This window comes from Microtus oregoni, unplaced genomic scaffold, assembly GCF_018167655.1.
Source record: "Microtus oregoni isolate MIOR12 unplaced genomic scaffold, Mior012 000042F_ref0000377, whole genome shotgun sequence".
Taxonomy (NCBI): domain Eukaryota; kingdom Metazoa; phylum Chordata; class Mammalia; order Rodentia; family Cricetidae; genus Microtus; species Microtus oregoni.
In genome coordinates, this window is record NW_024543209.1 from 21496843 (window position 1) to 21567940 (window position 71098).

A 71098-nucleotide genomic window follows, 5' to 3' on the forward strand; every position below is an offset into this window, starting at 1 on the left:
TGGGGCAGACTCCCTTGCCGTATCTTATTTCTCTACATTAGCAAGCTGTTTGGTTTATTTTGCCATTCTGCTGGGAAACATCACCCTGATGTGGCAACACGAGGCCCCAGCCCAAGGGAGAACTTCTCTCACGTGGTCTATTCTTACCTCTTTGGTCTTTGCCATTCTAGAGCAGGAGATCTGGTGATGGGAAGAAAGGGTGAGAAGGCAGCAGGATGGGAAGATGCTAGCTGCAGCCCTGGAGCAGTAGCACTGGTTACAGTAGAGATGGCAAAGGCAGTGGTGGTCGGTACGGGTGGCAGAGACGATGAGAGCTCTGATGTACTGAAGACAAGGAATGATGAGCTGACCATTGGAAGAGTTCCAGAGAGCTACCAAAGGGTCTCAGTGACCACAGGGCCATTAGCTGCAAAACCATCTCTGTCGATGGTTCAGTTTCTGAACACAGCACCCATCACTGTAGGACCGACGGTCCCAAGAACTGCAAGACCAGGAGGTGCTACTGGCTCTGTTGTGTCCACTGCTGCTGGAAGTTGAGGAGCATAGTAGCTGGCGAGTACTAAAACCACTATATTAATCCCAGAGCAGTAAGCCTCTAGCCTGAAAATATGTTCAGCCATAAGTACCCGACTTTGATGAAGGCAGTAGGCCAATAGCTGTGCTCTGTATAAAACTAGTTCTATTAAACATGGGTATGGTAGAAAATGGCCACATAGGAGACAAGATGTAACCCCATCCTTTGAAAATTGTAATACCTTGTAGACAATAGAAGGTGACAATATCATTAGTGAGCTAGTCAGAGGGTTGACAAGATGGCGTGGCAGCGAAAGATATGCCACTGTGCTTGACGACTTGAATTCCATTCTTGGGATCAACACGGTGGAAGGAAAGAACCCACTCTTGAAAGTTCTCCTTTGACCTCAACCAGTGCACATTGACCCTCACAGACTTCAACACACAAAAATAAACACATAAATGTAAATTGAAACACGACACAGGCAGAGTATGGGGATCCTTCGAGAATCAAGGAAGGCATAAGTGACTTCAGATGAACTCAAAGAATGAGGAAGATTCAATGAACTTGATCTGCTGATCAATTAAATAATAAAACAAAGTTAAACATTAAATGACCGAACCAATAAAAACATCCAGTTGGTGAGATAAGGGCTAAAGGTTCTGGGTAATCATTTACTCCCAAGGGTTAGACAGCAGCCCAAAGCCCAGAAACAAAATGACCGGAACCAGAACCATGCGCACTGCCTTCCTCAGGTTTGCTTTCAAGTTCTTGCTCTGTTGTTGCTGATTTGGGAATATGGGCCTTCTTCTGTTGGTAGGAGGCGAGCAAGACTGTCTCTCTTGGGAGATGGTTCTGAAAAGTGAGGCAGGATGCTGCCTTTCCCTGAAACAATTGAGGACCCTGGGAACTCCAGAAGAAGAGGGATGGAGGAAGGAGAGAAGGAAGGGAGGACAGGAGGGAGGGAGGGAGGGAGGGAGGGCGACAGACAGACAAAAAGAAGAAGGTGGGGGAGGAAAGGGAGAGAAAGGGGGAGGAGAAGAGAGAATATCGGCTGAAGCCACTAGAAATAAATAAAATAAGCAGCCATCATAAACTCAGGGTTTACATGTCTGAGGGTTATTGATGCTGGAAAATGGAGCAGAGCACTCATGCATTTAACTTACAATTTGTGAAGTGCATTAATTTGAGGAAATAGCATTAACCAGCAGATTGAGACAATAACGGCTTATGTCTTAAACAATGTTTTTTACCAGGCTTCAAAGATCAACTTAACCAAAACAGAGTGATCACAGGGAATTACACTGGGAAGTGGGGGACAAAACAAATAACACCCCTTATGGCTTTGGACAGTGGTTCAGAGTAAAGAGCCTAGACCGGAAGAAGTTTTGGGGGTTGTGGATGAGAATGATGCCATGTTTCTCACAAGGAGACAACATTTAGAGTGGAGACCAGCGCTATTAACCTTGCCATTCTCACTGCAAGCCAGCACTCGGGCGGGGTGGGAAGCAGGTTAACGCCAATAGCTCAGAAAGAAACAATATTGCTAAGAAAAATTGCTAAGATCCGCTGACCCACCTGCTTTCCTGGCTCTTTGTAATTTCCCTGCCCTAAAAGGAAATAGTTAAAACTGATAAATTTCAAATTTATAGCTCTGCCTTAGCCCACAAGACTGAGATCTGCTGGGTGGTCTTCCTTTCTGTGTACAGTGCGAAGGAAACCTTCGCCCCACCCCCGTCTCCACAGCTCCATGGGGCATGACTCACTCTTACCTCAAGCCACGTAGAGCCTCCAATGGTTACTGCTCTGCCTGTCGCATCTCCACACCCATCTCTTTACCAAGTCTTACTGGCTCATCTCCAAATCACCTGATTGTGGGCTTTTTCAGGGCAGGCAGCTCAGCCCAGCCAGCATTCACTCTGCACCCAGGGTGCGAACAATTGCTGCCCAAGGCTGTTGTTCCTAGGTTTTCCACATACATCACAGGCTGGCTGAAGTAATCCCAGTCCCTGGCCAGGCCTGTGGGAGCCTGCATCCTGTGACCACTGCCTGTTGTTTTGACTGTTGTTGCCCCCTTGAATCTCCTTTCTCACTCTGTGAGAGCTACGTCAGACTGCCTCTGTCTTCCAAAGCAAGCCGAAGCTACTTGTTTCTTTTGCTGCCATCCTCGTGACTTCCCTTTCTGCTCAGAGATAGCCACTGGGTACCAGCAGACTAGGCGGTTGGACTAGGCAAAGCAGACCCCCTAGCTGTCACTGTTAGGCCCTCAGTCACTATCACTCAACTCTCCCGCCCCCTTCCCAGCTATGCCTTTCTTGCTTTTTTTTCCCTGATCATATTGCACACTCTCACTCACCAGGGCATGTGTCCTGCATGTTGTCCATAGTCCTGTCTCTTCCCCCCCCCCCCAATCCTTGTCCCACGCTCACCCTCTAACTGGCGAATTCACTTATCTCACAAACTCAAGAAAGCCCAATTCCAGGCATCCACACTCTGGTGAAGTATGTATAGAAAGCAGCGAGTGAGAGCCAAGACCTCCAGTCATGCTGGAGAAAGCCATGGAAGCAACATATTCCATATAGTCCACAAATGTTTACTGAATTCGTGAATGAGCCAGCGATCATGAGCTCTGAGACCTTGCTTCCCTGGGAGGGTCTGTAAAGCCATAAGATAATGGGGCCCTGGATTCCATCTTCAGTTCAGTGAGTGGCAAAAGTTTCTGGTCAACCTGTCTCCCTAAGGCGTGGTCAAGAGCCAGCACCTCAGTTTAGTTTTTCCAGCAGAATTCTCTGGCTCGACCCACTTGACTCCGCCATTCAGTGTTGGTTTGGACTGAGTTGTTTCTGAATCCAGATGCAGCCTGGCAGGTCTCTCTGCAGAGGGTGGGAGTCAGGATCCCGTCTGTGACCGCTAACTTTGAGCTGTAGTAGTGACATGCCTGGACATTAGGTGACCTTTGTAGCGACTCCGAAACACAGGATCATCCTGAAGCCAGCACACGCGACACATCTTTAATATGAACAGATTTCATATTCCCTAGATGGCAGGTGTAGAATGGCTTCACCTCAAGAGAAACTTCATCCACCCTTACTTTCCTTTAAATCAGTTTGGCCCTTCAGCTTCTGTGTTCATTGTCAGGTGGTGAGAAGCCATCTTAGACTCCATGTAACCCCAGTCTCATAGGTCATAGGCTTGACACAACAGACGGCACGAAGTTCCAGACTTTATATAATGAAACGTCTCAATTCCAGTCTGGACCCTGGAGGGAAGGGGCTGTTTGGATAGCCTCCCGTTCCCTTCCTTAGTCAGCCACTCCCCTCTCCTCTCATCCTAGCTGAAGCTTCTAACCCTTCCACGGCTGGACTAGGGCAACGGAGGCCAATATGAGGAGGGGTGCCTAGCCCATGCTGCATATTTAGAACTCCTCACTGGGGACTTCGGGGTCCTTCTCCTGTCAGGGGTGACTCATGTCTTTTGGTCCTTTCCTCAACTGTTGAGCATCTGTTAGTCCACTTCTGTGGTCACAGAACAGCTTCTAGGCAGGGCTTGTGGGCAGGTTTTAGAAAGCTGGGACCTTGACTCCTCTCAAGTCATCTACATCTGATTGACCTGGAATGTGGGGCTCTGTGCCCCAGCATTTTTTGCACCTGCTACCGTGAAGATACCACAAGCATTTAGTGTGGGGTGGGCTTTCTCCTCTACTCAACGGATACCCACAGTCACAGCTTATGTGCTCTGAACTGAAAGACATGAACTCACCAGTTCCCTTCTCTCTGCCTTTCTGCCTCCACTCTTTCCCACAACGAGCTCCCTTGGGCATATGTGTAACCCTATAAATGCCTCTCTTTCTCTTCCATAACATCCAGGTGGCTAAGCTGTTCTGTTTGTTCATCACAGTTGGTTTGTGCCCCTGAACTTGGTTCAGTAGCATCTTCCTCTGAGACCTCTGAGATGGTCTCTTCCAAGTTCAGGTAGGGCTCATCATCTAGGATCATTATACACACACACAGACATGAAGACGCATGCACATACATATACACATGAGAGTACTGTCAGCAAGAACAATCTGCACACCCTGCAGGTTGCAATTACAGTTTTTTTTGTGGTAAATATTTGTTGTTGTTGCTTTAAAATTTTATTCATTTACATTTATGCTTTATTTGTGTGTGTGTTTGTGTGTGTGCGAGCACGTGCATGTGCTCATACACTATATAACCTGTGTATAGTACATGAGGAAGCCGTAAAAGAGCTGTGCTCACCCGAAACCTGCTGGATTAACAGGTGGTTGTGAGCCTCCTTGAATTCAGGGAATACTTCTGAAAGAGTGGCAAGTGCATTTAACCACTGAGCTACCACTCCAGACCCTTTCCAATTTGTTTTTAATCACATCAATATTTCACAAACACTGATTAGATACCAGAGATGAAATGAAATTCCTGTGTGACCATTTTGACCTGTCTTGCTTCCCCCTACAAAGATGACAAAACCTATTAGACGAATGGGTCTTAATTTTTCTTTCATAACTTTTTTTAGATCTCATATTTACACATAAAGTATGTGAGGTGTGTCTTCGTGTGAGTTTGTATATTTAAATTTAGTTTTCTACAACCTACTTTTCACCCAACAACTTCATTTGTTCTCTCGTTTTTTTTAAATTAGTTTTTTTTGAGAACACTGCACAATGTGTATTTAGCACATACAGTCCTCGGATCCACTCCCCACTTCTCTCCACCCAGGTTTACATCCTCTTTCTCCCTTCCCAGCACTTATCAATTGGCCATAGCTCCTCAGCTAGGGGACGGACTTTGTGCACAGCTCCCCTCTCCGAGCTGGGGTTTAGTCTGGCAGAGCTTGCCCAGGTCCTGTGCATGCTGTCACCACCATTGTGAGTTCGTATGTGCCCCTTCCTGCTGTGTCTGGAAAACACTGCATTATTTTCTTGTTGTCGTCTACCCCTCTGGCTCTTGAAACCTTTCCACTTCCGTTTCCATGTTAATCCCTGAGTTTGTGAGGAGGGGGAATGATGTGTGTATGTATGCGGGTGTGCGTGCATGCATATGTGTGTATGTATGCGGGTGTGCGTGCATGCATATGTGTGTGTGTGTGTGTTCCATTCAGGGCCAAACATTCTGCAGTCTCTTATTTTCCACATCTTGACAAATTTTGTATCTCTGTCTTGCTGTAAAAAGAAGTTTCTTGATTAGGGTTATAAAATGTATTAAATTATTGCATTAATACATTATATATTAATATATAGTATATGTAATTATATATTAAATATATTAATTTATATCTGTTAATATATTAAACCATTAGGAGTTGTTTTAATAATGTGACCATGCAACAGAATGATAACACTAGGATAAGTAGGCTATATGACCCACCTAGCCACAAGTTCTTGGCCAGTTAATGGTACCAGGCCTGAATTTCTTCTTGTGGAGTGTGCCTAAATACAAGTAGAAAGTGGTTGGTTATACTCATGATCTTTATGCCGCTTTCCTGTGGTGATTCACATAAGGAGACCCCATAGTTCCAACCATTTCAATTCTTGATCCCCAGTTGGTGGCACTGTTGGGTAGTGAGTGCTATGCCCCAAGTGGCTTGGTTTTGCAACTGACTCGGGACAGTGAGGGAACAGAAAAATGATAGACACATGTACAGAAAATCTAGGATCAAGTAAAGTGTGTGTACTCTGAAGGAGATGCACCTACTTCTCCTACAACTCAGAACCTTAGCATCTTCTCATGTACAGCACATGGAGAAGTTAGCTAGTCTTGGTAGGAGGTCTTTGTAAGCGAGCAGCCTGAGGCTCTAGACATCCAGGAGGAGGGAGCTGCAGTCGCTAGCTAGTTTTTGTATCCATGTGATCAGTCATCTATAAACACTGGTACTAGGACCAGAAGAAGAAGGCTTTGCCAGTTTCAAGCCTCTCCCACATGCAGAAAGGATTTGCCATCTCCCATGGGTTTGAGGGCTTGGTCCTTGTATGGCTGTGCCCATGTCAATAATAAAGATCCATCCTGGACTTCATCATTCAGGGCTTCCTCTGCTCCCTGGAGGGTAGATTTGGAGGGCATAACCTTGCTGGAGGAAGGATGTTACTGGGGGCAAGACTTCAGGTTTTCAGACCATGTTCTATTCCCAGCGTGTAGTCTCTGCCTGGTGCCTGCAGTTGAAGATGAGATCCCTCAGCCACCTGCTTCTGCTGCCTTGCCCTCACTCCACTATCGTGGGTTCTGTCCTCTAAAATTGTACGTTCACACACTTTCCTCTATCAGTTCCTGTGGTCATGGTGTTTCATCACAACAATAGAAAATTAATTGACATAGCATGTCTTTCCTGGCCAGTGGTTTCCTGCTGAGTAAGGCTGACAATCAGCTTTCTCCTCTGGCAGTATGCATAGACCCTTCCAGCGCTCAGAAACCCAAATCAGGCTCTTTGCAAGACGGAACCACTAAACGGTCTCTCTAACCCCTCTTTAATCACTTTAGGCATCCTATGTAACGTTATGAGTCTAATATATTTGGGGAAGTTTCCATCTATCTTCCGTGGCTTACATCTGAGGACTTGGCTTAGATGGGCTGCATCTCTGGATGTTTATCATTTGAACCTCAAGCTCATAGTAAGTGGAACTTCACCTGTAGTGATTGGTTGTGATCTGTGTATATCAAAAGAACAAGCTACAAGCTTAGTTCTCAGAGAATATAGTGTGAATTCAAAACCCCACTTCGCCAGGAATTTTTAGAGTCCCTGTTTTAAAACCAGCAGCTGGGGAAAGTGTAGAGATTCTGGGTATGTGTTAGGATCTTCCTCATAATCTCATTCCTGACATGGACCTGGCTTCATCCTTCATAGTGACTGGGCCACAATCCTGCACCCCTGATGGACGCTGCCTCTATGCCCCACCCCTACGTCACAGAAGAAATAGTGCATGACTCTAAGCTTTCATTGTATCCATGGAGGTAGCTCTTTCTAGCTTTGGAACCCTGTGCCTCAAAGAACAACTGTTTGCCATATTTTACCTAACCTAAGCATTTTTAAGGGACAGTTTCCACCACCCCAGAAAATTTAATCTATTGAAATCTTCCAGATAAAGTTTCAAATAAGTGTTTAAGTTTTCATGTACAAATTAAGTTTTCATGCTACAAATACCAGCTTAAGAATAGGGAGCAAACAGATGTAGAAAGAATCTTATATTGATCTAGACAGTCCAGGCTAGTTTACTATTTGAAAGATACAGCTAGTAAGACTTAGGGTAACTATATCTTTTCCAAGGTCTCACATTTTGTTAGTGACAGCCAAGGATGGTGACCACATCATATAAGATATAGGATGCTTTCCTGTCTGTGTTTGCTCTTACATTCTTTTATTTCAGTAAGTAGACGCTGAACCTTAGGAAGAGAGAGAAAAAATGCCTACTGGAGCAGACATCAAGGAGAGAATGGGAGACAGTTCCCATGACAGCAATTCAAACATGACCCAAGAACAATCCTTCAAGAAAGGTAAAAATCACACACAAAGAACTCTGGTTATGGGCTGTGGTGGCGCACACCTTTAATCCCAACACTCAGGAGGCAAAGGCAGGTGAATCTCTGTGAGTTTGAGACCAGCCTGGTCTACAAAGTGAGTGCCCAGGCAGGCTCCAAAGCTACACACAGAAACCCTGTCTCAAAAAAAAAAAAAAAAAAAAAAAACTCTGGTTATGAGGAAAATAGGATCTAGGCACCCCAATTTCCTCCTTCTTGATAGATAGCATTTTTCTCACTAGTGACCAATAGAGCTAAATAGTGATAAAGCATTTTTACTCCTAATTATTTAATTTCTCATAGGTAATCTCAAAGGCATACAGAACAGATAAGAAAATGATGTAGGTGGGTCTTCTATCTATCTGTTGTTTCATTGGTTAATTAATAAAGAAAACTGCTTGACCTGATAGGTCAGAAAATAGGTAGGTGGGGAAGACAGAACAGAATTCTGGGAGGAAGAAGGCAGTGAGGCAGTCGCCATGATTCTCCAACCCGAGAAGGACGTAGGCTAGAATCTTCCCCGTATTCTTTTAAACACTGCTTGGCCCATTAGTTTCAGCCTCTTATTGGCTATCTCTCATATCTTGCTTAACCCATTTCTAATAATCTGTGTAGCACCACGAGGTGGTTGCTTACCCGGCCCTGGAAACCTTATCTCTGAGGCTGGCTCTGCCTCCAAAGGAACTAGCTCTCCATCTTGGGAGAATGGAGACTCCGCAGAACAAACTGTACCCCCTATATTCCTGAGAACCAAACAGACACCAGTCTTTTGCCTCCTCTAGACCTAGAAACCATAAGAAGGCAGCTGACTGCACGACCTCTGTCCCTTTTTCTCCTAGGTTTTTGTTCACTGCGGCATTGCCTGGCCTTCATCTTGCAGCTCTGTAATTTTTCGATCTATACCCAACAAATGAACTTGAGCATTGCCATAACAGCCATGGTGAACACCACAGCAGCAACCAGCCAACCCAACACTTCCACTGAAAGACCCCCCACTGACTCACAGAACTTCTGGAATGAAACAGTACAGGAATCTAAGGTACTGATATGTTTTGTGAGAGTCTCAACTATTTCTTTGATTCAAGGGCCATCTTATGAGCAAATGAAATTTCTTTAGTATGAGACCATAAAGATTACCTGAGGGGATTTTTATCTCTCTATATATAATGCCTATAAGTGAAACCTTGGTTAAGTCAGAATAAATCATGGTTCCTCATTCAGTAAAAATAAATTCTTCTTCTATACGGATGAAAATCAACCCCAACCAGGCTCATAGATTATGTGCCCTCTCTTCTACATAATGCTCAGTATCTCAGCAATGACATTTCTTTCTTCATGAGCTTCTCCTTCTGTCTCTATCAATTATGCATAATATATGTATCTATTATAATATATAAAATATAGTAGTTCATATAGATCCTATATGAAGATGAATATTATATGTATTTGCCTTTCTGAGACAGAGACTTTCTATGTTTGTCTTCAAACTCCTTATCCTCCTGCTTCAGCATCCAAAGTACTTGGATTCCAGGCAAGTACCAGCATGGACTCCTGTAATTTGTTTTTTGTTTGGTTTTGTTTTTCGAGACAAGGTTTCTCTGTGTAGCCTCGGTGTTTATCCTGGAACTAGCTCTTGTAGACCAGGCTGGCCTCGAATTCACAGAGATCCACCTGCCTCTGCCTCCCAAGTGCTGGGATTAAAGGCATGTGCCACCACTGCCCTACTGTGACTCCTATATTTTAATTGGTCAGTTAATCATGTCAGGGTGATAGAAAAGAATATACTATGCATATACTTAGTTTTTTTTTCTTTATGAAACTGGTGAATTGGAAGAATTGAGCAGTGTTGAAATGAACTGCACATTGCTTTCTGTGTCTCAAGTCTTACAATGAATAGTCAAACAGCTGAGCCAGATGTGAAGCACAACTGTAATCTAGTGACTTTGGAGTTTGGAGCAGAAGGACTAAGAGATCAAGATCATCCTGGGCTGGCAAGAACCTATCTCAGACCAAAATGAAATGAAACAAGTCACGTATGCAGCCAAACAATGGATTCTTCTTGTCGCCTAGGCCCCAGTGTATGACTGGACTCCAGAGATCCAGGGTATCCTCCTCAGCTCCCTGAGCTACGGGTCATTCTTAGCTCCGATCCCCACTGGCTATGTGGCTGGAGTATTTGGAGCCAAGTATGTGGTTGGAGCGGGTTTGTTAATTTCTTCAGTGCTGACTCTCTTCATTCCACTGGCGGCTGACACTGGAGTAGCCTTGCTCATTGTCCTTCGGGTCATCCAAGGCATTGCTCAGGTATCAAGATCTTTACCAAGTATAACTGGCAAATATCTATGTTCTAGAATGATCTCATATCTCTAAGAATGAATAATTTTCCCCAGGTTATGGTATTAACAGGTCAGTACTCAATATGGGTCAAATGGGCTCCGCCATTGGAAAGGAGTCAACTCACCACCATTGCTGGATCAGGTAACTGGTATCTGAATCTCATTTTGTATGCACTATTCAAGAGTACTCAGCAATGGACTACTAAGAGAACAAAAACCTTGTATCCTAGTCACTCTGTCTTCATAATCCTTGCTTTGAAGAACTAGATCATCTTTTTTTGATCAGAATAGCATGTTACCAATGCAGCAAACATTCTTGGATTTTATATGCATTAATTTCTTTTACCCTCATAAGAACCTTATAAATCAGTTAAATAGTATGTACACAGTGTAAAAAAATCCAAGACACAAGTAGACTGATAAGTGTCTGAGATTATATGGCTCCTGAGGGAAGGAGCAGTGTTTGTTTTGTTTTGGTCTTGATTGAAGCTCAAACCCTCATTCACCATCACTCAACTCTGTAGGAAGTGTATGGATTCTCAAGACCAGCCCTCATCTACATACCCTTGTATCTTTTGCTCAGGGGCAATGCTTGGGACCTTCCTTGTCCTCATTGCTGGTGGTCTTCTTTGCCAGACCCTCGGATGGCCTTATATCTTCTACATCTTTGGTGAGTTTGTTCATTTTGAAAATCTCAGAATGTTTCTCTATGACAATGAATGCTGGGTATCTGGGATGAACGTATCTTTGGTTATCTAAATTTGAACAGATAGCATTTATGTAAAGTTGGCAATGTTCAAAATTAGTCATGGCGAAAATCTTGCTGATTTATAAAAGAGCATCTAGGTTTTAGTATTCTGGGGGCTGTTGAGATGGCTTAGCAGTTAGGATTATTTGTTGCTCTTGCAGGGGACTCAGGGTCAGTTCACTCACAAAATAGCCCATAACTTTGTGTAACTCCAATTCTAGGGGATCCCATGCCCTCTTCTGACCTCCACAGGCGCACAAATACATATGCAGACAAAACACTCATACATATAAAACAAAACAAGTAAATTTCAAAAGATGAACTAGTATGAATTTAATAGTTTGGCTATATAGTTGAATAATCTTATAACTTTATGAACATCAACATTGTTATTGTTTATAAACACTTGGTGGTGGGGGACCAGTCCCAGAAGGGCATCAGCAGGATACCCGAGGCCTTGGCAGGGCAGTGGCAGGTCCCCAGAGGCATCCACAGGTTCCCTTTGTGGGTGAGAGACCAAGGTGGGTGAGAGACAGAAAGATACGCCCTGCAAAGAGAGAGTTTGGGTATAGCGTTTATTTAGCAGGTTATGGAGAGGAAAGGGAAGCTGGAAAGGGAGAAGAAGGGAGAAAAAAAGGCAGAGAGAAAGAGGAAAGGGGGGGTAAAGAGGGATAGAGAGAGAGGGAAGGGGGAGTGAGGCAGTAGTTACTTCTTCTGAAGAGGGACAGGGAGAGAGAGAGAGAGAGAGAGAGAGAGAGAGAGAGAGAGAGAGAGAGAGGAGCAGGCTGGAGAGGAGCCAGGGGATCTGCTTGCATGGTGGGGGGAATGGAGGGTTGGGAGTCTCTTAAAGGACAGGGTACTCAGGTGACAGGGAAGGTCAGAAAAATAATAACAAGCACACACCTTTCTGAGCTAGGGAGATGGCTCAGTTTGTAAAGTGATTACCATGTAGGCATAAGGAGCTGAGTCTAATTTCCAGAACTCATGTGAAAAATTGGGTATCACGGTGCACATCTGTAATCTTAATGCTGGGGAGGCAGAGACAAGCAGGACCCTGGACTTGTTGCCAGCCAGTGCATCCTCCTTAGTAAGTCCCAGTCCATGAAAAAAATACTGTCCAACAATGAGGACCCTAAGAGAGACAGACATACATGGATCTAATCTACATGGGAAGTGGAAAAAGACAAGATCTCCTGAGTAAATTGGGAGCATGGGGACCATGGGAGAGAGTTGAAGGGGAGAGGAGAGGCAGGGAGGGGAGTAGAGAAAAATGTAAAGCTCAATAAAATAAAATTAAAAAAAGAGAAAGTACTGTCCAAAAACTAGGTGGCTGACACCTGAGTGATGGATGGCATTCAAGTTTGATGAGCCACACCGCCACTCTGCAATGATGATAGTGACTTCTCCAACACTGTGATAAGGAATGAATTAGATTGATGGTGATTAACTTCATTCTGCATGTAGAAACGGTCTAAGTAATCAGTTGCACATAAAACAAGAAAGGTAAACGAAAGGCAGGAAAAGGCTCAGTGGAGAAGCTAACCTTGCAGTCCAGCAGGAGGGGCACCAGCTGGTGCTCAGTTGTGAGGGCTCGTGCACTGAGAGCTTGTGTGCATCTTCGGTGTAACACGTGTGTGCTTCAAAGCCTGTGGGCAGTGTAACACGTGTGTGCTTCAAAGCCTCTGGGAACTCAGCGGTTGGAAGCAGCTGCCGTTCTTCCTGGAGTCCCACGGAGCAGCTGGGCCTCTATTCTCTTTCTCTCATCTGCCTTGGATCATGGAGTCACTGGAGCGCCTTCCTCCCTAGAGGACGGGGAAGAAAGGCAGCATCTCGTGACGCCTCCTCTGACAGCTGCCCTATCTTGATGCCTCCGCTGACAGCTGCCCTAGGGCTTAAGCAAAAGCAAGTTACACGAACAAGACCTAAGTCAATGGTGGTGAAGTACCCTCCGTGACAGAGCCATTCAGGACCACAGTGTTGGGGATGAGGGTGAAGTACCTGCACTGGTTATTGTATCCATCATAGAAATCATCAAATGGAAGGAAAGCGTCGACACAGTGCTGACGGGCTCTTCTATCACAGGTGGAATTGGCTGTGCCTGTTGCCTGATCTGGTTTCCTCTCGTATACGATGACCCACAGAATCACCCCTTTATCAGTGCTGGTGAGAAGAGATACATTGGGTGTTCACTGGCTCACGAGGTACATTGACGAATCTCCCTGTCACTTTCCCTATCCCTGGGCATCTCCTATCTCATGATAGAGGTAGAGCAGGGGCGCTCCTATCTCGTGATGGAGGGAGTAATCACATGCATTTTCTTTTAGGATTGCTCACCAGGCTGGTCTCTTCCAATTAAAGCCATGGTCAAATCTCTCCCACTTTGGGCTATTGTAGTTTCTTACTTCTGTCAGTATTGGCTGTTATCCACAATGATGGCATACACACCCACGTATATCGGCTCTGTACTTCAAGCAAACCTCAGAGATGTGAGTATAAAGAGAGTGTACCCGGTTACTGTGTTTCTCTGTGTGATCTCACTCGTAGCCACAGGATGAGGAATTTAGGCCAGGACCCCTCACAGGAAACGCAGCCACGTAACTTGGATTCACAGTGACCTCAATGTAGTTCACTGCTTACTTGAGCAGAGGTGTGGCTCCAAATCAGGTCATGGTGTCATATTTTAAAAAGTCCTATGCAAAAAATCCTATACTTAATGAAGTCAGCATTTATAAACAAGACTTTTCTTTTGGCAGCATAATTTTTTTAAAAAGGATTAATAAATTCTGTTGTAAATAAGATATTATTAGACTTCTTTTCCTTCCTTCCTTCCTTCCTTCCTCCCTCCCTCCCTCCCTTCCTCCCTCCCTCCCTCCCTTTCTTTCTCCCTTCTTCCCTTTCTTCCACCTTCTCTCCCTTCTTTCTTTTTTCCTTCCTTTCTTTCTTTCTTTCTTTCTTTCTTGATTTTTTTTCCCCCTGAGATAGGAATTCACTAAGTATCCTAGGTTAGCATGGAATTTACTACGTAGCTGTCCCCCAAATTCAGGTCTTCTTATGTCTACCTCCTCACTGTAGGATTCCAGGCATATACCACCAAGCCTAGCTCAAAATCTTTAAAATAACTATTTCTAAGTGATCTTTATATATGAAGAGAGTACTTATCATTTTATTAAAATTATCGAAACCAGGCATGATAGTGCATGCCTTTAATCCCAGCACTTAGGAGACAGAAGCTGTAAGATGTGTGTGAGTTTGAGCCAGCCTGCTCTACATAGTGAGTCCTGGGTCAGTGAGGACTACATAGTGAGAGCTTCTGTCAAAAAAAATTTATGAAGATTGAGTTATGTGTGCATTTCCCCTCCATAACTACAGTTAAGTTACAATTCTAGTAACAAAAAATTTAATTTGCACTGGAAGCGATGTGTGTAAAATGCAAAGCCACAGACCGGGGCCATCCCTTCAGGATCAGTTGGGGCCACAGTGGGGAAATGCTGCGACTGCTTGTACTTACTATCTCCAATCTCCAGAGTGGAATCTTGTCGGCCCTGCCATTCGTGTTTGGCTGTATCTGCATTATCCTGGGGGGACTACTGGCAGATTTTCTCCTCTCCAGGAAAATCCTCCGACTTGTGACTATCAGGAAGCTCTTCACTGCAATAGGTAAGGGCCAAGCTGGATGCTCGGCGACTATGGGAGCTCTGGAGCCTCTTTTTTATGGCTTTTGTTCTGCTGCAGGGGTCCTTGTCTCATCTGGGATCCTCGTGCCCCTGCCGTGGGTCAGCTCTAGCCGCAGCACCACAATGGCCTTCTTGGTTCTGTCGTCTGTCTTCTGCAGCCTCTGTGACTCAGGGGCCCTCATAAACTTCTTAGATATTGCTCCAAGGTAGGGACCCTTTTGCCTCATCCTCATAGAAGCTCAGTTCAAGTCCAGGAACCCTAGCTACCCTTGCTCTGATGCAAATGTAAAAGACAGTGTATGCATCAGGTTACAGGGACAGTAATATCAGCGCTATGTCTCTGCAGTTCCTGGAAGGGACTCTAGGCTAGTCGGCCACTGTGAATGCCACCTTTCCTAGCTGAAACAAGAGCAGTCTGTGGCCATGCGGACACTTCGCCTGTAAGTCTCTGCTGAAGAATGCAGCAGGGCAATTGGATTGGTTACTGAAAGTTCTCAAGAGATCCCATCATGGAGGTCCATGTGGAGCTTAAATAAAGGGGGGGGGGGAAGGGGTTGAGAGAAATTCAGTTGATAAATACTTGCCAGGCAAGCATGCGGACTCGAGTTCCATCCCCAGAACTCATGCTGCAAAAAATTAAAATAAAACAAAGTAAAATAAAACAAGGTAGATATGTGCACTTGCAATCCCAGTGCTGGGAAGCTGGCAAGAGGTATGGATCCCTGTGGCTTGCTTGCAGCTGGCCTAGCCTACTGGGTAATTTCTATGCTAATGAGAGACAATAGTCTGAAAGAAATATGGACAACTGAAGAATACCCAAGGTCATCTTCTGTCCCCAAGGTCATCTTCGGTCCTCCACTTGTAGCGCACAGATGTACATGCATATCGGCGCACATGTGAACACATATACACCCACAAAAATAAAGGGGCAAGACATAGAACCAAAGGAAAAAATCATTATCTCTGGTGTGAGTCATGCTAGAGAGAACTGAGACCAGACATAAAGCTCCCGGGGTCTAATCAGGGAAACAGGAAAAGTTTCATCTTTACACAATGGCCCCTGAGACTTGTAGGAGAAAGGCTGGTCTAGAGAACAGCCATGTCATCCCACGAAGGTCTTGGACACAGAAGGAGGAGGCATTTTATCCCGAAACAGGGCTACAACATTGGCCTCAATAGCAAGAGCCAAGAAGTTGACATGTTAGCATAGACTACCCCTGAAAGGCTGAGCCTGTAGCATAGGAGTATAAGGATCATTAGTTAGCGTATGGTGTTCAAGTTTAATATGTACCACCCTAAACCTCCCCAGAGATAAGCATAGAGATAGGACAGCGAATGCAAACCTTTGCTTACCTGAGACTTCCCCCTTCCCAGGTACGCTGGCTTTCTCAAAGGACTACTGCAAATCTTTTCGTATATAGCAGGAGCCGTAGCTCCTACTGCTGCTGGATTTTTTATTGGTCAGGTAAGATTAAACATTGTCAGAAATATCAGTAAGAGAAACTGAATAGCGGTAGTTAGTAGAAGTCAGTCTAAGGTGCTGTTAGTTCCTCAGTGAGGAAGAACTCAAAGCTCATGCGTCTGGAGCCCTTAATAAGCCTTCATTCCCAGCTCAGCTTATGAAGAGAAACTCCATATTCTGGGTTTGGTGTGTGTGAGAATGCTCGGGGCCGAGGGCTATGGTTTGCGAATTCTTACAGGATGAGCCTCTCATGTTAAAGTCCTACATCCAGTAATATTCATAGCGTTTCTCCTACAGTACTGTATGATCATTCAGCGTAGTTTGCTTCAAACTGAGTGCTCTCAGGATTTGGGGGAGGATTTCAGTGTTAACATCTTGAATGCTCTGGGAAACCCAGGATGAGGTGGCTTCTGTCTAGGAAGCTAACAAGTCTTTGGAAATTGAAGAAAAGATGTTTAATGAATGGCAGAGGGGAAAGCTCCCCGCACCTCAGACCTGTGCTCCTGGGTATTCATTAAACGCCTTGCTCGTCAGTCAGAGCAGAAGCACCCAGGACTAGTGCTGCTGGGATGCCGGTTTTCATTCTGAAGCCTCCATCCCGGAGTTGTGTTGAAGGAGGCCGCTTGTTTATCTCCCAGCCCCCGGCAGCTCAGATCAGAAATAATCACACAGAAACTATATTATTTAAATCACTGCTTGGCCCATTAGCTCTAGCTTCTTATTGGCTAACTCTTACATATAAATTTAACCCATCTCCATTAATCTGGGTATCGCCACATGGCTGTGGCTTCTGGCATCTGTCTCTGATGGGGCTAAATGGCTTCTCTCCTGACTCCTCCTTCTTTCTCCCAGCATTCAGTTTAGTTTTCCCCCGTCTACCTCTATTCCCTGCATAGGACCAAGACAGTTTTCTTTATTCAGGAATGGTAATTACAGCATACAGAGGGGAATCCCACATCAGAGTTGCATTTTTCCATCGTTAAAATAAGCATAGCAATGTGGTGCGTGCTTGTAATCCCAGCACTTGGGAGGCCAGGTTGGCCTACATTGTCAGACCCTGTTTTACAAACAAATCCCTAAAAGAAGAAAAAAGTAAGAATAAATATATAATTAAACCTGATAACTTGAACATTACCTAAGAATTATATAGACATACCTTTCACATGGAAAAGGATGTCTGTGAGATTTATGAAAATCTCACTTCTAAGCTTCCCGTGACTTTCTATTAATAGCTCAGAAAAAGACAGGAGATTAGCAAAGAATGGACTTTATCAAGTCCCCTTTTGCCTCGAAGCTTTCTAGTCTCTGAAAACACACTATTAGGGATTGGTTAAAATGAAAATTCTCATATAGACCTTGTTTCTCTTGCCACTTGACTGACTGATTAGTTCATTCATTTAGTCATTCATTCATTGATTTGAAAAACTATTAAATGTTAGTGTGTATTATGTCCATGGTTTTAACAAACAAACACACAAAAGTGTCCTAACCCTATCCCATTAAATCTACAATGAAAAACAATTGACAGAAAACTGAAGTAAATTATAGACGGATTGGTGGTAAGTGCTGAGAGAAGCGGAGAGTAGGAAACAAGACCAATTTATCAATGTGGCCAAAGGCAGAATCTTTGAAAAGGTGACTTTAAGCAAGTACTGGAAAGAAGTGAGGGAGCAAGTCAAGAGTGTCCGATGGGAAATGCTTTCTAGCTGAGGGAAGAGGGGACTGATAGCCTAGTGTTAGACACGCAGCAGTATATTCCAGGAGCAAGATGGACGTCATGAAGGTTGGGTTGAGTTAGGAGAAGGAACATCAAGACATAGCACCCCAACTTTTCTGAACCCGGGGTACAAGAAGTAGGCCACCATTGCTAACAAGTAGTTTCCTGCCTCCAGGATCCAGAGCTTGGCTGGAGAAATGTCTTCTTACTGGCAGCTGCTATTGATGTTGTAGGCCTGCTCTTCTACCTCGTCTTCGGCCAAGCAGAGGTCCAGGACTGGGCTAAGGAACAGACCCATCTCTGAGAAGAGTGAGCAATGTGTGAGATCCTGATACTTCCCTTCAAAGACCTGCTTTTGTGCCTACTTGGCTGCTAAAGACATCTAACCAAAAGGGCTTTGTTCCAGGGTCATCTTAGCGATCCTGGCTAGAAGATACTAAAGGCATTCCTCCCCCTCCCCCCACAATTGGAGGTCTCACAAGGGAAAGGAACAGTTGGTTGTTTATAACTGTAACTGTATGCTCCTGGTAGCACAGGTGTGTCCAACTTTCTATGAATCCTCTATACTTTCCCCTGTTATCATGGTAAAAGCATCAGGGGTTAGAAGATAATTTGCAATAAAACTGAAGAGGAAGTCAGAAGTACAGGAGTGATGTGTTGAAACCATGGAAGAGTGGTACCATGAACTCTGTAAGCTTCCAGCAATAGAGACCTGAAAACCCAGACAACAGAACATCTACAGGGGCAGGAGGCCAAAGTGGACAGTGACTCTCATGTTAAGTGAGAGGGTTAAAGAGCCATTGTGAGTCTTGGTGTGTGCAGAGTGTCTAAGAAAATCAAAATAAAGAACAAGGAAGAGTGAATCTATTGTGTAAAAATGAATCAACTTTCTTCAACTAATACAAGACGGGCAGTAGAATTCAACCATTCTAGACAGTTTCTTGTCTGTGGATCTTGGCTTTGGATCAAAACCACTTCCAGAACATAAACACCACTCAGGCACTCTCTGGAGTAAACTCTTCCACAGATACCTTCTTTTTGACTACTCTGACCTGGACCTTTCATTGGGATGTGGATCTGTGCAAATCTCTTATGGAGTAGACACGGGCTTGTGTGACTCTGATCTCCTCATGTACCGCTTTCCAGCATCAGTCTCACAATGACTGCTCCTTGCCTGCTTCTCTGACTCTTGTGGTTTCAGCCACTGTTCAATGGGTCTCATTCAGTGTAAAATGTCTTCTAAAAATGTTGGTAAGACGCATGCTTGCTCCAGCTCATTTCTAATGGTTAGAGAGTGTGTATGGTGATGTGTGGTGTTTCTTTGCACTAAGAATCCACACGGACTACAGAAGAGAACATAAACACTCAAGCACTAAATGAATGTTAATGAATACATTAGTGTGTATGGAGACATGACAGGCCTCACAGTCATGCACAGCTTGAAATAACTCACTACCACAGGGGGATAGATGGCTTTAATGACAGTATCACAAGCGAGTGTGCAGTGACAGCTGCGGACTATGTAAGAAAGAGGGGCACATCTTACTAGAATATGTAAGTGCCGTGCACTTATTTAAGGGTGAGTGGTGGCCACCACCATTACACAGCATCAATTGAGCTGGTGTTTGAAGACCTGATATAGGAGGCTAATGGAATGAATGTTCTAGGAAAGACCCTCGAGGAAGATCCACAGCATTTACAAAGACTTGGTGGCAAGAGAGAAAAGGCAGGTGTGAACAAGAGCAGAATTGACTGGGAAGTGACTGAAGAAGAAAGATCAGGAGTGAATAAGAGAAAACTGGGCGGTGAGGAGGTTATAGAAGTATTGAAGTCAAGAACATCCAGGGCATAGTGGACCTAGTGAAGAGTATTGGTCTGTATATTAAAATCAGTGATCATATTTTAATGGAATGGGACACAATCATGGTTCTGATTTTTAGTGGTCACACTGCATAAAAGAATTGGTTAGGGGCTGGAGAGATGGCTCAGTGGTTAAGAGCGTTGCCTGCTCTTCCAAAGGTTCTGAGTTCAATTCCCAGCAACCACATGGTGGCTCACAGCCATCTGTAATGAGGTCTGGTGCCCTCGTCTGGCCTTCAGGCATACACGCAGAAAGAATATTGTATACATAATAAATAAATAAATAAATAAATTGGTTAGGAAGTCCCCTGCAGTTCAGGATAGTGGTGGTCCATAGTATAGATGGATGGGGTAGGGAAAAATAAGCCAAGTGGATAGCCTGGCCCCATTATAATACCCCAGGAGAGAGTGAATGACGTCCACAGCAACAGTTGCATTTTGTTTTGTTGGTAGGTCAATGGGGATGCTTCTCCCAACAACAACTCACACAATGAAGACCACAAACAGAAATATGGGCACAAAGGTCTGGGTGGCACATGTGACATTTGGGGTCCAGTTATGAATTTGGTAACAATTTAAACAAAAGTCATGATGAAAATTTTCAATGTGGATGAGATTGCCTGGGTAGACAGTATGACATAAAAGAGAAAGTCTATAACTAATCTTTCATGGTCAGCTAAAGGATAGAGAGAGAGAAGAGGAAGGTGGGGGAAAGGACAGAGGGAGGAATGGAGGAAGAAAGGAAGAAAAGTAGAGACGGCAAACCAAGAGAATAGTATTAAGATGGAGAAATGGAAAAAAATGAATTACAAAAAGGAGCGGTCGGTCAGTGTGGCATCAATCTGCAGGGATCTGGCTGATGGGGAGGAAGCAGAGTGAGAAGAAAGGGGTCCAATCCTGAGACTTCGGAGGCAAAAGAGAAGGAGGAAGAAAGGTGAGAGGTTCAAAGAAAGCCTGTAGCAAGCTATGAATACCCCAGAGACAGAGCTAGCTGAGAAATCAAAGTGGCGTAAAGAAAAGCTTCAAGCGTGAATGGAAAGATCCTGGGAGGGGGATGAGGAAGGACTGCTGTGGCCTAAAGACCAGCTAGGAAGATAACAGGAGTGGGATGTAGGTGGTCTCGCCTTTTCACTGTGGGTCCAAGGTCATGTCCGTATTAGCTAGTGAGAAATCCAAGGAGGGTTTCGTTCTTGGAATCTTTCTCTCTATTTGAAAGTGCAGAGGGTGCATGAGGGGCTTGTTGGTAAGACAGAGGCTACAGTGCTCTTATTAGACAGAAGAGCACCATAGCAGAGATGCCCTGCTGGTGGCCGGGCAAGGTCTTTGCCTTCCATACAACCCTGGAATACCTACACATGCTTCTTCTTCTAGCCCATTCATGACAGTTTCCAACCCCAGAGAATTCAAGAACCAGGACATGCATTGTTTGACACATCTTCAACAAAGTGTGGGATTCGATATACAGTAAGTACCAATAAATGTTTAAGTCATGTATTGGAGCAGCTCTGGGGTGGTATAGAAGACCAGTTAGGGGACAAAAGGAATGGGAAAATGTCCTCGTTTCTGCCCTGTTGCTGTGACAAATACCATGACCAAAGCAACTTACAGGAGGAAAGGATTTATTTGACTTACACACACATCTAGGTCACAGTCCGTCACTGACAGGAGACAGGGCAGGAACTGAAGCAGGGATTTGAAGCAGAAGCCATGGAGGAATGGCACTTGCCAGCTCACCCACAAGTCATATTCTTCTCTCTTTCTTATACAACCCAGGACTGTGTGCTTCAGGGTGGTGCTGCCCACCACAGGCTGGACTCCCTTGCACCAGCTAACCATCAGTCAGTCCCCCACAGACAAGCCCATAGGCCAGTCTGATTGGACCAATACTTTGGCTGAGACTCCCTTCTCAGGTGACTCTAGGCTATGTTGAGTTGATGGGTAAAGCTAATGGGGAAAGGAGAAAAGGAACCAATTTCACCCCAAGTTTATATGCCTTTGCTTTTAGAACCCATGGGTTCTTTTTCTTGTAGTTATGTTAATAGAAACCTGGGTGTGACACCGTCATTCTCTTTGGCAATCCTGGACCTGACACAGGTCTCATTAGAGCACATAGTCAGCTTTCCAAGGTCTTCATTAATCCATTTCTTTTCCCTCCCATGCCACTTGTATTTTTTGATATTTATTCACTTTTATTTTACTCCTACAAGAGTTCTGCCTGCACTATAAGTGTGCAGTGCCTATGGAGGCCAGAAAAGGGTACCGGATCCCTTGAAACTGGAGCTACTGATGGTTGCTAGCTGCCATGTGGGCGCTGGGAATCGAACCCGGGTTCTCTGGGAGAGCAGTCTTCTTAACTGCTGAGCCATCTTGCCAGTCCCTATTTTTTATTTGTTTGTTTGTTAATCAATCATCTTCAGCTGCTGCCTATAACACGTCTGACTTCTCTGGGACCATCAAAAAGGAAACTGATTTTTTAAAATATTTTCTTTCAGATTGGGCTATCCTAAAAGAATATAAATAATTTAAGTTGTTTTTTTTTCAAATGGCTCACATATTTACAACAAAGAGGAATGAATGTTGAAAATTGAAAACAAAATGAACAAAAACAAACCCAAACCAAGAGGCTGTAGAGTAAAATTTCATCTTATGTTTGTTTATTGAATCACAGAGGAGGACAGATAAATAAATCCACCTTTAAACTCAGACACGTAACTTGTCGCATACAATACGCAGTGCAGAAGAAGTACACAGACTAAAGCGGGTGAGACTGGCCTCCCAGGATCCTCACGCCACCCCCTCCTGGGGTTGGTGGCTCCCTGGGGATGGGAGTCTCACACAGTTCCTCTTCTTTTAATAGGGACTCTGACCTCGTGCTTCGTAAGCACTCAGTTTTCTATTAACTTTTGTAGAAACAGGAAAACAAAACACACAGAGATGTCACTGGAGTGTTGTCACGCAGAGAGTGAGCCAGCACCTCAAAGAAATTAGTGTAGACTAGGAGGCTTTTCTCAAGTCGTCTTTCTTGTCCAGTGACAGGTTATCCATGCCATTTTTGCATGTCTCCCCTATGGACATAAAAATAAATAAATCTATCTGCCAGGTGCCACCTTGCCTCCTTCCTCTGCCCTATCCTGGGAGATCTATGTGAAAATATTGGAGTAGCTGCTGCATTTTGCTAGGCCCAGTCTCGGTGCTCGAAGATACTCATTGCTGTGTGTTGAGGCTGCATCCTGAAAACAAAACAAGCAAATCAAAAGCCACTGTGCCATAGAGCTGGCACTCCTGTAGGTATATTAATGCCCTCAAGACAGCACATTACAAGTGTAGTAATAATAGGTACATTCTCTGTGTCCCCACATTTCATCTTTTAATACACTGATTTGTTATTAAGACAATGAAAATTGGGGACCCTGCACCAAGCACACACTCCAGCTTCTGGGTCCCTGCACTCACGCACCATCTGCCTTTTCTAAGAACCATTCCTGACACCCATAGAGGCTGCTGTCTGACAGTCTAGGGTGTTCTCACTGTTAACAGGCATCCGGACCAACTCCTCTGTACTCATACATCCTATCTAGAACCTGGAAAAAAATCACAGCCAAGATGCTTACCCAGAGGGTCCAGCCAGGATCCTAACTGGAGCAACAATGAAGAAGGCACACATTATTCTGCTTTGTTTTGTTTTTGTGAATGGATTTTTCCTGTTTGATTGGCTTGATTTTGTAGACAGGGTTTCACTGTATAACCCTAGCTGGCCCAGAACTCATTATATAGACAGTCTGGCCTCAAACTCACAGAGATCTGCCTGTCTTCGTCTTGTGAATGTTAGGATTAAAGGTGTGTGTCACCATGTCTAACCCTGTTCTAGTCTTCTTTAAATGGATTTTACTTATTTTTTAACTTAAAATTTTCAGTGTGTGTATTCGATGTATATGGTAAATAAGAACAGCTGCAAATAGCTGGATAATGTGAATTGAGTATGTTCCTGCCATGCCCATGCCTGATGCCTGCCTTCGCTTTGCTTCTTCCTCCTCTCATCCCCAGTTTGTCCCCATTGTTTCCCTAGACGGTTTTGCTTTGATTTCCATGTCCTATATGTGATATTACCTTTCTGCATGCTTTTTTATGCCTCTCTCTCTCTCTCTCTGTGTGTGTGTGTGTGTGTGTGTCTGTGTGTGTGTGTGTCTGTGTGTGTGTGTGTATTTGGAGCTTTGCATGTCAATTATGCATTGCCTTATACCTGGCTATCAGCGCCTAGTCAGCTGGACAGAACATTCATTTGCTGCAGGTGTCCCCATGTATTCTGTTCAGAGAGGGGACCCGCTGCAGGTATTTGAAACCTCTCAATGGCATTGTCACTGCCTTGAGTTCACGGATTCATCTACGAAGTTCACTTCTGTCCTCGTAATGCGAGGTGGCCTATCTGGGGCAGTATGGCTCTCAGAAATTCCAGGAGAGTCCTTATATAATATAGCAAGTTGTGATGTTACAATGGTGTCTTCAGGGTAGTGGTGGAACACATAGCAGATCTATAATCCCAAAGTGAAGCCCTGGGAGAGTTGAGGTGGAGAAAGGCTTTGCAACAATTTAAAAATGCCTGTTTTTACCTGAGGGTCAGAACAATGTAAATATGCCTATTCTTAATTTTGATCATGGTGGCACATGCATGTAACTCAATCACTCAGAAATGGAGGTGGAAAAATCATGAGTCTCAGGCCAGCTTAGGCTGTATAGAAAGTCCAAGGCTAGTCTAAGGTATATTTATTGAGGTTTTGAATTAATGTACACACACACCACACACTTCACAGAAAACAAAAACACTCCTTAAGCTACACAGAAAACAAAAACACTCCTTAAGCTAAACCAAACCAAAAAAAAAAAAAGCACTAAATAAGAGATGTTATCTCTTGAACCTTGCCTTCAATTTTATACTAAGGGTTCTAAGCAAAGCAATTAGAGAAAAAAATGAAGATTATTCAGATAGGAAACAGAAGTGAAATTACCTACATTTCTAGATAACAAAATTATTTATATAGAAATCAGACAGTATCCACTAAAAACTAGTAAGATATGCTTAATGAAACTGTAGGGCATTACAAAAGTTAATTGCATTCCTATTATATTTAACACAAAAATTAAACTGAGAAGACAATTTCATTTAAAATAGAATTTAAGAACCAAGCACACTGATATACATTTGTAACGTATATAACTTCCTGAGAGTGGAAGTTATAAGTTCTGGGCTAGTCTGTTTGGGCTCCACAGTGAGTTCCAAGCCCATCTAACATCACCACACGCTGGTTCTAGGTCTTACCCAAGAGTTCTTGGGTAACACACTCAGATACTATGAAAGTGCACTAACATCAACAGCAGCAAGGACCAATGAGCAGTGGCTCATACATAACATCAGCTTACAGGCAACTGCATCCCCCTCCAAAACAAACAGCCAGGAGCAACAATGAAACCCTCTTTGATGCCTTGTTTCTCTCTACTCCTTTTCGGGAGGAATATCTGTCTATTCTGACTGCTTCTATTTCCTCACATCATATTTTCTCTCTCTTTTCTTTTCCACAGATAAAATAGACAACAGAAAATTGCAGAAAGCAAATAGTTGGCTTAGTGGTTTGCAAGCACAAGGGCCTGAGTTTGAACCCCTGAATCCATGTAAAAATTTATAGCGTAGGGGCACATACTTGTAACTTGAGCACTGGGGAAGCAGAAACAGGAAGGTTGCTGGGCCTTATTGGCCAGCCAGGAGACTCAATTGTCTGCCCGACAATAAGAGACTGTCTCAAAAGAGCTGAACCCTAAGAAAAACATACATAGATCCACCTGGAAAGGGGAATAGACAGGATCGCCTGACACGATTGGGAGCATGGGGGTAGGGAGAGTAGGAAAAGGGAAAGGCAAGGGGAGAAGGGGAGAGGGGAGGAGAACTTGAGGGAACAGTATAGTAGGGATGGAGGAAGGACAGAGATGAGAGCAAGGAAAGAGATGTTTTGATTGAGGGAGCCATTATGGGGCTAGCAAGAAACCTGGCACTAGAGACATTTCCCAGAATCCGTAAGCATGACCCCAGCTAAGACCCTAAGCAATAAAGGACAGGGTGCCCAAACTGGCCTTGCCCTGTAGTCAGACTGATTTATATCTTATACATCACCTTAGAACCTTCATCCAGCAACTGATGGAAACAGAGGCAGAGACCTGAATCAGAGCACTGGACTGAGCTCCTAAAGTCTAGTAGAAGACTGGGAGGAGTGGGAATATGAGCAAAGAGGTCAAGACCATAATGGGGACATCCACTATAACAGCTTACCTGAGCTAATGGGAGCTCACCAACTCCAGCCAGACAGGGAAGGAAACAGCATAGGCACAAACTAGGCCCTCTGAATGTGCGTGGCACCAGGATTTATCTCTACTGCTTGTACTGGCTTTTTTGGAACCTATTCTCTAGATGGATGCCTGGCTCAGCCTAGATATAGTAGGAAGGGCCTTGAACCTTCGTCAAAGCAAGGTGCCTTAACCTCTCTGAGGAGTGGATGGGAGGTGGAGTGGGGGGAAAGATGGAGGGAATGGCAGTAGGGAAGGGAGTGGAAACTGAGATTGATATGTAAAATAAAAAAAAGATAGTTTGATTTCTTTTAAAATAAAATAAAGTGGAAAGGAAGAGAAAGAAAGAAAGAAAGAAAGAAAGAGAAAGAAAGAGAGAGAGAGAGGAAGGAAGGAAGGAAGGAAGGAAGAAAGAAAGAAAGAAAGAAAGAAAGGTGGGCAGCGGCAGCATGACGATAGCATTGAAGCTGTCTTTGGCTGACACACACACACACACACACACACACACCACCACACCACAACCCCCCCCCCCATGCACATTAGCCCAGTAACATGTGCACTCTTCCCCCATGCCTAAAAAGAGGGGCTCACAGTCTTCTTTTGTCTCTCCTAACAGCTGTTGGCATTTATCACAACAGGGTGTCTTGATTCAATGGGGCTTGAAAATAGGGCTGTTTCACAACTGCCAATTCTAATCCAGGTTTATCCACTACCCACAGTTTAGATGAAACTTTCACAAACTACCAGATTCTCTTTGAGCACACCTTAACTGGCCTCCTGTCTCCATCATTATTTGAAAGTTGTTTCTGCCAGGATCATCCCTATGACAGCTGTGCCTAACCCAGCGGTAAGTTTTAGAGCCTATCTAAAGATGTTAAGTCCTGGACGGCGCGTTCCAGAGATATCAGTTCCTTCGCCTCAACACTCCATGTTTTCTAACCATTATTCTACTTTCCTGAGGGCAGGTCCTCATCTCTTTCGCGTTTCTCTTAACTGTTCATTTCTGAGAAACTCAATTTCCCAGATTTACCATAGCAACTCTGATATCTCCCCAGAACAGTGTAGTGCTGGGTGGGGCGGTTATCAGTGATAATGTTTCAGATTTAGCATGCTTCCCCTCCCCCAGCCCACTCAGCTCTCCATCTCGGCGACTCAGCAGCAGCAGCTCTCTTGCCTGCATCTTCAGTTTCAGAATTTAATCTGATAATGTCTCACCTTCACAGTCGTGTGTTTTTTGTTTCTTTAGCCCAGTCCTGAATTTCTCCTTTAGCAAACACATTGTAGAAAGTTAGGCACGTCACATTAATGCCTGACATCAAGAAGAAGATTTTATGCCATGCGTTTTCTGGATCCTGAGGGATTGAAATACAAATAAGTGTGAGTGGCCGAGCTTGATTTTGTATCCGACAACATTTAGAATACAGCATTAAAATAGTATGTAGAGGCAACACAGGTCACTTAAGCATTCAAAACACTCATAAATGACAGTGAAAGGCCTCATTTCACTCTACACCAGTAAATACTTTTAATTACATATATATATATATATATGAATTTCTGTTTTCACCAGCTATTAATACAACATTAATATGACAGTTTCTTTTTTTAATGGGGGGGTATTTATTTATTTATTTCGTTTTTTTGAGACAAGCTTTCTCTGTGTAGCCCTGACTGACCTGGATCTCACTCTGTTGACCAGACTGGTCTCAGACTCAGAGATCCACCTGCCTCTACCTTCTGAGTAGTGGGAGCAAAGGGATGCTCCACCACCGCCAGGCAACATACCAGTTTCTTGTAAATAATGCATCTTTTTGGCATGATTTATTATTTTGAAACTTCCTGTCTCTTTCGAGACACCTTATGCAGACAACGGTGTGTTGTATCAGATAGTCACGTATGGATAGGCATGTAGGGAAAGTGTGTTTTCAAATGAAGCTGGCCGATTTAACCATTTCTATGCACTACCGCTATTATTTGTAGCCATTCTATGTACAGTAATTATTATTTTGCTATGATCATATGATTTCACGTTTCCCATGGCAGGGCTCTGACACAATTAAGAGAAATGGACATATATTAGTTGAATAAAAACATTATCATTTCCCACAAAAACAGTTTAAACTTTTATTTGGGATTGTATTTAACCAACAGATCTTATAATAGAACTCAAAATCATTTTATAGCTTTTCATGTAAGGGCTGGATGGCAAAACTCTCAAAAAGAAAATAAAAATCTTTTACCAATGCATGAGATGAGAGCTAATCAAGTCTTTTAATACAAGAAATAGTGTATCTTGCCATTTATGAGAATTTTTTAATTCTGTAAAAACTATCACCTGATTTCTCCACAGAAATGTAAATTATTTATTAAATATATTCTTAGATATTTTATTTTAGGGCTATAAATTATATATACTAAAATTATCTCTGTGCTATTTATTCAGATATTTAGAAAATACTTCATATGGACATTGGTTTATATAATTTATATATTTGTACTCTATCAGCAACCACGCCAAACTGTTAATTGTCATACTTTAGCTGTAGCCTTCTGGTTATCTTTGAATGTCACCTACTTAACTCTTCCTCTTTTCCTGTTCATTTTCCATATTTTCGCAAGAATACAGCACAAAGCTAATAAGATCATTGCATCCTTTCCGTGCTCACAGTGTCAAAGGCAAACCATTCCACAGTGCACCAAGATGCTGTTTCCTGTGGGGTTTAAGTCAGTGTTTCTCTTCCCTCACACCGAGGAGAAGGCAGACAAGATTCCTTCCTGGGTAGAGACAGCATTGCAAAGTTCTAAAACCACATTTCCTCGTGCCTTCCGAAAGTTAGTAGAGAAGTTTGTTCAGCTGACAATAATTGGAAATCAGTTCATGGTATTCAAGAGACGCAGCGGAAAAGCAGGGTGTGGCTGGCTCTTAAGGCTCAGAAAGAGAACTAATCCTAGTTGCCTTGAGTTTCCCCTCTTTAGTGAGGCCAGCGTTCCTCCCAGGGAGTTTCTGTGGTGCTGTCTGTGGCTTCTGCCTTTATGACACCATAAGCATGCACAGCAGGATTTTGGGAAGCTCTTTGATGGGAAATGTGGCCACAATATATGCTGACCACCTCACCCTGCCCCTTGCTGTGTGGCGGGTGGGAGAAATTTCCAACACAACTAATCCACCTAGGAGCTTGCCCTCCAAACGAACCAGTTGAGGAGCTAATGAAATTGACAGGGGGTGGGTTTAGACCCTTTTGTATTCTATACTGGAGAAGGTGCTTTAGTCCTCCTGTAGGTAGTCAGGCATCCGCACATGCTTGTTATCAATAGCTTAGACCACACACAGTACTAGCAGCTGGCTTTTCTGGGTTAATGTTCCAGCCTGGGTGGAGGAACAAGGGTTGATATAGTCAGACACTAGTTGGACTCAGCATTTCAGGAAGGAACTGGTCTCAGGCTCCTGGAGAACGAGGGGAAAGTGCAATGCACAATACACAGCCATCATAAGTCTCCAAAATGTCCTGATCATCTGACCAGCAGGGCAAGACAGACCTCTAGAATGATTAACGGCTTCCCTTTAAGCCAGCTAGCTACAGCTTTTCCTATGATATTAACCCACCACCTTCTCAACTCACTGAATCAAACATTCCGGATAGTACTACGAAGAGATGCAATTCCTGCCTCTGCTCACAGCTTTTGCGGTGGCAGGGAGCGTGACCTTGAGTAGTGCGCATGCAGATGAGGATGCAGCCCTTTCTTGCTACACAAGCCCATCCAGGCTTTGCTTTTTTGGGTAAATGTGTGCCCGTTGATCCATAGCAGCCAGTGGCCCTGTGGTCATTTGCCTCCTTGAACTCAAATTTTCTGAATCTCTAAAATGTTCTTTTATTTGCTTTTATCAAGAGGAAGCATGGATTTTCACACTGGTGTTATCTCTGTGTGTCACAGGCTGTGTGCGCGAGAGAACATGCATGTGCTCCGGCATGGAAGTGGAGGTCAGAGGACATGTTCGTGAGTTGCTTCTCTCTTCCCACCTTTATGTGGATTCCGGGTTTTGAAGGTTGTTAGGCTTTTACAGTAAGTGCTGTACCCCTAAGCCATCTCACCAGCCTGAACACGTATTTTTTTTTTTTTAAGTAGCTTTAAATTGACGGAGTCTTTCAACTATGTCCACCAAGAGGATTTTAAGGAATTCTGGGACAACTGCAGATGCAGTGCCTCAGTAGAAGCTACAGCGTCCTCCAACCTTCAGCCCCGTGTCTTCCTGTCTTTAACTTCCTTCCTGACAAAGCTCTTTTTGGTGCTTCCACCAACCTCGCTCAGCCAAATCCTTTTTCAACAGCTACCATTCTCTGTTAAAACCAGAGACCCATTTCCTTTCAAACAGCTGAAGAGGTCTTAGTATGGCCAGCTGACACACAGTGAGAAAGAATATATTGTCTGCAGGAGTATAGACTCAGAAGATCACCTGCTGTTGTGGTCTTCTCCAAGGTGTGTGTGTGTGTGTGTGTGTGTGAGAGAGAGAGAGAGAGAGAGAGAGAGAGAGAGAGAGAGAGAGAGAGACTTTCTTTATATAATTAATAGCAAAACCAAAACCAAAAAATATAACTAAGCTTATCTGCATACTACTTACCTGATTAAGGATCAGCCCAGCTACAGCTGAAGAAATTAGGCCTCCAATCATTCCAATTAGAGCTGAAACAGCTTTAATAAATCCATAATAGCTGTACAAAAAGGAAAGAGAACAAGGGTGAAAAATGGTACAAATGCTTCAGTCAAAGCCACCCCAATCCAGTGAGGCTCGGAGGGGGAACTGCTGATGCTATGAACACCCATTCCAACTGCTTACATTCAAACGGCGGAAAGCAGGCACGCATGATAGCAAGGTCTCACTGTTCTAGACTGTCAGAAAGGGTTACCTTTAGCAGTAAGGAATCTATGATATTATGAAAATGATCAGTGTTTAGAGTGCAACTCAGCAGTGTTTGAGACTTCCAAGTACAGCAAGGACATTCAGAAGGTGATGGGGTGGCCCATAGGAACTGGACTGGGGCTGATGGGGTGGCCCATAGGAACTGGACTGGGGCTAATGACTGAAGGACTGTTTACTCGGTCTAATCGCACAGACCCAGAGCCCCTAACCCCTGCCAGTCCTCTGATGAGGAAGTGAAAAGGCTGTTTACAGGCAGCCATGATTGACCAGTCCTGGAGGTTCATATCAGCCTTAGCAGAAAAGAAGCAAGAAAAACAAGGCAGCCACAGAAAGTCATAGATCCAAGAAAGGCCAAGACTATCAGTCCCACAGAGTGAGGCAGTGCTTAGTCAAGAGCAATTTGGTTCAGGCCTGGGAGCCTTGGCCCTTCAGCCAAAACTAGAGGATCTGTATTAGAAGGTCTCTCAGCTTATGAGTAGCAAAGTCTTCAGAATCTTTTGTTTATTTCCTTCGGTCTACACTGTTTCACTTTGCCTTCACAGGTTATGGTAACACACAACTTTAATCCTAGTGGTGCACAGCTTTAATCCCAGCCCTAGAGAGGAATATAAAATGGGGACAGCTCTCAGACACAGTCTCATTCTGAGATTCCAGGAGGCAGGATCATCATTTCAGACTGAGGTCGAGGTAAGAGCCAGGGGTTGACTGTTTTGCTTTTCAGAACTTCAGGTTGAACCCCAAATTCTGACCCTGAGATTTTATTAATTGTGCATCATTTGGACCCAGCATTGTTAGGGGCTTGGCTGCTATGGGCTTGGTTGCTAGATTGGTACTACAGGAGGTGATAGAAAGGTGGAACATCTTGGAAGGCCCTGAGGTTATTGGGAGGATATGCTCTCAAAGGAGATGTAGCCATTCTGTTCCTGACCCCCTTTTCATGTCCCGGATGGGAAGAAGTTTTGGTTTACATGCACTCCTGACCCAAAGCAATGGAGCTACCCCATGAAGGACTAACGTCTCCTGAACTGTGACTCCAAATCAACCCTTTCTCACTATAGATAGGTTTACTTCAAGTATTTTTTTATAGTAACAGAAAACTGACTAACACAAATTCCAAACCAGTGCTCATAATTTAAAAATCAAATATTTGAAAACAAATCTCAGTGGCAGTAAAATAAGTCTAAGCTGTCATGAATTAACATCTGAACTTGCACCTAATAGCAAGAATGAAGTAGACAATCCAGATGGCATTCGCTGTGTGCCAAAGCACTACTGTGCACATTTTACCTATACTAAATTATTCCGGACTCTTTTACTTTATTATTTCGTTTTCTCTGTGTGTGGGTCAGAGACTGTCTCTCTCTTTAGCCAGGTGGCCTCAGTCTGGTCCTTCTCCTTCTTCTGCCTCTTGACTGCTGGGTTATAAAAATGTATATAGAGAGTACTATGAACATACCAAAAAGAATGGTGTTTTAAAATCATTACTTAATAACAAATTAAGAAAAAATACAATAATCCCTTTTAAAAGAACTAGACAAAATGTAATTAAGAATAAATTTAACCAAGGAGTGGACTGACCTGCACTCTAAATCGATAGGACATTGATGAACTGAAGGCATGCCATGTTTATGGATCAGAAGAATGAAAATTAGCAAAATGTCTGTTTCTTAAAGTGATCTAAACACTCTATTCGTGCCTTGTGAAAATCCAAATGATGCTTTTCACAGAAATAGAAAAGAAATGGTTAAAATATCCATGGCTTCACGAAGGTGGACAAAGGTGTTCCAAGGACAAAGAACAAAGGTCTCACACCACCTGTCCTCAAAATGGACCTCAAAGGTATGGCAGCCAACAGGAAAGGAAAAAGGACAATAAATAATATTGGAACCAATTATATCTACTTACAGAAGAGAACAGAATTGTGCCTTTCTTTCGGACAATATATAGTATATTGACTCAAAAGGAACTGAAGACTTGGAACTATAAATCCATGAGAAAGACACACTGTGGGAACCTCCAGGACTTCAGTTTGGACAGCATTTTTTTTATATGGCCAAAAAAAAAAAAAAAATCTCAAGCAACAAAAGCAAAAGGAGAAGAATGGAATGACTTCAAACTACAAACTTTCTGCAGTCAGGGAAACAGTCAGTGGGGTGAAGAAACAACCTATGCCATGGGGAAATGTAAAGCACACATTTGCTAGGGGTTGGTGTCAGAAATACATCAGAAGTGCAGCTCACCATCCACCTAGAGAAACATGACTAAAGAACCCAGATAGAAACTTTTCACAAAAGGCCTAAATGGTCAACAAATACATACGGAAAATTTTCAACATCACCAATCATCAGAGAAATGCAGATTCAGAACATAGTGAGATGTTGCCTTCCACATTAGGACGGCTGTGATGAAAAGGATAAGAGAGGGGTTGGCCAGAGGCAGAAACCTGAGCTAGTGCAGCAGCCACTGTAGGAAACAGAATGAAGGCGCCTCACCATATGTCCCAGCGCTCCGGCTGCTGGACACGTATTAGACAGACACGGAGTCAGTGCTTCAGACATCTGCAATGACTTGTTTATGGCCACATCATCCACTCAGGTAAGACACAAAAATTACCAGAGTCCACCAGCACTAAATGGATAAAGACTGTATGGTCTGCACAACAGATGTTATTGCCTTTAGAAGAAGGAAAGCCTGTCTTTGTTTAACAATGTGCATGAACTTGGAGGATATAATGCTGAGTGAAATAAGCAGGTCACAGACAGGTCACATGCATGATATCATGTACATGTAGAATATAAAAAGTTGAATTCGTTGACGCAGAGGACAGAAAGGGTGTTATCAGAGTCTAGGGGTAAAGCGAGACATTTAGGAAGACACTGGCTGAAAGATGCGAAATTTCAATGAGAATGAATAAGTTCAAGAGACCCATCAAACAGCACAGTGCCTGCTATTAACATTGAACCATTAACATTGAAAACAGCTACTATGAGAGATTTTAAGTACTTTCATTACAAAAATAAGAAACATATATATGTTACTTCATTTAATCATCCGACAATGCGTCCATTTCAAAACATTGTCCTGTACATAAGAAATGCATGTCATTTTATTTATTAATGCAAAAGTAAGTAAATTTTAAGAGAGCCCCACCTGGGAGCAATATCCAAGGCATTGATGTGCTGTCCACAGAAGGAAAAGCTGAGTGTCGAGTTGGCGAGTGTCAGGAAGATGATGGTGCTGTAGAAGCTGGAGCTCAAATAGAGCAGGCACATGATGAAGATCACAGGAGAGAGAATCCCTGCAGAACGATCCAAACCGTACAGTTAGGTGCTTCTGAACACAGGGCTGAAGGATTCCCCATGTGCTCGTCTGTCCTGGCTCTTCCTTACCTAGCGTAGAGAAGAGTTTCCGCACGTTAGCTACGCTGAAAATCTTCCGGGACAGGAGGAAGTCTGCCAGCTGACCTGCTACGATGCCACAGATGTAAGCAAGCAGATAGGAGAGACTGGACAGCAGCCCGTTCTGAGGAGGAAACATGAATCCTGAGTGCACACGGTGGAGACGCAGTGCCCTGCAGCCAGTGTGTTCACCGGATTTCAGTAACTAATGTGTACGTTAGACTTGGAGATGTGACTTGGTGGTTGAGTTCTTGTCTGCCATACCAAAGGTGCTGGGTTCAATCCCCAGTCCCATCTAATTAATGCATGAATTAAATGTGTGCTTTGATCCAGGAAACTATCCAGTACCAGAACTGTGTCTGGGAACACAAGGTCCAAGGAAAGCGAAACATAGTTTTGAGATTAGTAAGAATTGTCACCATCCTTTATAGATTTTTGTTTTTAGTATCATGGGACCTGGAAAACTGCAAGAGAAGACTACTGAGAACAGGAAGTGTCAGCCCTGAGGGAAATAATAGGGGATAGAGATGATAATTGATGACAGACAATTGCATGTTTGCTCTAACTGGCCAGGGTTAACTCTAGGAATGACTCCATGGTTTCTTTAAGTTGAATCGGTGAGAGCTTATAGGACCATAGCACTATGTTGGCCACTACCCAGAGGCAATAAGTACATTACACAACGTTCCAAAGTTGGGAGCCCAGACTCCATTTCTAAGGGAGTCTTTCTGGGTTACCTTGATATCAAATGATAGGAAGTTCCATTAGCATCCAATGTCAGATAAGCAATTGGGAATCCTTTAAGAGTAACACCTAAAGCCCAGGAATTGTAGTTCTATCCCAAGACAATGGGTTAACAAGAGCTGGACACAGAGGCAGAGTAATATTTACATTAGGACTCCATTTCCTGAAGAAAATGGCACTGTCAAGCTTTTTCATTTTTTTGAGATTAAAAACAAGTCTCACACTGTGGCTCAGGTTAGGCTCAAAGTTAGAGCAATCTTCCTGCTTCAGGTCCGTAAGCACTTAAATGATAGGCAGGCATTCACCACAATACTAGCTTGTAACAAGTCTCAAGTAACAGGCTAAGACATATATTGGGGACCCTGGGGGTCTGTGTGGAAAAGTGGCTGCACGTGTGTTGATGGAAGAATTTCAGACACTGTGTTTATACCAACACCCTTTGTCTGGACAGAGTTCACATGTAGGAAACCATGCATCTCTAGGTAAAGTCCACTAGCTAGTGTAGGAGGCAGGCAAAGACTGAGTCTATGGTCATAAGACACAGAGAGATAAGTGGGGAGGAGTCCCTTATGAGTTAAAGATGAGAACAGGTGGTACACTTACCTCTCTAATGTTAACATGAAGCACAGTGTTGATAAATGTTGGAGTGTACGTAACCAGGAGGCTGTTGGACCATATGAAAGCAAAGGTATTGATGATAATAGCCCAGAGCGGAAGAGACCTAAGCATAGCTTTGATTGGCAGAGATTGTCTGCGCGAGCTGACCTGGGAAAGAAATCAAGAATAATTCAAAATGAGGATCATCTGGAATGTGTTTTGTTTGGAGCAGAATGTAGAAGCTGCCCCAAAGGAGCTCAGTGTTCTACCTGCTGGGGAAGAGAGGATGTGATGTAGGCCTTCTCCCTGCTGCTCATATACGGGTGGTCCTTGGGGTCATCATAGAACAGAAGGAACCAGCAAAGACTCAGGATACAGCCAAAAATACCTATCAGAGAATCACATGTTACAAGGACGTTCTAGCTGCAGTTTTGGATCAAGCACATTTCAGAGCATCAGCCTGAGAATCTAGGTGGACTCTTTCTCTGAAACCCTGGGAGGCTCAGACTTTGATGGTCTTTGTAACCACAGCTGGCCCTTGCTGTGGTGTGCATGTTACTGCTATGCTCCTGTCGGTTGGTGAACCCTTTGTTTGTTGGCCTGATCTAATGAGTCTGTCTACCCCCTTAGGGTTCCCTAATGTTGGGCCTTTATATTTTCAGGTTGGTAATGGCTCCCTACCTCAAGAGGGAGCCATTCTGAGCTTGCACAGAGCTAGACAGTCACACACTCACTGCTGCAAGGGTAGATGTGTTTCCCTATTCTGACTCAGCCTTTGGCACACTATGGGAATTAGGCACTTTCTGTAACCTTCTGACACCGACTTAGCCATAGATGGCTTGAGTAAATATCAACAGGCCTTCTGCCCCTGTACTTTCCTTTAGAATTTGGCGAATAGAAAGCCTGGGAAGGTGTCTTCTTCTTCTGGAAATACCAAATGGTGGATGATGCCAGTGCAGTGGGAGGGCCCAGAGGACCTGGGGGCCCAGTATTAGGGGCCAGGCAATGGTCTTAGGGGCTGCGGGGCTCATGGAGGTAAAGCTGAAGACAAGGAGTGGATCCCTGTCACCAAGAGGGACCGCCTGGTTAAGGAGATGAAAATCAGATCCCTAGAGGAGATCTACCTGTTCTCCCTGCCCATTAAATTGTTAAGTTATAATAGATGTAGATTTTTATGTTTATTCTTAAACTTTGATGCCTTACTGAGATTTTATAAAAAGAAACTCACCGAAAATGTAGAAAACCATGGGCCAACCCAGAAGATCACAGATGAATCCACTCACAAGAAGGACAATAAATGGTCCCATTACAAATCCTAACCAAAGGGTACAGAAGACATCCCTGTTAACTTAACAAAGGCACCTGAAAATCCAGCCAATAAACCTCTATGTTATAATGAACAATCTTCATGGAAGAAGCTTGTTTCCAGTGCTCAGGAGGAACTGAGACCGTCTTTTCTCTTCTCTCTTTTTCTGTTGTTTGAGGTAAGGACACTGCTTTTTCATTCTGAAACAGTGTGTGTGTGTGTGTGTGTGTGTGTGTGTGTTCATGTACATTCATTTGGATGCCAGAGGTTGAAGTCCAGGGTTTTCTTCTCCTACTCTCTGTATTGAAACAAGTTCTTTCAAGGTCTTTCAATGAACTTAGAACTCACTGTTTCAGCAGGGCTGGCTGGCCAGTGAGCTTTTGGCCTACATCTGTCTCTGCGCCAACTGTGCTGGGGTGATAAATGCGTGATCCCATGTCTGCTACTTTACATGGGTGCCAGGGTCCTCATACTCGTGTGGGAAGCATTTTATCCACTGAGGCATCTTCTCTCTCCTAATCAAAGCAAGAATATTGCAGGGATGTTTCTAAAGCCCCTAGCAACTCAAAGCACAAGTTTTTAAATGGCTCTCGGAAAGACCATGACCCAAGGAGATGAAATGGGACTTAACCATGCTCGGCTTAAGTACTTACCTGATAAAGTCATGGAGGTAAGCCGGCCTCGTTCCAAGGGAGGTGCCCATTTGACCCATATTTCATGTTGGCCTGTTGACACTATTCCCTGAAATGAAAAGATGAGGGTTTTGAACTCTAATACTCCAAATCCGAGCTCTATGTCTGTTTGAATCATGTCTTAATACCTGGGCTACTCCCTGGAGTACTCGACACACAATGACCAAAGCTGCTCCAGCTTGGGCTGCTGGTGGGATAAGCATGGAGAGCACAGAGCTGAGGAGCATTGAAAACCCAAGTATTCTCTTCATTGGATATAGTCCAGATAGGTACCCAACAGGAATCTGAACCACGACCATACCAAAGAAGACAGAACTGAGGATAAGCCCTTGAATATCAAGACTCCAGGAATACACGGGGTTCTAAAAGGAAAAAAAAAATAAAGAGGAAACATGTCTGAGGACTCTGCATTGGAGATAAAATCTGGTGTTTATGGGTTTCAGGAATGTGGTCATCCTGGTCAGTCTGTTTAAAGTAGTCCTTCCTCTTCCTAAAGTTTACTTTTATCTCAAAACAACTTTGTTATCTTAGCATGTTATTTTGCATATGCATTTATATTTTATCATTGATATTTTCAAATATAGATTAAGTGTCTCTTATCTGAAATGCTAGGACCAGAAAGATTTCAAATTCTTTTGGATACTGGAGATGCTGGCAGAAGCCGCGAAACAACCGATTACATTGCACCCGCAGTTAGGAAGAGAAAGATGAATGCTGAAGCCCAGCCTGCTTCTCTTTTTATCCATACCAAAAGGCCAGTCCACTGAATGCTGTCATCTACACTTAGTGTGAGTTTCCCCACCTCAGTTAACACAATCTAGAAACCCCCTCACAGATGTGAGGTGTGTCTCCTAGTTGACTCTCGATCCCTGCCAAGTTCCAGTTAGAGTTAACCATATCTTTCATTTCCCTTGGTAAGGTACATTTTGTTTTTTGCCCCCGTTTCTTTCCCAAAGTTCTTCCTCTAAAGAAGTTCTAACTCTTGGATTTTGTTACCCCTTAACCTGAAATCATACAACAAACCCTTCCAAAATGTTGAATTATTCTTTTTACTTATTAAAAGGTTTGTTTATGTATTTAGGTGTTTTATCTGCATGTATGTCTGCACACCAGAGGAGGGCATCAGATCCCATAGGATTACAGTTATAGACTGCCATGAGCTGTTAAGTTTGTGTTGGGAATTGAACACAGGACCCCTGGAACAACAGTCAGTGCTCTTAACAGCTGAACCATCTCTCCAGCCTTTGAGCTATTCTTTAATCACAGACTATGCCTATTCTTACTCATAGTTAAAACTTGAGCTTTATTTTATGATTATTTTTATCATTATCTTGTCAATAATATACGTCCTCTGTAGAAACTAGCTACCAAGATAAAGTTTTAAACTTATACTTCATACTTCCAATATACCTTTCCATCATCCATTCTCTCCACTGCAGATCCATTGGGTAAATTGGGTGGCTCTGTTCTGTTCACCATGGCTACCATGGTGAGGTTCAGGCACACTCTCTGAGCCATGATGACAATGTTACAGAAGTGCAAAACAACAGCCAATCCATAGCGAAAGGAGCAGAACCCTGGAACTGGGAAGTAGAAAAGAACATCTCAATTGGTAACACAGTTTAAGAAAAAAATGCAGGCATTTGGAACTTTGATATCCTAGAGAGTAAGTTAAAATTTTACTGTACAAACATCCTTCTAGAAATTGCCATATAAAAGAAAGATGTGGGACTTATATAATAATCCCTATTACCTTAAGACATCATTCCAGTTAGAATGTCCCAGAATGGTAATCCAGTTTGCAAATGCTTTGGTGAGTGTCTATTTTAAAGAAACCATGGACAAATACCTTGGGTTTTCTTTGGAGGTAGGACCCCTTAATATTATCAGTCGTATTTTATCTCAAAGAAACTGATTTGATCCTCAAATTGATATGACTACTCTGGTTGAGAAACTCACATTTTTACATTGTGAATTTTTTTTCTGAAGAGAATAAATTTACTGAGAAAGTATCAAGCTATAGTAAAGAATGTAGTATTGGTATAAAACCAAGCACGCTCATCAGTGGAGGAAATCAGGAATTACAGAAATACATGTGCACCTAGGACTAAGTGATGCGTGTGTGTGTGTGTGTGTGTGTGCGTGTGTGTGTGCGCGCGCGCACATGCGTGCTGCATGTCGGTATACATGCTCATATTGGGGAAAGTGGTTGCACATTTATGGAGTCCAGAAGTCAATGCTGCGTGTCTTCCTCTATTGTTTTCTACCTTATCTACCTTAGTTTTTGAGGAAGCATCTCTTATGAAACTCTGGATCACTCTGGTTAGGCTAGACTGTCTGGCTATCAAACCACAGGACTCCTCCTGTATCTGTCTCCCTCCTACCAGGATGACAGACACATATCACCACACCTAGCTTTTTATATGGGTGCTGGGGATCTGAAGTCAGGTCACTGTACTAGTGTTGCAAATGCTTTCTTGGGTGATCCATCGCCCCAGTCTAAAGAACTAGTCACCAAAGCTGTCTACCATAGGAATCTATTGTTATGGATTTCCCTAAGAGTCAAAAATAATCAGCATGACCTCTCCTATATCCAAAACCAGCAGTAAGAAGCCCCACCATGCTGAATCCATCTTACATCTGTCTGACTGCTCCATCTGTGTCCTCTAAACATAGATTTAAAGGCTTGTGTGATTCAATCACTTTCCCTTGATAATTTCCCTGATTAACTGGGAATTTGCATGTATCAGGGTTAGGATGTCCTACGGGTGATCTTAGAATTCTGCCTACTGTGGCCCACCATCTGACTTCTAAACATTTATGTTCATCACACATGCAAAACATAGCCAACCATCTTCAGCATCCCCAACTCCCATTTTATTGTTATGTTGTTACCTTGAAACTCATCAAAAAGTCATGACTTCAAATTGCAAAATCTCACCATCTAAATCAGTCCCTGATGATCCTTATAGAAGCAATGCAACTAAGGTACAAAATTTAACTGTGGACTTGCTGAAGAGGCAAATATAAATTCTTACTACTCTCAACATACAGTAATGGGATGGGCATGTGCAAAACTACAAACATTAAAATTCTAAAAGAGAAAAAAGTCAAACCCACAATGGGTTTGAAATCCATCTGAACAAACACTGTGTTTTAAAAGATGAATTTTTATCCTAGTTATAAAATAAAGTGGTATAGAGTATGATAATCCGATATATGTATTGTGATTGTCAATTTCACCATATTGAGAAACTACTAGAAAAGTGGTAACATACTTCTGGGTTTGTTGTGAGAATGTATCCAGAAAGGGTTGGAATCTGGGTGTCTAGTCAGATGAGTATTTTTTTTTCCAGTAAGTCCATAGTGAATGCTACCTCTCATGCAGGCCAATCAACATAATGTCATAATGTCATGTTGATTAATGTTAAATCGACCCCTGCGATACCTTGCAAAAGAGAAAAATTATCAAGATCCCTGCGAACTAATTTATAACACCGGGTTAGAAGATTGACAGTTATGCATGGGCACAGCATTCACCAAACCCCACATATCTATGGCGGTTGCTCAATGCTCAATCTGCCAGCAACAGAGACCAACATTGAACCCACCATAAGGCAGTTCCTGTGGGTGACCATTTGTTAAGCTGATAGCAGATAGATTATATTAGATAATTTCCTGCATGGATAGGTCAGTGTTTTATATTTACTAGGGAGACAGTTATTCTGGATATGAATTTATCCTTCCTCTATGCAATGTTTTTCTAGAAATAACTTCATCTGAATTTGAAAAATGTCCTATTCCCCGTCATGGTGTTCTATACAACAGGAGCTCACTTCACATCCAGAGATGTGCAGCAGAGGGCTTGTGTTCATAGATTTATTGGTCTTACCTCGCTTGTGGTTGAATGGCCTTTATGAGGGCACAGTTACAGCATTAACTTGGTGGCAGTACTCTGCCGGACTGGAACAATATTCTGCTGGAGGCTGTGTATGCTTGAATCAGCATCCAACACATGGCGCAGTTTTCCCATAGTTAAAGTTTATGAATCCAGGAACCACAGGGGAGAGATAGAAACCATCACCCCTAGGGATGTGGCAGCAAATGTTTCACTTCCTATTTTCAGGAGCTACTGCTCTGCTGGCCTCTACCTATTGCTTCCAGGGGGAGAAATTCAGACACTGGTGGACTAGGACTCCAAGGACTCCATTGAACTAGAAGACAGAGCTTCTCCCCCGGGGGACTTTGGGGTCCTCAGCCTCTGAGGTGATGAGCTATGAATGGAGTTAAAGCGTTCATGGGTGATAAATCTGATCTTCCAATAGGGAAATATGGTTTCTATTCTGTAACTTGACAAGGAAGAGTATGGCAAACAGGCACGGTCTTCTAGAGTCTCTCCTAGTGTTTCCCAGACTAGGGTTTAAGGTCAGTGAGACTCATCCACAACCCTGTGCAAGCAGAACTACAAATGGCCCAGGCCTTCGGGACTCAAGCTGCAGATGCTACATTAGGTAAAGAACCACAGTCCATTGAGGTGCTTTATGAAGGCAAAGGCTGTAGGGAATGGTAGTTATCAACATCAGCCATGACATCTGCCATATATATATAAATACTAACTATGGCATGTGATGAGTCCCAAGAAAAACAATGGCGATTATCATGATATTATTATTCCCTATTTTGTTAAGTATATATTTGTGTCTATACATGCATGCATCAATCAAATTTATTTTCTTTCTCTTACTTTATTTTTACCCTTTAATATAGGACTTGTGGATGATATACAAATATTTAAGCACTGTTAGTTGCATCATAGTTATGGGATGTCAGAAGAGCATTAAGAATCATATGAAAACTTTGTTGCCTTTTCTGAATATTTCCGAATTAATGCTTCCATATACCAGGTCTCTCACTCGCCATCAGTAATGCTGTGTTTAAGAAGGTGGACCCTGTACCACAGGACAACACTACCTTTTTTGGCAAGACACTGGTTCTCCATTTGATGCTTATCTTCTTGTTCGTGGGTTTGGTCTCCATGCACTGTGGATTCAAACACACTGGTTAGGATATGAAAGGAAGCAACCGACCAAGCCCTCGGGAATCCTGTCTGACTGAAAGCCAGGGTCAAAGGATGACTAACCCCGTCACACCAGTGCCCTTTCACCCCCACGGAAGAGCTTAGTTAATATTCCACTTTCATGTTTTTTTTTCTGCTCACTTAAAATTTATTGAAAATCTGTTAACTAGCAACCCTGTCAATTTAGTTTTTCTTAATTCAATGAAAAATAAAAACTTTATTATAGAAACAAAAACTGAGGACATTTGCTGCCAGTAGGCTTGCCCTGCAAGGCAGACTGTCAGAAGGTCAGCGGGCAGGAAAAGACCACAGTGCAATTAAAGCTGAATTTAGAGAGGGACTAAATACAAACATAACTCATTTTCTGCTGTTTTTTTGGTTTTGCTTCATTTTTTGTTTTTTTTTTTGTTGTTGTTGTTGTTTGGAAACAGGGTTTCTCTATGTAACAGCCCTGACTGTCCTGGAACTTGTTTTGTAAAGTAGGCTAGCCTCAAACACACAGAGATCCACCCACAGCTGCTTCCCAAGTGGTGGAATTAAAGATGTGCCCAGCTTATTTTGTGTATGTTAAGAGAGGTGACACATGACTGTTTTCTTAGTAATGCTACACTCTCTGGAGATAGAATGCTCTCCATAGCCCCATGTAAACCTGTCTGTACCCGCAGTTTCTCTAGAAACAGAGCTACCGCAGCCAAGCTTCTGCCAGGCAGAAGCGGGTGGGAGGGTGATAAGTTAGGATTCAATTCTCACATATGCTGTGAGCTTAGATTTTGAGATCTGACTTCATCAGTGCACATGACTCACACATGTCCCCAGGACACCTAGGATTTGTGTATTTGGAGCATTTTAGAATGCGTAGAACGTCAACCACAAGTATCACACATTGGATTCTCTTTTGAACTGCTCAATGCAACAAATGCCTAACACAGTACAGAGATACTACACATATTCACACACACGTAGAGGAACACTACATGCTTACTATTCATAGAACACAGTACACAATACAACACACATACCACACAAACCTAAACGGAGAGATACACCGCACAATACTATGCATACGACCCAGTGCACAAATGCCTTATACACTCATACTACACACAGAGAAAAACACTACACACATAAACAATACACATATGCTACACATTTATGCAAACTCTATACACATACTATATATACAACATAGTACGCAAATATTACACACAGAAACACTATGCAAACATAAGTAATATACACATACTACACATAGAAAGAACTACTACACAAACACTACACACATAGAAATGTGACACACATAAGATACATACAGCATAATACATGGATACTATTACATACTCACAGAAGCACTAAATACATACCACACACAGACATATTGCACTGCGATACAATACACAGATATAATAGACAAACAATTATACTCCATATACCACATATGTGATATGTTACATACATATCACATTAACACTATACATAAACCCAGTACACACATACTGTATACGAAAAAACATTACACACTACTATTCATACACAAACCACATGTAAATGCACACCTCACACACATATACATACAACACACATGAATAGTACAAACCTTCCTCACACATAGTACAAACACCACCACCCACAAACCAAACCTATACCTCTCTAGCCTGTAATGATAAGTGTGCACAATTTGCACACACCACCTACCGGACACACTTGCAGTCCAGCGTACCACACTTACCCTTCCCTCCACCACTGCCATGCTACAACAATCACGGACAGCTCGCCCCACAGTCCACACCTTCTCTTTCCCCGTGTCTCTGTGAGTAATGCCCACTGCACACTCTTTCCTAAAAATATGTTCTTTTTCTCCCTTGTAAAAAGCCTCTAAAGACAAGCAAATTCTTCTAACAAATTTCTCACATTGGGAAATTCTCTGCCAGGGAAGGACCGCTAAAGCCTTCTGGAGAATTAAAAGTTCGTTTCACTTGGCACATAATAAAAATCGCACTGACCTGATTAAGACAGAACAGCCCTTCCTCCTCCCTGGAAGACTTTCCACTCAACTTTAGAGGTGAATTTTTCTACCTGCTGGTAAATCCTATATCGAATTCTTGACCTCATCATGTTAAGAGTAATGTTTAATTTTTAACTTTTCTTTTACCCTAACCTTGCATCTTCTAAGGAGAAACATGAGTCTTGAGATCATCCACTGGACTAGAACTTTCTGGGAATTAATCAGCAATTTCAGGATTTAATAAACAGATCCCATAGTCTCCAAAATACCCAGAAGGGAGCATGCCTTCCAAAAGTGTTCACAAGATGTCTCAATTGAGGAGGACTTTGGAATTCCATGGATTGTCCCAGAAGAGCTGTGGCTTCACGGATGTTTTATTAACTTTATTATCCTCCCCCCCCCCCGCCTTCTTACTTCCCTCCTTTTCCTGCTCTTTCCTTCTCTTCCCTTTCTACCGCTACTCACATTCTCCCCCTTCCCCTCCCCTCCCTCCCTCTCACTCTCCTTCTCTTTCCTTTCCCCCTTCTCAGCACCTTATCTCTTTTCCCTCCTCTCCCCCTCCTTCCTTCTTCCACACTCCTCAGAGGTCATACCTGTCTGACATTTGACATGCTCAGAAAGCTGTGCATTTTCTTATGTCCTGCCTCTCAAAGCTGTGACTTGTTTTCTGGCTTCTCCTGGTGTTCAGCTCCTGGCTCTTCTGAAACATTTGGGCTGAAACTCTTTGAACATAATATGCTGATCAGTTAGGGACATCTAAGCCCTGATTCAGAAATTTTTCACTGTTGATAATTTGTTAACATACTTAAACATTTAAATTTTTATTATACTCTTTTCAATGTCCATCAATACTTTTCATGTATCAGCTGCTCCATGACTTAAACCCAATTCCTACCCCCCCCCCCCAAATAACTCTGAAGCCAAATGTGGTGCAAGTCTGTGAACTCTGTACTTGAGGCAGAGGCAAGAGGATCATGAGTTCGAAGCCAGTCTGGGCTACCTAACAAGTGACAGACAAGCCCTACATGCACAATGAGACCCTCTATATCAGAAAGGGGAAGAGAAGGGAGAGAAGGAAGGGAAGGGAAGGGAGGGGAAAGTCAAATGTAGAAAACGCTTTGCCCTGGAGCCTTGTCTTGTTACTCAGTTGGGGTTATGATTCTAGGAGGTATTGATGCTCCGTGTGACACAGCAAATCTGTCCTCTCTGCTTGATACTACATCTTGCAATTTCTGGTACCTTCCAGAAAAAGGGACTTTTTAATGATTGAAAGCTCCAAGTTAGCAGTTGTTCAATGTCCACATTTTGAATAAACAGCACTCCCACATGGCGTCAATCCCCACGTTCTAGGTACAGATTACATAAGAAGAAGCTGGTTTTCTGTTTGCTGCTTCCACTTTCTATTGCATCGCGAGGCTCTGACGCCACTGAGCTCCATGTTTAGCTTATTAATCTTTTACTTTCCCAGTTTATCATGGAAAGTTTCAAACCCAGAAAAGAAATAGAACAGTCCGATGTAACCATGGACATATTAACTAGCTTCTAGCATTTGAATTTCTCTGTCCAATAGTTGTTTCTGTAGTATTCTAAAGCAACAATCAGATATCATGCAATTTCTTCTACAAAAACAAAATGAAACAAAAAAAAACAAATAAAAAGAAAGAAACCTCAGCAAAGAAACTTAACTCATCAGAAAAATCTACAACATAGATAACAAGCCACCAGCACTAGTAAATAAACAAAATCCTTTAAATGTCCTCATTTACTTCAGAACTATCCCCTTTATATTTGATTGATTTTTGTTTGATTTGGGGTCTCATGAAGTCCAGACTGGCTTGGAAGTCATGCTGTAGTCAAGGGTGGACTGGAATTCCTCCTGCCTCTATTGACCAACTGCAGGGATTTCAGACATGTGCCCCTGTCAGCTTAGCTGGGCTCTGTGAATGGTGGCCAAGTACTCTACAGCCCCAGTCAAAAGGTCATTTTTTTTTTAATTTAAATTGTGTGTTTGTGTGTGTGTGTGTGTGTGTGTGTGTGTGTGTGTGTGCGCGCGCACGCGCGCACCAGTGTATATGAGTAAGGGTACTCTCAGAATCCAGAGAAGGTATAAAATCCCTTGGAGCTAGAGTTACTGGTAATTGTCAGCTTCTTGACATTGGTACTGGAAACTGAACCTGAGTTCTCTAGAAGAGCAGAAAGCATTCTTGATCCCCAAACCATCTTTCCAGCTCTTGGATGGCATTATTTCTTGACCATCACCTGAGAACTTGCTACCTTAATGAGATAGCTCATTAGTTTAAACAATTCCCTCCCAGTACCACATGCATCCCGATGGTAAGAAGTTCATGTTAAATCTGGAAATTTTGGTGCATGCTTATAAATCCTGGCACTTGAGAGGTTAGGACAGGGGATCATGAATTTGAGGACAACTTGGGCTACATGTGGAGTTTTAGGCTAACTTGTTTTACATATTGAGATCTTATCTAAATAAATATATAAATGAATCATGTAAAAACGGGCTATATATAACCAGGAGTGGAGTTACATGTTTATGATCCTAACACTCAGGAGACTGAGGCAGGGAAGATCATGAACTTGAGCTGAGCTAGGACTACATAGAAAGTTCAAAGGTCCAGAGGCCAGTCTGTGATACACATCAAGATCCAGTATTTCAAAAAATCATTCTGTAAAAGCCGATGACATACTTGGTAATGAAACCACTATTGGCACACCTAGTCAACGGAAGAAGTCCACAGTCTTTACAGACGAGGGGTATCCCGCTCGTTGACTTTCCTAGGCTATATAGGATGAAGAATTTCCTTGGGCCACACATTAAATACAAGCTCACTCACAAAAACTCATAAACAATAAAAATGCCTGTTTATATCTGCCACTATAGAAAGGCAAAATCCTTACACAGTAGCCCCAATAACATAGTAACCCACTAGGATAGTCTTCCAGGATTGATGAGAAGGCTCCACCTTTGTAATCAATTATAAAGTGAACCCTTTTATATAATAAAACTCCATTGTTTTAAATGTCCATTATAAAAGTAAAGAAAAAGCCATGTGGTGGTGGTGTGTGCCTTTGATCCTAGCACTTGGGGGGCAGAGGTAGGTGGATCTCTGTGAGGTCAGCCTGGTCTACAGAGACAAGGTTCAAGCACAGTCAAGGCTATACAGGGAGACCCTGTCTCTAACACTAACCCCTCCCCCCCAATAAAAAGTAAAAGAGAAAAAGGCAACATGAAACGATCGTGCGATTTGATGTTGTATTTGAGATACTCCTGCCTCAGTAGCTGATTTCATGGAAACAGTTGCTGTTTCACTGAGTTCCTCCGGTGTTCAGATATTTTCCTTCTAATTCTACCTGGACCGCGCTTCATTCTTGAAAACAGTTTCTCACCAGTGTAAGCCAAGGGCAGGAAGTTATGACCCAATAAAAGCTGTGACTGTGAAGAGAAGCGCATTCATCTCTGGGAAGAAGGGGCCCATAAGAGTCTAATAAAAGAGGCATGTGGTGATTTGAATGAGAAGAGCCTTTATAGGCTCCTATATTTGAATGCTTAGTCACCAGGGAGTGGAATCATTTAAGGATTAGAAGGATTAGGAGAAGTGTTCTTTTTCGAGGAGTTATATATGGTCTTGTTGAGGACATATGTCATTGGGGTAGGCATTGAAGATTCAAAAGCCCCCATCAGGCCCAGTCTCTCTCTCTCTCTCTCTCTCTCTCTCTCTCTCTCTCTCTCTCCCTCCCTCCCTCTTCCTCTCTCTCCTCTCTCTCCTTCTCTCTCTTCTCTGCGGATCTAGATGTAAGGTATCAGATGCTGCTCCAGCACTAAGCCTGCCCGCTCGCCGCCACACTTCCTGCTATTATGACGGATTAACCCTCTGAACCTGCCCCAGTTAACGCTTTCTTTTACAAGAGACTTCTTGGCCATGGTGTCTCCTCATAGCAATAGAACGGTGACTAATTCAAGACACAGGCAAGGATTTCTTTAGGTGGAATGTCAGACTGCAGCTCAGATTGGGACAGACGGTGTACCATTTAGAAGCTGTCAGGCCACGTTTTTCTGTAGACTGAAAATGGAGTTGCAAGTATAGCAAAATATTGATTGTTTTCCCAAGAATTATGAAATCTGTTTTAATTTAAATGAACTAATAAGGCTTAAAATTACTAAATACGCAATATTGTTTTCATCAGCAAATTTTGCTACAAAGTTCTGTTTTGCTACCATAAATGACTAGATAACATGTAACAAATCCAAATCATAATCTCTCAACATTTGTCCTTGATTTGTCCTTTTTGTTTTGTTTTGTTTTTCAAGACAAGGTTTCTCTGTAGCTTTGGAGCCTGTCCTAAAACTAGCTCTTGTAGACCAGGCTGGCCTCGAACTAACAGAGATCCACCTGCCTCTGCCTCCCGAGTGCTGGGATTAAAGACATACACCATCACCACCCATCTTCATTTATCCATCTTACACGCAAGCGCAAAGAATGTATTGCCATAGTCAACTCACCAACACTTTTAAGAATTCTTGGATTCGATGATGATGTGGCCCTTAGCAAAGTCAGTTTTGATGATAATTTGCCTGATGTTATCCATTTTTATGCCTTCGTGCATACATTATCTTGATAATACTTCATTAAGCATGGGCTTTGGGCATCAATTTCTTTATCTTCTATTAATTTAAAAAGCCCCCTTCTTTTACCTATCATTGCTAAAGTCTGGTTTGTGCCTTTAATATCACACTCAGGATACACAGAGAAATGGATCTCTATGAGTTTGTGTTAGCCTACCCTACAAAGTGACTTCTAGGCCAGCCAGGACTATACAGTGAGTTTCTCAAAAAAAAAACCAACCAAACAAACAAACAAAAAGAAAAAAACAAACACCAAAAAAAACCAACAGTAACCTGTATTTATAAAGAAGAAATAAAATGAATTTTAACATATCCTTTTATTGCTCATATAAATTCCTTGCTTTATATGTGTATTTCCTTAGTGACATTGTATTTCTCATTGATACCTTTAATAAAAACTACTAGTTGAGTTGTTTTTGTGTCATTAGCATGGCCATCTATGGCCACAGCAAAAGATTTAAAATAAGAAACGCAACTCTCCAAGGTTCTTTCACTAGATTTTCCAGTGCCTTTAATTCACCAGATGAGACAGCTAATCTAAAAAGTCGTCCCTCCTTCTCAGTGTGGGTTATATCTGCCACACTGCCCCCTGCATTGTTTCAGAACTTCCCATCAGTAACTGGTTTTGGTATTTTTGCTATTAAATATCCTACCACATAATTAGCCTTAATAACAGAATCTGCTTACATTACAACCTAAAGAAACCTTTTTCTTGAGAAGACAGACCCTCACTCAGCTCTGCTCATTTTCCTGCCAATACAATCCTCGACGGGAACCAGGTTCGGCAGTGTGGTTTTATGCGCAGTGTCTTTTCAGATGGCCGTCCTAGGAAGCTTGCACAAAGCCCATAGACATTAAACACAGTTGTTATTGGCCTCGGCGTGTTAATCAGAGTGATTATTTGCCTCAACAGAAATGCAGTTGTCTTCCTTTGTCTGATAATGTCGCCCTTGGGGGCATTCTGTTTTCTTTCGAGACTTTGTAGAATCCATGCTGGGATTGATGAATAATAATATGCGTGTGGCTGTGTGTACTTTTATTATGAAAATTAATTGGCAGGGAAAGAGAAAGCAAGGATTGGGCCCTTGGATGTGCGCCAACTGCTGGTGCAGTGTGAAGCAGAGGGTGGCTGGCGAGGCTGGCAGACCGTGCAGAAGGTGCTGGATGAGGTCCGGACACAGCCTCGGGAAGTGACTACGAATCCTTACCTGTCTTCTAAATAAGGCTGAGCTCCACCATGTTCAAGTAGTTGAGTATTATCTTGATGGCTCGGCCCTTTGGGAAGGGTACATGGACTCAAACGATAGAACTTAAAATCTGTCAAAGGTAAATTCATATGAAGACCAGAGAGCGACCGTCACCCTTTGTTACACCCATCCTCAGGAGAGAGAGATGTTCGAGAGAACTCTCCTGTGAGATTCGGGTAGATTTCTCTCTATGTTCTCAACCATCTCTCTATGATCCTCGATTCCCATGGTGAAATAAAAGCTACCATGTGTGCCAGAGAGACAGCAAACTGGTGGGTCTTTGGCCTGTGATAGCCCTTATGCTAATTAGCTAAACTTTTACTTACTGTGACCCAGCAGCATAAGACAACACATTGCTTAGTGCGATATCTGTAACTTCTTTGGAGATTAATAGAAATGTCAACCAAGATTTATAGTATGTTTATTCTGTGCAATTCAAATTTGGCACAATTAATTTCTTACCTCTCATGTAATACTTTGAGGAGGTCATTTAATCTCAAGACCATAATGAAATTAAAATAATAAATGCCAGTTTAGGGCATTGCCATAAAGTTTTAATAAAAGAACAGATATAGTTTGTTGACTTCTAGCAAGTGTTCCTGATCCAAGTAGAACACACCTTCATGGGTGATGTGAGGCAGAAACTTCAAGCACAATTTCTTGGGTTAGATTCCTCAGGACTGAACTCCATCCTTGATGCTCATGGCTGGACCTGGCCAAGCTACTAAACCATTCTTGGAGTGTTAATAATGTTCATTACTGTTATTATTCAAGAACAATCAGTTTTCCCCATTTGAAAGTAAGGATCTATGCCCCAGAGGCAGATGCAAATCTGGAACATTCTAGGGAGGAGGAAACATTGGCTTTACACACTCGGATTTACCGTGAGGCAGGAAAGAGGGGAAAAGTGAGACAAATTCCACAGTGATCATATCCAGGCCACCTTCATGTATTGTTGTCTCCACAGGTCCACAAATCAAGTCATTAACATGCAAATTGCTCCCAGTGGACTGACATACATGATGTAACACCGAGGTGTCATCTAGACCTTCAAACTGTCTGGAAGTTTCCATTTGGTTCTGCTCACCCCCACGGTCAGAACCACACTAACCCATCATGTTACTGTCTTACACATATGCACCCCGAGCAACTTGCCATCTGGGCAACCTCACCCCTGCCTCTTCATTCAGAAAGGCAAAGCAACATCTCACATATATCCAACTTCTTAACACACTAATTGTCACCTCTTTCCTTCACTGACAGGCTCTATAGTTGCATCTGTATTTAGAAAAAAACTATACTCATAAAGCTTGAGAAAAGGAGCAGGGAGAATATGATGTGTTTTGAATTTCAAAGGCAACCAAAATCACTTTGAGAAACCTCACTGCAAGGCAAGTATGAAGGTGTCCTCTTTTAATCCCAGCATTTTGGAGATGGAGTCAGGGGGATCAGAAACCCAAAATTATCCACAGTTCTATAGAAAATTCAAGGTCCTGATGCCCCCAATCTCAACAAAACAAAACAAACTATAGTAATTGAAGCAGTCTTTCAGGTTTTCTGGTCTCAGCCCTTGCCTTGTGACCCCAAAGAATAAGAGCTATGAAGCAGAAACAGTGAGAAGAAATTAAGGAAAAGAAAGTTCTTGGTGGTTAACAGGAGACCCCAAATATTTCACCCAGAAGGAGAGCTGTCGGTTTGCTTGTGCTTTGTTTTGTTTTTGACACAGGACCTCTGTATGTGGTCCTGGCTGTGCTAGAACTTACCATGTAGACCTGGCAGAGCTCAAATTCACGGGGATCTCCAGAGTGCAGGGATTAAAGATATATGTTACCACCCCGGCTCTTTGTCTAGGGTTTTTAAATGTTGATGAACAAAGAAAGTAGTTTTGAATGCTCACAGAAGAGCCTGCCAGTCTGGAAAGGGCACCCAGAAAGTACAAGTTCATGTCCTCCCCACAGTCCCATCTTTTAGACATCACGCCTAATGGCAGAAGCAGATAGGCTTGTTGCTTGAAATAATATGTATTCCTGATTTTTCTTATCAGAGACTTGGTGTTGGGGTCTTCACTGCAGAATGCTCCCATAGACATTTCTTGCCATGGCCTGTGCCATCTCTTTTTGTCTTCACAGTTGTCTTTTATTTGACACCCAATATGTTCAAGAAACAGGATAGAGCTTTTAACACTTACAGGAACATATCAAGTATAAATATCCATATAGCATTTGGGTTCTGAGTATCCTTGTGTCATTTTGAGAGTACATTACTGTAGGAGGTAAACAGGTTTTGGTACTAACAGGTGAGTAGTAGGGGAACATGGAATGTTAAACATGGAGGGTTGTTCCTTCAAATAAAGGGATGTAAAGCCTGTTATCTGTGCAGAAGTTTGGGAGCAGACATGGTTAATAGCCTGGTGACTTTTTTCCCCCCAATTTCTGTGGCAGAGACCACAGTGGATCTTCCTCTAGACCCTTATTATGAGCTTGTTTTTCCTAATCTGTAGAACCCATCTTTATGGAAGGTATCATATGTATTTGCAAAGAGTTGATGTAGCCATGTCTGATCTTTATTTAGCTTACTTTGAGCTTTATTGTTCACACGGGATTGAGTTAATTATCACCAGAAAACTTTTCACCAACTTGCAATTTGCTTAAGTGTTCCTAAAATAAACTTGTCAGGGTCAGGCTCCTGAAGTTTGAACCAACACTGGCTAGTTAGGCATAATGAGCCAAAATGCCTTCTGGCCTCCCACAGTGATTGTCAGAGAGACACCGCACCATCCCGTGTTCCAGCTCATTCCAATGATGAGTCAGGATTCCTAAGTCTTTAGCTGTCTCATTTACGAGTCTGCCTGTTCCCTGTCTAGGAAAGGTAAAATTGTTGCCTTAGATTTTAGGAGTGTTCATGGTGTAGTCCCTTTCTATAAATAAATAAATAAATAAATAAATAGCACCTAAGGGAGTGCCATTTTCATCAGCTGCAACGGATACAGTTTTAACCATTTCTCCTTTCCACGGAGAAACTAATTCAACAACCATGACTCTACAGAGGCAGTAAGGTGAGCAGGCCACACTGAAGGGATCCTTCAAGGGCTGTCCTTGTATGTCAACTGTAGCCACTGTGATCAAATGAAGCAAGGGAACTCTGGCAAGAAAATGCGCACCGCTTTTCAGTGCCCCAAATTAGTGTAACAATGGCTGTGAGTAGGCATTTTAGGAAGAAAGAAAAAAAGACATCCTTTGCTTTTTGCGAGTTAATATATGTTTAACATTTTTGTACTTAGACTACTACAGCCTCCGTCTCAGAGCCTTTGCTGTGTCCTGCTAGCCTTTGGTTCATCACTTTCACACAATTTCATTGCAGTCTCCTCCTTCCAAGGCTCCCTAAGGACCGCTGCCTTCTCCCTTAGGTCGGACCTTTACCCGACACTCCTCTTTTATATTTTCATATCCTTATTTTAATCAAACTTTGTGAATTTTTTCTGTTGCTAGCTCTACCTCCCTTCTAGTGTTTACTTTCTTGATATAAAAATCACAACATTAAAATAAATAATCACAACAGTAAGCTCAAAGAAGACATTTTATTCTAGACCCAAATATGAGTGGCCGTGGCATGGAAACCTAGATTTAAGTTACCCCAAATTCTGGGTCCTAATGTGAAAGCAGTTCTGTTAAGTTATTGTAGAAGCAGAACAAAGGAAGTCACAGATCAGGACACCTTTAAATACATGGGTAGAAACAGTAGGTAGGCCGGTTAAAGAAACGTGGGGATAGCTGAGAGCCTCAAGTGTGTTTTTATTCAACACAAAGACCCAGAGTTAAAGATGAGACTATTAGAGTGGAATGTGCTCCGATAGGATCAGCACCCTCATTAAAACAGGAAACACAGAAAGACAGACACACAGAGGGAACCTGATGTGAAGTCTGGGAGCAAAGGAGGAGGCCAGTCACTGCATGACCGACAGGCTTTGCCTCTCTTTTTGCCTCCTTAGTCATTGTACGGGCTGGTTTATTTTGTCAACACTATGCAAGCTAGCAGTATCCAGGAAGAGGAACCTCAAATAAAAAAAATGCTTCCATCAGATTGGCCTGTAGAGAAGTCTTGAATGGTATTTTCTTGAGCAATGATTGATGTTGGAGGACCCGGACCACTAAGGGAGGTGTGGTACCACCCTTGGGCAGATGGTCCTCAGTTGTGTAAGAAAGCCACATGAGCAAACCCATGGAGAGCAAGCCAGTAAGCAGGATTCCCTGACTTCTGCTTCAGTTTCTGCCTTGAGTTTCTACATGGACCTCTCTTGGTGACTGAGTGTCACTTGAGTTGTAAGAGGAGATGAATTCTTCTCTTCCCAAGTTGCTTCTGGACACGGTGTTTTAGTTTGGCAGTAGTAAGCTAGCTACCGATAATCCTTCTGCAGCTGTGTTGAGCTCCAGGGTTGCAGCACTAATAATAAACATCTTTATGACCAAAGACCCAGATCATACTTTGCAGGACAGATCCCCTGCTCGCAAATGAGGTTGATACCAGTTACTCGGGGGCCGAGGCTGCACCCTGGAATAGGTGTCATCATTCCATGGGACTCGGGTACTCCCCTCAAGTGGTGACAGCAATGACAACTTCTCCAGAACTCACAACAAGGGCTAGAACTGAGACAATGACCAATAGAACCTTGCACCTTGAAGGCAGACTTAATGACACAGCTTCCCAATGTGGCCGTGCCAAGTTAATCTCTTTTCTTTGTCATTTACCACCACCACTCAGGAATTTCTCTGAAATGGTGGTGTCTAGTCCTTTGAAACTCCTGAAAAAAACAGGACTTTTATCCTAAACTCCTGTAACCTGGAAAGGGAATAAGTAAGCCAAAGGATTCCTGAAACTGCAAAGAAATTAAAATAAAAGCAATTAGCAGGTCCTCTTTCACAGTCCTTATAGAGAACCACCAACCTTGTCAACACTTTAATTTCCGAACCGAGATAATAGTTGCTCTTGTTTAAGTTTGGCTGGTGGGAGCTTGTCAAGGCAGAAAACTGTCACACACGGCTGGCTACTCAATAATCTTAGCACCACTGTTCGCTCAGCATCCCCAGACAGCCTGTTAGCTCTCCTCTGTACAGAGCTCATTTTCTGGCTTCTCTCAGGAAGGCTAGAGCCCCAGGACTCTCACCTCCTCCTGTGTTCCGTAGCATCCACCCAACTAGATGGTAGGTTCCTCAAATCCACCCACACAAACACTTCCATCCCTCTCCTCATCCTTTCAGCTTACCCTGCCTTATTCTAGTCCCCAGAAATGCCGGAAAGACCAGTGTCCAGATGATTATTTGGCTAGTCGCCTAATTTTAGGAGAATGTTCTGCCTAGCAAGATCTGTCCATGTAACAATTGCTAGAAGCCCTGCTTACTGCTTGTAAGACACACCCAGACTCCCTCCCATGATACACGGGTGAGGCATACTTCAGGAACACACACACTCCTCTAGTTTTGTGCTTTGTACTTTCCTCACTGAATATGCAGGCAGGAGATTCCCTTCAGCATGCATCCTGTTCGCCGCCTTTATGCTTCGGTAGAAATTGGACTCTGGTTTGGGAAATTGGACCACAGACCTTCTCATTCAACATCTAGCCCAGGAATTAATGGAAGAAAACTTCCCTGTGTCTTTCAGCATGAAAATTTTAAACCTTCATCTGTGTCCCATGTGTGTCTTTTTACTACTGTACCCAAGACAGTGTTTGCCAGGCACATGAGAAGGAAAACTGTATTTAACTTACTCTAGTGCCCTAACAGACATAGTGGAACTTATATCAAGATCACGGTCTTTGCTGAGTTTGTTCATGCTTGGCCTTTCTAGCCTTGTCCTGATGAACTCAGAATTTATTACACTGCCTCTGTAGGAAAGGACTTGAGGATAGTAATATCCACCTTAAGCAACAGAGATCAGCATGGGGAACAGCCCCCAATGCTGACCTGGGTCTGACCCACTAATACCTACAAACCATTACTTTACAGAAACACTGAGCCAGTTTTACTTTCCACCCCTACAAGTGATTTAGCCACTTAATTAGGCAGATCCCAGAGAAGAAAGACCAGGCTCACAGAGCAGTCTCAGCACGGTGTGAAAAGAGATAATGAGCAGGATCTGACACAGGGCAAGAACACCACAAAGGGTTATAGAGAGAATCAGATCTGGCACAAAGACCAAAACAAACAAACAAACAAACAAGACCAAATGGACAGAGGGAAGAAGTTACTAGAACACATAAAGAGGGTTGCCTGCTAGGCCTGGGGATCCACAGACTACATTTTCCTTTCTCTGTCAAAACTCTGGCTGAAGCTGGTGGGCAAGGGAGTGTGGGTACAGGCCATGCAACTCACCCTCTAGTAGCCTGAGCACAGTGAAAATAAATGGAACACATGTGACAAACATGGCAATAGCCAACCCAGCAAATAGAAACTCCACGCTAGGAGTGTATACCAGTGGTAGAGCGCTTGCTCTACTTCCAGAACCACATGCACAGAAAGAAATTAATATCAGATCTGACAAATAGAAAATAAATAATTGTTCTACTAAGATTGCCCCTGTAGACTAAGAGTTCAAAAACTTTTGTTCTTTTCTTTAAAGACAGTGAAACTACCATGTCAGTGCCCACATTCTCAATTAAAAGATGGCAACGTAGTCTTTTGCTGTCATTTTACTTGATCTTTTATTCATCTTAGATTTCTTCACAAGTAGTCTGAATGAAAGGGGGCGGGGAACCTTGATGTCATTTTTGACCGAAGTCTTCTCACACAGGAAACAGCAGGTGTCATGATGTCTTTACTGGAAGTGGAGCAGCTGAGGAAGGAAATGACCGGAAATGACTATCTTGGAGTCCTATGACTATAGCTCTGCTGAGATCATCGTCTGTTACCTTCACAAACGGCTCATCATCCTCTCCTTAGCCCATTCTTGGACTTCTGCTTTTCCAAACACGAGGTAGATGATTAAGCCACACTGGCTAATGGCAAACAATAAGAAAAAGAAATTCCTCCACCCGAGGTCAGGGTCCTGGGAACACAAAACCCAAAATACGTATGACTTTTTTTCTCTCTTTTTTGATGAAACTGAATCACTAGTTCAGATGACAGTTTCCAGGGGTTTTCCATGCCGAGATTCATTTCCTACAAGTCTCTTGATCATTAGATAAAAGAAATCCAAAATATACTCAAAATGTTCTACGTAAGAGAGATTTGGAGACCCTCATGATTGACCTACAGAGTTATATTTGTCATTATTATCAATGTGTCATACATATTCTCTGTTGCCCAACCTTGCCTACATATGCTATGCTAAAACCTGTTCTAATATTCTTCCATCGAATGTTACGATGTGGTAAAGATATTCTAGGCATCAGAGTTCTTTCCTCAGATCAGAAAGACTCAGTGTATCAGATTTTCAGTTAAAGCGTCAGGAGACGAGGGTGATGTTGTTAATTTTCATACTTGTGTTAGGATGAAAAGATAAACAAGATTGTGTTGTATAAAATGCTTGTCATACATAGTCAGGTGGTGGTGGCACATGCCTTTAATCCCAACACTCAGGAAGCAGAGGCAGCAGGATCTCTGTGAGTTCGAGGCTAACATGGTCTACAGAGTGAGTTCCAGGATAGCCAGGAAACATTGTCTGAACAAAAAGTACTTGTCATAATATCGGCATGTGGCATGCACTTAACATGCTTCCTCTCCTCTCCTTCCCTGCGTGTGATTATTTACACAATGAAAATTCAGCCTCAATGACTTGGCAGGTCAGCATGGAAATCATATAGGGTTGTTTCCCATTTCAAATGGTGATTATGAATGGAGCTGTGGTTAGTTCTCTGACTCCAGAATGACCTCAACTCTGGTTCATTCTGCTCTACACTTCATGGTCACCTAAAATTCAACACTATTTTCTAACCTTTGTCTATACGCTTTAACTATTATCACTTTTACAAATGCACGTGGTATTTTAAAAGTCTGTCTTGGCATGAAAATTACCTGATCGAGGAAAAAGCCACCAATAAGGGGTACCAGCACAGCGGATGAATGTGCCAATCCTCTTGATGTTCCCATGAGAAGGCTGGCATACCTGTGGGTGACAGGAATGTCCCAAGCTAAATCCAGACATAGTTGACAGTATCTTTCAGCTCTGCTTTATGTATGAATCCACCGTGTAATTACATCTAAAAGGACTTGGGCGTTGTATATTCAATGTGAGGCAATATGATAAGTCCACACTTTTCCACCCAACACACCATAGGCCCATCTATGGTCCATGCTTATGATTTGTTGTCTTCTATTCTTTGAGACCCCAGAACACTATAGATCACCCAGAAAATGTGAAACCAAGAGCAGATGTAAGAGTCCTACCTTGGGGCAAGGTCTAAAGCGTTGATATAGATTCCGGACTGACACAGAGGGGCTAGCCCACAGGAAAGTGTCAGAAATGCAATTGTTGTGACATAGCTGAACTGGATGTAGGGTAGAGACACAATGAGGGCTGCTGAGGGAAGATTTCCTAGGGAGTGCGGAAGAGAGAATCCAAGAGTGAGACGCAGTCTTTGGTTGTTGAATACTTAGAAGTCATTCAACCCTCATACCCTGTTCTTACCTAAAACTGTGAGGATTTTCCTTACAGTTACGAGCCTAAAATTCTTGCTCAGAAGAAAGTCAGCCAGCAGGCCTCCCAGGATGCCAACGATCCAGCCAATGAAAAAGGGAAGAGAAGACAGGAACCCATTCTGAGGTGAAAAGACAGGTGAATGACCATAATTAAGGCAGTGACAAAAACTTGTTGGTAATTCCCTCAGGTCATCCCGACTCTCAGAAACCACCCTTTCTTGGGAATCCTGCCCACCTCTTACGTCATGCCCCTAGCAAGGTTGCTGTCATTGGTTTGAAAGATCAGATTATTTGGGGTCATGAGGGTAACGCCCTGCAGATTGAATGATTTATGACACCTGAGTAGCAGAGCAATCATGCAAACACAAGGAAGGAAAGGAATGAAATCTACTCACGTCTCTGATGTTAATTTTGAACACATAACTGATGTAGGTTGGGATGTATACTATATAAGTGTTAACAAGCCACTGGTGGGTCGTAGTGCCAAGACACATGGTCCAGAGTGGCAGAGATTTGAGCATGGCTTTTATGGGAAGTGATTGCTCTTCTGAACTGATCTGAAAGCAAATGGTCTGAGTAGTAAGATCAATATAAAGTTCAAAGTCTCTGCCCCCCTTCAGAACCCAGATGTGGATGCAAGGTTTTTGCAGAGGTTGGAGGTTTTATGAGTACCTGTTGGTGAAGGGAGGATAAGATGTATTCTTTCTCTGAACTGCTTATCCATGGGTGAGAGGCAGGGTCATCATAAATCAGAATGAACCAGAGAAGGGAGCAGCCACAGCCAAAACCTCCTGTGAGCAAGGGGAGAGTTCATCAAAGAGCTCATTTTGTCTTTTTTCTTTTTTAGTTTTTGTTATAGTCATTGCACATAATGTTGGTTTTTAATAATTACTTTTAAATGTACCATGCATTTTGAGCATGTCAGCTTCTTCACATCCTCTTCCAAGTTTCTCCTCCCTCTCCCCTCCTACCAGTTATTAATCTCCTTTCTCTGCTGCCTGTCTGATTTTATGTAGATATATGTATGTGTGACCCATGTATGTATTATGTATATATGCATACATATAGAGATAGATAGACAGATGTACTTTACAAAGAATTTTAGTTTTCACAAATGAGAGAAAATATGTGGCTTGTTCTCTGTATCTAACTTATTTCTCTTACTATGATTTCCAGTTCCCTCCATTTTCCAGAAAATGACGTAATTTCATTCTTCTTTCTGGCTGAATCAAATTCCACTGTGACTTTGTACATTTCCTTTATCTGTTCTCTGTTGCTGGCCATCTAGGCTGGTTCCATGCTTGGGATACTGTGAACAGTGCGGCAATAATTGGAAATGTGTGCTTTCCCAATTATATTCTTTGTTCTGGGCTGCCTTAGCCTCCTTTAGGTATTTTGAATGGCTTGTTCTCATGTTGGGACATTTTCTAGGAGAGGCCATTGCCAAAGCTCATTCTGAGCCCTCCCCAGTTCTCAAACAAGCTGTCTAATACATTTCTTTACATTTCTTAGTCTCTTGTATATGGGAAGACCTTAGGGAGAGCATAATACTTAGTGTCAATATTTTCAGTATTAGCCATTTTAATAAGCATATGGAGGTATCCCATTGTACTTTTGCTTTTCATGCCGCCATGATTAAAGGGCTTAGTTAAGCCCCTGGCCACAGGTCTGTGCTCTCTTTGTGTGTATTTGGTGAAATGTTTCTGCTTAGTTTTCAATGGAGGGTTTTGTATTCTCACTGAGTTTTGAAAATTGTTTACAAATTTTAGAAAAACAAATAATTGTTTTGTAGATATTTTCCCCTTGAGCCAATTCGTCTTTTTATTATTTTAGCAATCTCTTTCGAAAAGGATTTTTTTTTTTAACTCTGTGGATATCCATCCAATTCATCGATTTCATCTACTTTTAGTGACTCATACCTATAGTGTTATATTTAGGAATTCTTTGGTTAATTAAAGAACAAAGTATTTTCTTCTGAATAATTTTTCCAGATTTTATATGTAGGTCTGGTGTTTGTGGATGGGGGTGAGGGAATTGTCTTCCTTGATTTCTTTGACACAAGAATCTCTAACTGACTTTGGAGCTCACCTATTTGCCTAGGCTATCTGGTTAATATTTCTTGAAGGTTTTTGTTTCCTTACCCTACTCCTGCTCCACAGAACACTGTTTTGAGTTGCCCAGACTGGTCTCAAGCTTTCCCTTGAACTTCTGATCATTTTGTCTCTGCTTTCTGAGAACTGGGATTAGAGCCATGTGCCACCACACCCAGTTTTCCTAGAAACTGAACCCACGGCTCCCTCCTAGCCCAGAACTTTATCAACCGGCCTACATCCCAAGCTTGTTTCATCAGTTCTTGCATGGCACATTTGGGGGCTTTGCTGTCGGGTGCATGCGCATTTCCAATTGTTGTGTCTTCTTGGTGAGCTGGTAATATTCCTTATTGTCTGGTATTAATATATCTACCCAATTATCTCTTGAGTAGTTTGTAACCCATCTCTGTCTTCCGATACTCGCCGACTGGAAGGGGAACAGGTGTGTGAACCAAACAAGCTGATACGAAGTTTGAAAATAAAATGCAAAGCCCCTCCAGTGGCAACGGTAGGTGAAGCAGCACTTTCTTGGTTTCTAGTTAAATGCATGTCTTGGGGCCAAGAGTGAAGTTACCATGAATTACTCTCAGTGTTTGATATTTTCTTTTTATTGGGAAACTTGAGAGTTGCCCAGGATGCCGCCCCCTTGCTGTGTTTAACCAAAGACAAGCCTCATAGGTACACTTACCTACCTGGATTGCTTTCTTATCTCTTAAAAAGCACTGTTCTGCAAGCCTTCCCCTCCTGCCTGCAAGGCACAGTGCATCTGTGCCCACTGAGCCTTAGGGCAGGAGAACAGTACTTTATATGAAGCCCAGAGGATTTCCACAATTTAACTAGCAAAGGCTATTTCCTTGTATTATGATACTTGGCTTCCCTGACATTTTTATATTTGGACTCTCTTCCTTCAGTAAAGTACACACAGATGCACAACTTCAGAAGAACATTACTGAATAGCTCAGAAGCCAGCAACTTACCAAAGATATAGAAGACAAAGGGCCATCCAAGGGCTTGGATAATGACGCCACCCACAAGGAGGACAACAAAGATTCCTAATACCATTCCTGTAGAAAGAAAGGAAAAAGGTAGTGGGACCCCTGCCTTCTACCAGACAGATATCAAAGGCTGACAGATGAACATGGAGACATGCCACCAAACCATAGAAAACCATGTGCAAATGTAAAACCTTCAGATTACTCATTTAATTTATATACTTTCTGAAAGTCTTCTGTTTTCCCCTCAAAATCCCCAGATGACATTACAAAAGACTGTCATACTTACTTCCATGCTGTCTTAATTTTCAATGATTTACATTTATTATTGAATAAAGCACATGAATAGTCAAGGTTGTTGTACACCCTCCAATTCTACCCCCTCATCCTTCTGAAGACAAACATCATGCCAATTTCTTGTACAAGAAACAGTCACTCACCTTCTTTTCTGTGCACTTATATGCTGTTTATAGAGATACATACATTCATTATTTTTGTAAACACATTCATGGAAAGCTGATTTCTGCACAAATATGCTAATGATAGTGTTTCAATTTCTATAACTTCAAAGAACTCTAATATATGTCAGACATAATCCCATTTCACAGCTTTTCAAATATTTCTAAGCAATCTCACTTTTTACCTTTAGTATTCTTGTCAAAGTCCATGTGTATGAAATTATTTTAAAATAAGTAAGATGATAATGGCCCAAGGGTGTCAGTCATCTTTAAATTTTTTATTTTTTAATTACATTATGTATGTGTGTGCAGTGTGCACACACATGACTGAAATGCTCGTGGAGGCCAGAAGAGAATATCAGATCCCCTAGAGCTGCAATTATAGGTTCGAGTACTGGGAATGGAATTTGGGGCCTGGGCAAGAACAGTACATGCTCTTAACCATGGAGCCATCTCCCCGGCCCCAACAGTCATCTTCATTGAACAATAGTTCTTACAAAGATCTCCATTGCACTGAAGATTCTAATTCTAAACAGGAATTATTACTCATTTCTGAATATGAACATAATTTGTATAATAGCATATCAGAGGTGGACTTGCTAGATGAAAGGCTATGTATATTTCAAATTGTGGTAAATACTGTAAAAGAACTTTGTTGAAAGCTGTAGCAGCTTAAATCCCCAACATTTTTCTTTCTCATCTCCTTTATAACATCTAATATCTTGAAAAAAAATTTTGAGCACCTGTCTTCTAGTATAAATAACAAAAGAGCCCTCACTTTAAACTTTGTTCTTTGTAGTGAGGTACAGTTTTTTCCTGTTTATCAACTTTATTGTTTGCTGTAGAATATCAGTTTAAAATGTATTACATTTGTTTATGTTGTGAAATATTTATTTAATGATGCAGAGATGTGTTGCATTCTTTCACGATGCATTTGTTCAACTCTGTAAAACAGTGTTACTTTGCCTGTCTAAAACACCTGATTGGTCTAATAAAGAGCTGAATGGCCAATAGCTAGGCAGGAGAGGGATAGGCAAGGGCTGGCAGGCAGAGAGAATAAAAAGGAGAAGAGAGAGAAGAAAGGAGTAGGAAGGGGAGGAGGAGAAGAGGACGCCAGGGACCAGCCATTAAGTCACACAGCCAGCCAAGGAGTAAGAAGTAAAGAAGGGTATATAGAATAAAGAAAGGTAAAAGTCCAGAGGCAAAAGGTAGATGGGGTAATTTAAGTTAAGAAAACAGGGTGGAAACAAGTCAAATTAAGACCGGGAATTCCTAAGTAAGACTAAGTCTCCATGTGATTATTTGGGAGCAGGGTGGTGGACCTCCAAACAGTAAGAGGGGGGAAAAAAAAACAACTGAAATTGTTGACTGTCTTTTTTCTGTTTCTCCCATTTGCTTCCCTTTGTCTCAAGCTGCAGACTCTCTGTGCATTGTGAATAATCCCTGTGCATGTGGGCAGACGTTCTGCCATCTTTAACCTTGTTGACATGGTTGTGTTGCACAGTCAGCAGTTACAGACAGCTGTGGAGTCAGATCTAGGGCCTTCCAAATTTACTCTTTTGCCTAAACTGCTTTTTAACCTACACCACAATGTAGGAATAATTGTTTACACATTCTTTTTCCTTTATTCATGTTTATTGAATCATATTGTCTGTGTTATCTTATTTAAATATTAACAATCAAACTTGCCTGTAATCAAGAATAGCCAACTGCAGTTAAATTAACTTCCCCAGGGTTGGGGCTTTTCCTTTTAATAACAGGAAAGGGGGCATTTGAAAGACAATACCAAGTTCCAGAGTGCATGTATAGAAAGCTGGAAGTAGGTACCTACTCTACCACCAGGTCCACCCAATCCATATCTTTCCCCTAAATGTCTGCCTTTGCCTTGATTACAGTGAGGGGCAGACTTCTCTTTCCAGCCAAGGTCATGTCCTTTCTTGTGCTCTTGACTTCCTCCCCTCCCAATCTGCTTCAAGCCTGGGCTCTTAAGTGTGCATCCTCTCACTTCTTCACCCTCGCTTTCTTCTCTGCTCTTGACTCTTCCCCGACTACATGAAATACCAATAGCATAGGATCCGTGTTGGAAATAAAGCTCAAGTTCTGTGTTCTGCTGCATAGTGACAGGCAGAGCGTCAAGAATGGGAGCATACTATGTTTTAAAGCAATCTGAAAGGGAGAAATTTGAAAAATTTCACTACAAAGACGTGATCAGTGTTAGCAGAGATAGACGTGCCTGGATTTGAACATCAGTACGTGTTGACAGACACTGAAATAGCTCATAGCATCTCTTCCTCATTTTGTATCTTAAGACTGAATTCTCAGGAGTTTCTTTAGCATGGACATTGATAAGTAATTTACCTTGGTCCCTCCGGGCCCCTTTAAAGGACCATGTATCAGCAAATCACTGCTGATTCAATCATGCAAAGGCCTGGGCCATTCCTCCATTCTGCTCCAGTTACTCAAGAAACAAAACAGCAGTTATCAGGATCTTTAGCTGACCTCCTCTATTCCTCCCTGTGTTTCTTCCATACAAGTAGGTGACTTTGGCCCAAGATGCCTTTCCTCTGGGGACAGTCTTGCTTGAACTTTAACCCTATTTTCCATTACCACACCCTTGGGGCAAAGGCTGATGAAGTAGAAAGACAGAGTAAGAAGATTTAGGCAGTTGAGCACACATGGTCCTTGTGCATATTTGCCTCCTATCTCTCACAAGATAACTGTGCTGTTCACCTCTCTCTTCCTCCCTCCCTCTCTCTCTCTCTTTCTCTCCCCTCTCTCCTTTTTGTTCTCCTCACTCTTTCACCCTCTGTTTTAACTCAGAATTTGTGCAATGATGGCCTCCAGTTTGGTTTGAGAGGCTGTCTGTTTCCTGAGCTCTTGGCCAAGTTAATAAGACGTTTTCTTCTTCCCAGCACTTACTAGCCTTAAGAATGAGCAATGAGTCCTGTTTGACCTGAAGTGTTCCAAAGCTCTGTGAGTGGCTGCAAAATTCCCTGCCTCTATGTATATATTTCGTAGTACCTGAAAACATGTCCAACCTATGACCCATGGACCACCTAAATACCCCAGGATAGCTAGAAATACAGACCACCATAAAATCTTAAACAGACTTAAACATTATGAAATATTCTGTGATTATTTTTACTCATTTTTATTAGCTCTTTGAGAATAGTGTGCGATCTATTTTGATCATATCTACCCCTCCCTAGTTCTTTCCCAACTCACCTAATTGTTATTTTTAAACATCCAAGTCCAGTTTGTGCTGCCTGTACACTAGCGGACATGTGGCCTTCACTAGAGGGTGGTCAACACACTAGCGTCGCATTCTTAAGACTCAACTCACTCCTTTAGTTTGAAATGAGACTGCATGATGTTTTCATCTCTCAATTTTGTTCTTAAGTGTGACCTCTGTAGATGGCAAGGTAGGGTGGCAATGTCAAAGATTTGGCACAGCCACAAGGAACATGCAGTGTGTTCTGCACTGGAGGCTGGCAGCAGACAGGCCCTTTGGGCCCTAGGCGGGTACTTTTCTGGGGAGAGTGTTCTTCTCTAGGGTTCAGGTTAGAGCGATCCTGTCTTTTAACCCAGGCATCGTTGTAAGTAACATCACAGTCTTACTGAGGCAGGAAAGTGGGCTCAACCAACCCTGTTTCGATGGAATTTTCCATCTGCTCTCTCTCTGTGTCACTCAGGAAGCCAGGAGGGTCACTATGTTTCCTGAAGACAGAAAGAATTTCCTTCTGGAGTTCCTCAACACCAAAGACAAGGAAGCCTCTGGAGCTTGCAGTGTGTGGGCTGCTGAGATTCCCCTATATAGTGTCAGTTGATTTATTTTGGTTCTCCAGGCCATATAGACCAGCAAGTGAAGGTCTAGTAACTGTCTTTATTCTAAATTTGAAAAAAAAAAACTTTTTGTTTCAAGTTTGTTTTATTGAGTTAAGGGCTTGCCGCTCACTGCATAGCCCAGACTAGCCTTTGTGGCAATCCTCCTATCTCAGCCTTCTACGTGTTGGGATTACATGCATTAACCATCCCATCCCTTTCTCATGCATGCATTGCATGCCCTATAGTCTGGGTCAGTCCCACAGCTGCAATACCCATGTTCTCCGGCTTCTTATTCCCTGGTTTCCCTTGTGTTCTGGGGTCACCTCACAGCTGAGTAACTGAGGTGAATTTCCTTAGTTTAAACCGGATGCTCCTTTTCTGTCAGCTAATGTAAACTCCTGTGACCCACACCACTTATCACCATCCTGGGATTCTGAGGGGGTCTATTAACAGCAGGCCCCTTCAAAAGTGTGTGGTGGTTTTGGACTTGAAGAGCTCTTGACTACCTTTGAACACATACGCTACCTGCATCACTACGCTTTCCTTACCCAGTGCTAGTCTTGACAGTGGCCATTGTTAAATTGTACCATATATTTGCCACTTTCTCTACTGTAAGTTAGGTAGGCTTCTGCCTCCAGAATGCCCATGATGGGCACACTTCACTGACAAGCCATTTTCAGAAAAGAGTTCTCAGAAACCGGGAAGATGGTTTCGTGAGTAAAGGTGCTTGCCGCCAAGCTTGACGACAGGAGTTTGATTCCAAGAACCCACATGCTAAAAGGGGAAGACTGATTCTTGGTAGCTGTTCTTTGACTTCCAACATGTGCTGTGATGTGCATGCATAGCAAGGAAGTGAATGCAATGAAAACTTTTTAAAAAGATGTTCTCAGAACAATATAGAGCAATCCCAAAAAAATCACTAAGTTGAAACCATGTCCCACTGAACATAAATATAAGCTTTACACTATTGTCAGGAATTGTTATGTAAAAACTAAACTGGACAAATTCATAAAAACATGGATAATTGCTTTTACAACCCGTCAGTGTGTTGAAATTAAATCCCGCAAAATAAAAGTGATTGATTTAGAGACATAAAAAAAACCATTTTTAAATGTCAGAAATCATACCATAAACAGAGTTATGCCACAAATCACAACACATGACATGACAAAATGTCATGTCACAAATGAACACACAACCCAAATGAAGTGTTGGCTTTCTTAATTTGTATAAACATTTCATTAACATCAAGGAAAAGATAAAGAACTGTTCAACAGAAAAAAAAATTGTTTAGGAGCCCAGTGGGAAGCGTTGGGTGGCCAGGCACCTGTCTGGACTGTACTTCCTTACCTGACAGAGCGATGCTGCATAGCCGACTGCGTTCCTGTGGAGGAGCCCATCTCTGCCAGAGTGCAAACTGACCCCCATAGCCAGCGCCCTGAAATAAAGATGGTTACAGCTGTTGATATGGTGCCGTGTAGAAATGTACATCCAACTCAGAGTCTAAAAAGTACTTAGTACCTGGGTTAGGTATGGTGACACACATATGTAATCCCAACACTCAGGCAGCAGAGACAGGTAGTAAGTAGATCTCTCTGAGTTCAAGGCTAGCCTGGTCTACATTTTTTTAAAAAAAGCAAATAAAAGGAAATACTTGGTACCTGGGTAAAGCCCTGGACTGCTCGCACTGCCAGGAGCACACCTAGTCCAAGATTGGCAGCCGGTGGAATGCAGAGAGTGAGCAGCGAAGACCCGAGCAGAGCAATTCCGACCACTTTCTTTGTTCCTATCTTCCCGGCCAAGAATCCACCAGGACCCTGCATCAGCATCATGCCATACTGGACAGAGCTGAAGATGATTCCTTGAGTTTGAGGACTCCAATTATACACAGGGGCCTTTGGGAAACACAAAATGTTGTTATGAGCCACACACTGGAAGGTATTTATCAAGTCTAAGAAGCCTCATTAGATCTGAATTTTCTCAATCAAAATTTTTGAACACAGCTAGACCTGGTTGCATAGATCTATATGTAATACCAACTAATCAAGAGGTTGAAGCAAGAAGGACACAAGTTCAAGGCTGACCTGGACTACAAAGTGAGTTCAAGGCCTGCACGAGCAACTTAATGAGACCCTTTCTGAAAACAGAATGATTATAAGAAAGAAAGGAAAGAGCTGGAAAGTAGCTCAGTTGTAGAGCAATTGGTCGAGAATGTGTAAGGCCCTGGCTTCTCTTCCAAGAACTATAAAACAGGGTTTTGAACACAAACTTTAGAAAAATAAAGATAAACATGAATAGCAAAAAATTTGAGCTTAGGGGCTGGAGAGAAGGCTCAGTTGGTGAAGTGCTTGCTGTGCAAGCATGACAGGCTCATTCTGATCTCCAGAACCCATAAAGAGGCCAGCATTGTGACTTGTAATCTCATCACTGAGGAGGGAAAAACATGAAAATCCCTGGGACCCTCCGGGCAGTTAGTAGACCCTAGCATACAAGTCTCAGGTCCCAGGGAGAGATCCTGTCTCATGAAACAAGATGCATGGCTCCTGAAGTATGAAACCAAAATCTGGCCTCTGGCATTCACAGACATGCACACAGATGTGTGCAACACACTCACACACACACAAGTGGGAGCACAAACTTAAATTCTGCATTGCCTACCTTTGCAGAAAGATGCGTTGAGGCTTCATGTTGGTCACCATTCAAGTCGCCGGGAAGCTCTTCGGTGGAGTTATTGACGTGGGATTGGTCCGTGTTGTTGACCATGGCGACCATAGTGATGCTGATGATGGAGTTCTGCGCTATAAATGTGAAGTTGGCGAAATGTGCAAGCAGGGCTATTCCGTAGCGGATGGCACACAAACTCGGGACTGGGAAACAGGACATCATATCATGGCTTGCTTTATTGAGGTAACGTTAATTTTTCACAAGATATAATAGAAAGCTCGGCTTGGTGGTAGAAGCCTGTAATCCCAGCACTTGGGAGGTGGAGGCAGGAGGACTAGGAGTTTGGTCATCATTGCCTGCTATTTGAGGCCAACTAAAGTCACTACTGGCCATCTGGTGACTTAAATGACCTTTCTGTTTTTTTGGCTGGAATCAGGAAAAGGAGAGTCAAAAGCAGCTGGTAAGTGAACTAAGTCAAGGCACATTTTATACTACAAATGAACAGAGACTGGCTTCATTTGGGGCTTTCTGTCCTTCCTGTAATATTGTCTCTCCCATTCCTACGTCACTGAATTTTAGGGCTGATGAAATGATTCACAGTATGTAAATTTAAAACTTATATTAAAAGTTAAATATATAACAACATAATGCATAAGCTACATGTAAATTACATGTATGTGCATAGTATGCACAACTAGTAATATGATATACTTATGTTACATATCGCAGACATAATGTATGTAATACACACATATAACATATAATAGGTAATATACATATGCGTGTAATATATAATATACATGTATGTGATATGTGTGCATATATGTATATGTAATATGCAGCTATACATATATACATATAATATATGTAATATACGTATACACATATATATATAATGTGTACAAATAAAATTTAAAGTTTGAATAAGTTGAGGATAACTTTTCATTTAAAATGTGAGATTTAAGAACATGAACCAAGTTTAAGATTTAAGTCCTAGAGAGGTTTCATCATTTGAGAAGTTGACACCCTCAAATGCTAAAAACCTGCGGTGAAGCTGCACTGGAAACAGAATTGTTAAAACAATCCCTTTGTGTGGCTCCAGGAAAATCCCCACCGCCACCCCCCAGGTTCCCAGAGCCTGGTGCGTTGTCCAAAGTGCTGAAAACACAGGTGCCACGCACCCGTGAGTGACCTGCGAGAATTGTTCAGAAATGGACCTCTGAGGATTGTTGGCTAGATAATTGATTACTTCCCAAGCTCTTCAGGCAACTTTCCATGGCTGCTGGGAAAGGCCTGCAGCGTGGCTCTGCTGAGGGGTCCTGGCAGAGCACATTAGGCAAACTGACGTGATAGAAAATCACATGACTGTGGAAGCTGTGTTCGCCTGGCTGCAGGTATCTTTTACAGACGGACTTCAGCGAAGGGCACTCTGCAACACTTGCTGCTTCTTTTTTTCCCAGGAGACTATGGCATCAAGTGAGCAGCAGGGTGTCAAAGATCTCCCAGGGTCCTCCATGGGTACTTTAGTAGACAAGTATCTGTCTCTTGGGGAAGCCTAAGTCTATACAGCTCATCCTGTGGTTGAGCAAATCAGTTGGTTCACTTGGAGGAACTTGATAGACCACTCTCCTAAGCCGTGCTCTCCAGTC

The 71098-nt window shown here is 42.6% G+C and overlaps 3 protein-coding genes across 10 annotated transcripts in view; 1 reads left to right on the top strand and 2 right to left on the bottom strand.

The window, feature by feature from the left end:
- The first annotated feature begins 1200 nt into the window (after positions 1 to 1200).
- Slc17a4 (solute carrier family 17 member 4) lies at positions 1201 to 19381 on the top strand. Of its 3 annotated transcripts, none has more exons than XM_041632769.1 (13): positions 1208 to 1269; positions 7006 to 7136; positions 7890 to 8016; positions 8880 to 9079; positions 10111 to 10344; positions 10431 to 10518; positions 10960 to 11046; positions 13207 to 13325; positions 13449 to 13610; positions 14649 to 14781; positions 14857 to 15004; positions 16173 to 16263; positions 18211 to 19381. In XM_041632769.1, exons 3-13 carry the CDS (start codon positions 7926 to 7928, stop codon positions 18307 to 18309), a joined length of 1452 nt encoding a protein of 483 aa, XP_041488703.1. In that variant the 5' UTR covers positions 1208 to 1269; positions 7006 to 7136; positions 7890 to 7925; the 3' UTR covers positions 18310 to 19381. The 3 variants fall into 3 exon arrangements, with proteins under 3 accessions (XP_041488702.1, XP_041488703.1, XP_041488701.1); XM_041632767.1 differs by having other exon boundaries at positions 18153 to 19380; XM_041632768.1 differs by lacking the exon at positions 7006 to 7136 and having other exon boundaries at positions 1201 to 1269; positions 18153 to 19380.
- A 3154-nt stretch (positions 19382 to 22535) lies between these two features.
- Slc17a1 (solute carrier family 17 member 1) lies at positions 22536 to 42821 on the bottom strand. Its single transcript, XM_041632964.1, has 12 exons — positions 42794 to 42821; positions 39233 to 39405; positions 37951 to 38184; positions 37784 to 37871; positions 37053 to 37139; positions 36094 to 36212; positions 35831 to 35992; positions 34475 to 34607; positions 34236 to 34383; positions 30786 to 30876; positions 27383 to 27519; positions 22536 to 23067 (listed from the first exon to the last, which is right to left on the bottom strand). The coding sequence occupies exons 1-11, from the start codon at positions 42819 to 42821 to the stop codon at positions 27385 to 27387; spliced, it is 1398 nt and encodes a 465-aa protein (XP_041488898.1). The 3' UTR covers positions 22536 to 23067; positions 27383 to 27384.
- A 14644-nt stretch (positions 42822 to 57465) lies between these two features.
- Positions 57466 to 71098, bottom strand: part of Slc17a3 (solute carrier family 17 member 3) — a 23248-nt gene continuing 9615 nt past the window's right edge. For all 6 annotated transcript variants that reach the window (XM_041632877.1, XM_041632874.1, XM_041632879.1 and 3 more), the window contains 11 exons: positions 69444 to 69652; positions 68447 to 68680; positions 68136 to 68223; positions 62488 to 62574; positions 60093 to 60211; positions 59816 to 59977; positions 59410 to 59539; positions 59169 to 59316; positions 58797 to 58887; positions 57692 to 57828; positions 57466 to 57615 (listed from right to left, as the gene is read on the bottom strand). In XM_041632877.1, the coding sequence (XP_041488811.1) occupies positions 57694 to 57828; positions 58797 to 58887; positions 59169 to 59316; positions 59410 to 59539; positions 59816 to 59977; positions 60093 to 60211; positions 62488 to 62574; positions 68136 to 68223; positions 68447 to 68680; positions 69444 to 69652 (1403 nt within the window). In that variant the 3' untranslated portion in view covers positions 57466 to 57615; positions 57692 to 57693. The remainder of the gene's footprint in view (positions 57616 to 57691; positions 57829 to 58796; positions 58888 to 59168; positions 59317 to 59409; positions 59540 to 59815; positions 59978 to 60092; positions 60212 to 62487; positions 62575 to 68135; positions 68224 to 68446; positions 68681 to 69443; positions 69653 to 71098) is intronic.

Coding starts and splice junctions, on each gene's coding strand:
- Slc17a4 (XM_041632768.1), top strand. CDS start 7,926: ATGCCTACTGGAGCAGACATCAAGGAGAGAATGGGAGACAGTTCCCAT. Junction 8,017..8,879: donor AGAACAATCCTTCAAGAAAG/GTAAAAATCACA, acceptor TTTTTCTCCTAG/GTTTTTGTTCACTGCGGCAT. Junction 14,782..14,856: donor GAAGCTCTTCACTGCAATAG/GTAAGGGCCAAG, acceptor GTTCTGCTGCAG/GGGTCCTTGTCTCATCTGGG.
- Slc17a1 (XM_041632964.1), bottom strand. CDS start 42,821: ATGGAGAACCAGTGTCTTGCCAAAAAAG. Junction 39,406..42,793: donor CCAGTGTCTTGCCAAAAAAG/GTAGTGTTGTCC, acceptor TCTACTTCCCAG/TTCCAGGGTTCTGCTCCTTT. Junction 34,608..35,830: donor TTCATGTTAACATTAGAGAG/GTAAGTGTACCA, acceptor TTTCCTCCTCAG/AACGGGCTGCTGTCCAGTCT.